Source organism: Centroberyx affinis, unplaced genomic scaffold (genome assembly GCF_046629955.1).
Source record: "Centroberyx affinis isolate AG114_WGS23_722 - 3 ecotype Tasmania unplaced genomic scaffold, CSIRO-AGI_Caff_v1 ptg001271l_1, whole genome shotgun sequence".
NCBI classification, from domain to species: Eukaryota; Metazoa; Chordata; class Actinopteri; order Beryciformes; family Berycidae; genus Centroberyx; species Centroberyx affinis.
In genome coordinates, this window is record NW_027279780.1 from 1 (window position 1) to 71,622 (window position 71,622).

The 71,622-nt window shown below is 42.6% G+C and overlaps 4 protein-coding genes across 4 annotated transcripts; 2 read left to right on the forward strand and 2 right to left on the reverse strand.

Moving 5' to 3' along the window:
• The first annotated feature begins 264 nt into the window (after nt 1-264).
• Nucleotides 265-21,852, forward strand: LOC139648884 (polyamine-modulated factor 1-binding protein 1). Its single transcript, XM_071525121.1, has 19 exons — nt 265-275; nt 1,060-1,114; nt 2,763-2,984; nt 3,175-3,405; nt 3,537-3,771; nt 5,762-5,880; nt 9,111-9,225; nt 9,354-9,511; nt 9,645-9,891; nt 10,925-11,114; nt 11,570-11,702; nt 13,232-13,372; nt 14,793-14,960; nt 16,335-16,488; nt 19,943-20,004; nt 20,149-20,258; nt 20,381-20,455; nt 20,588-20,681; nt 21,655-21,852. The coding sequence occupies exons 1-19, from the start codon at nt 265-267 to the stop codon at nt 21,850-21,852; spliced, it is 2,718 nt and encodes a 905-aa protein (XP_071381222.1).
• An 8,183-nt stretch (nt 21,853-30,035) lies between these two features.
• Nucleotides 30,036-48,052, reverse strand: dhx38 (DEAH (Asp-Glu-Ala-His) box polypeptide 38). Its single transcript, XM_071525120.1, has 27 exons — nt 47,804-48,052; nt 47,214-47,563; nt 45,875-46,089; nt 45,601-45,762; nt 44,924-45,086; nt 44,589-44,707; nt 44,423-44,499; nt 44,163-44,318; nt 43,841-44,002; nt 43,542-43,649; nt 43,018-43,142; nt 42,715-42,852; nt 42,185-42,371; nt 40,983-41,168; nt 40,631-40,771; nt 39,640-39,750; nt 39,042-39,158; nt 38,826-38,933; nt 38,593-38,705; nt 36,045-36,253; nt 35,139-35,293; nt 34,700-34,855; nt 34,189-34,323; nt 33,583-33,708; nt 33,396-33,491; nt 33,129-33,250; nt 30,036-31,559 (listed from the first exon to the last, which is right to left on the reverse strand). The coding sequence occupies exons 2-27, from the start codon at nt 47,558-47,560 to the stop codon at nt 31,478-31,480; spliced, it is 3,816 nt and encodes a 1,271-aa protein (XP_071381221.1). The 5' UTR covers nt 47,561-47,563; nt 47,804-48,052; the 3' UTR covers nt 30,036-31,477.
• Nucleotides 48,053-50,620: 2,568 nt separating this feature from the next.
• cyb5b (cytochrome b5 type B) lies at nt 50,621-57,205 on the forward strand. The gene is made up of 5 exons (XM_071525124.1): nt 50,621-51,049; nt 51,673-51,801; nt 54,940-54,966; nt 55,216-55,247; nt 55,360-57,205. Exons 1-5 carry the CDS (start codon nt 50,849-50,851, stop codon nt 55,448-55,450), a joined length of 480 nt encoding a protein of 159 aa, XP_071381225.1. The 5' UTR covers nt 50,621-50,848; the 3' UTR covers nt 55,451-57,205.
• A 6,223-nt stretch (nt 57,206-63,428) lies between these two features.
• LOC139648882 (adenosine receptor A2b) lies at nt 63,429-67,034 on the reverse strand. Its single transcript, XM_071525119.1, has 2 exons — nt 66,245-67,034; nt 63,429-63,739 (listed from the first exon to the last, which is right to left on the reverse strand). Exons 1-2 carry the CDS (start codon nt 67,032-67,034, stop codon nt 63,429-63,431), a joined length of 1,101 nt encoding a protein of 366 aa, XP_071381220.1.
• Between the last annotated feature and the right edge of the window lie 4,588 nt (nt 67,035-71,622).

The window sequence follows — 71,622 nt, forward strand, 5'->3', positions numbered from 1 at the left end:
ATTTGCGTAATGTGAGGATATCAATTACGTGCATATGCCTCCAATCATTTTACATGCACACCACTTAAAATATGGATGAGTTAGAGACATCTATAGTTGATATAAGCTTATACCAAAGACACAGATATGTCTTCAACATATAAAGAGTTACATTTCAAAATGCACATGTACCTTCTGTTTCATTTTTTCTAACTCAAGTACTTAGTTGACAGAATGAAAACACTTTTGCGGACTGAAGGCCATAGATTTTAAAAATACTCAATGATGGACGTCAGGTAAGGACTATCCAAAATGGATAGATAGCAATTTGGAATAGAACACTTCATATGGTCTGTGCTTTCATTGTGACCAAATTTCAGTTGACCTTGACTAAATGATCAAGGGAACAAACCTTGGAAGACTGGGCCGTCTGGCCAGGCTGAAACTTTGTGCATATCCGAGAAAGAAAGAACTTTTGAAGAGCCAGTCCTCCGCTGGGCCCTGTGTACCCTCAGCCTAATGAATTCTGTTAAAGATGTGGTAGGAGTGGGTCTCATGAGGCTGGTCAGGCGTGTCACGCTCTCTTCTCCATGGTGTCAACAAACAGCGCACAGCCATGGAATGACAATTAGTATCATTTAATTAGCAGCGCGGTGCTCTCGGCACAGTTCATTTATTTTAATCTTGTTTATGCACCTTGATTGTTTCACAATATAGCTTTTTTTAATTAGCTGAGATTGATTAAATTGCATTGATTCTGTATCCTTATTAAAAATGAAACCCCCTCCACTCTCCACTGTTATTTTTCATAATTAATGGTACAGTGTGGTGCTTGGGAGGACGTGTGGGAGGGGGGTGTATTAGTGAAAGCTTTGCACATTTTGTAATCGAAGCAATGTTTCGAATTATTTATTGTGGGGGTAGTAACACATTGACAGGTGTTTTATGAGTCTGTGGAGGTCTAGTGTGGGGTGATGTATTCACATAGGTGACAGTGCTGCTGCTGACTTAAAGTGTCAGAAGATGAGGGAATAAGCTGAGCCCTTCTGTTTCAGCTATACTGATCTTTTGTTTCAGCAGAGTTCAGATCAAGCCCATGGACCTCACCCCACCCATCCACCCAGCACTGACCTTGGTTGGTAGGCCTATTAGATGAGTGCATATATGTGTGTGTGTGTGTGTGTGTGTGTGGGTGCGCGCGCACGTGTTGCATGCTAGTACAGAATCTCATTCCAACCCTAGTGCTCTTTTAATTTTGATTGATGACTCCGTTTTTCTTGGGGATAACAACCCTCTGATGCCCCCCACCACCGCTTCAACAGCATCCCTCTCTCCATTTCTTAGCCGCTGATTCCTCTCCCCAGCACACCCCCAGTATGAAAATGATATTAGAAACAAAATGAGATTTGAAATTTGTGTTTGACAAGCAGCTTGATGAAAGGGTTTCATTGCTGGGCCTGATCTATGGAAATTTTATGCTAATAATACTGCTGGCCAAGCGATCTAGTTGGAAATTAATCAGGGGGCTAGAGCTGTTGGAGAGGGAGAGGGAGAGTGAGGGGAAGGAGGGGAGGGGAGAGGAGAGGAAGAGGGGAGGAAGAGGAGAGGGAGAAAGGTAGGCTGCTCTATAAACACCCGCCTCCCCCCTCCTTCTCCCCCCTGTTCCTCTCTCCAGCTCTGAATCTCATCAGAAATAGCCATGGGGTGTTGTCTGTATGATGGGGTTGGGAGAGAAATAGGGAGTTAGAAAATTACACTGCAGCTTAGCACTGATTGATGCAGTAATGTATGCAGTAATGTATGCAGCCATGCAGTGAGCTGCCGTATTATGGATTAGACCTCTCCCCTCCTCAAGCAGTCCTCCTCTGCATGAAAGAGGACACACGCACACATTTATAAACACACACACGCACCACTCTTTAGCCATGTCTGTCCGCCTGTTATTATTCTATTTATCCTGTTCAGCTGTCTGTGCTGTCTTTGCTGCATGTGCCATTTCTTCCATTTCTGTGTGCGGTAGGCTGTGTATCTGCATGGTGATTGAACAGACAGCCTCAGTGCATTTGTTCTTTCCCTTCACACTCTCTCTATTACTCTCTCTCTGTCTCTCTCTCTCTCTCTCAGACACACACACACACCCACTCTGTCTGTATCTCTTCCTATTTCTCTCTAAACCCTGGGAGTCATCATTACACTGAGTCACTAATGAAGTCATTATCAGATTTCACTTGTTTAAAACAACACAATTAGTGCTGAGGCCTTAATGATGTTTGCAAGTTAAATGCAAACTAATCGCTTTTTTTCCCCATTTCCCTCTCTCTCATTTCCTCTCTCCCCTGGCTTGCTGCTCGGTTGGAATACAGAGAGTAAATGAATCACTCAAGTGTTTCGTGGGTGTGGGTGTGTTTGTGGGCGCACATTTCCCAACCATGTTACAAGTCTGTGTGATTTATTATTTTCACCCCAAGAGACATCTGTTACACCATTCCTTATTTTTGTAATGCATCATCAGCCAGAGGAAAAACAATATTATCCCGTCTGGGATATTGTACTCTGGAGTCTAATAATCTAATGTACAGCAGAGCTGGTGTCATTAAAGTGCCAGTGGAGCTGTAGGGAGATGGTTGGCGCGCATCTGTCTGTCTCGGAACCCCCAGTCAGTGCTCACACTCAATCCCGCCATCCTCCCCAGCGCAGATACGCACACAGCAATGCACCATGACTACACTCACACACACACACAAACTCAGCCGCTCACAGACTCATTCCACTCTGTGTTGCAGCGGTCCAGCCAGCAGGAGGCAGTGAATGCGGCGCATGGAGAGCTGCAGCATTGGCAGGCAGAGGCACGGGCGCAGCAGGAGGCCAGGGAGGAGGAGGTGGCTGGGCTGCAGGCTGAGCTCATGGCGGCCCAGAGCAGGTTGCAGCAGAGCCGGTTCACCATAGGACACCTCCGCTCGGACCTGGAGTACACCCAGAGACAGCACAAACTGGCTGAGGAACAGGTGACATACTGACATCAACCTGTAAACTGTTTCAGTAATGCCATTATTTATTATAAAAATTATAAAAGTTTGCCTCCTGTAGTGTTATACCATTACAGTGCGTCAGCTACGTGAAAATACCATTCTCTCTCTCTCTCTCTCTCTCTCTCTCTCTCTCCCCCTCCCCCCCTCCCTCTCTCTCTCTGTCCAGGCCTGTCAGAGGGAAAGCCATATTTGGGCCCTGGAGGCTGAGCTGAACAGACTGAAGGCTGATCTGCAGGAGGCAGAGAACAGGGCAGGGGACACAGAAACCAGACTGCAGCCTCTTTCCCAGTCCCTGGAGCTCTACAGAACCAAGTACCAGGCTTGCCTCAGCAAGCTGGCCCAGCAGGACAGCACTCTGCAGGCCCTACAAGAAGACGTGAGGGAGGCCAGGGCACAGGTCAGCAGCCCACACCAGCCACGTCTAAAAGTTCTCTGAAAGTGTGTCTATGCTTTTGTGTTGTTTTGTGTTGTGTTTTTTTCTTCTACTTCACAATCTGTCCTCATTTGTTGGTTCGTTGGTGTTTGTAGCTGGTGGAGCGTGAGGAGCAGGTGATGTGTCTGCGTGGCCAGGCGGTGACGCTGCAGGGTGAGCTGAAGGCCCAGGCGGGTCAGCTGGAGCACGGAGAGGAGGCACTGAGCGCCGCTAGCCACCGGCTCTGTGACACTCAGACAGAGCTGGCCAGCAGCCGCAAGCACAGCCAGGAGTGTGAGCTGGTCACTGGCACCCTGCGGGAGACCAATGCCCGTCTCAGGCAGCAGGTCGGTCTGGTTTCTTAGACCCTGGTTGTCCGCTCTCCCTACATAGATAGAACCTGGCATGTCAGTCTACTCACTGCCCCAGCCCTATATGACTAGTTGTTCACCTGTTCCCGAATCAGAGGCCAATCAGGTTACAGTGTTGGTCTTTACCCATAGTTCAACTAGTTGCCCTGCCAGATGACTAAAGCTTATGAGCCTCTTATACAGAGGTGAATCAGAAAGGCAGTGCCTGTCCCCTCAGTGTATAACCCTGGGGGCCGGGGGACCTCACTAAGTGTTTCTACTGATTCCCATTGATCGCAGTCATGGCTGCCATACAGCAGGGAACATACTGAGAAAACACTGACAGTATAAAGAGCAGAGGCAGTAGTGCCTGGCAAGAGAGAGTTCTACAGAGGCAGGAAGACAAAGACGGGAAGGGGAGTTGGTGTTGTCATTGGGCCTTGGATTATGTGGTTCGATCACTGAAGAGGAAGGGTTGATGTTTTGATAAATGGGAAGTTGTATTGATGTGTGTGTGTGTGTGTGCCTGCATGTGCACCGACACAAGTGTGTGAGAGAGACAAAATGAGATGGACTCAACGCGCTGATGGACTAAAGTGGAAAGTCATGCTGAGGGAGCGATGTGTGTGTGTGAAATAATGGGTGTTGTGCCCAGCAGAGCCCAGTGGTGGAGCAGAGGAAGTGGCTGGAGGTCTGATGGGTCTCCATTTGTCACTGACGTGTGGAGGTGCTGCTGCTTACACGTTCTACTATCACACACATCTTCTGCTCCACCATCAGTCCAGGAAACACACACACACCAAATCCCCTGGTCCTCGGCCCTCTCCAGCCCTCTTCTCTCTCCAGCCCTCCAAGACCACACAGCCTGGGCCGCTCTGCTGCAGTGTGGATGCCACCCTTTTATGCCAGACCTCTGTTAACTATACATAGCTTCTTAACATTCATGAGCACATCACACACACACACACACACACACACACACACACACACACACATAATCCTCGGCTGGTTTACACACAACCCAACCAGTTACTCAGTTGTGTCTCTGACCCACAACTTTTGGCCAGTCTGTCTGTTCTAATAGTGTGCGTGCGTGCATGTGTGTGTCAAGAGGTGTTGTCAGACCAATGTTTCTCTACTTGATGTCTAAATGTAGTTCTAGTGTGTGTATTAGTACCTGTGTGTTTGCAGAGACACAGAGAGTGAGTGTGGTTATGTTTAATGAGCCAATAGCTGGGAGTGTGTTGAGAGACATCAATAGGATCTTATTTCTCAGGCTGGCTCACTCCATCTTCTTTCAGTCTGTACCGCTGCCTGGTACAGCTCTCTTTATGAGCGTGGCTAGGATGCACAGTCAAGACATCCAGCAACAACAGATGGTCATTAGAACAGAGTCATATTCAGATAGGTCTATTGCAAATTTACAGCCTTACATTGGTCTTTCCTGTGATAAATCACCAACAGATATTCTGTTTCATTAGAGTAAAGTCAGCCTTTTACTGGTACTGCGGACACCAGACTAATACAGATATAAAGCCTTTCAGGGTCCAAGCCCTGTTAATCAATGTCAGGCTTCAACTGTTTTGCATTCCTGTCATTCTCCACTGTTAACCATAGAATAAAGTAGAAATGACACTAAATAATATATTTTTTATTAAAGTGAGCATGACATTCAACAGTGTTTTTCAAAGTCTAGGTCAAGAGCCAAAGGTGAGTTTCTGCAAAAACTAAAATTCAACCGGAAAAATTGGTATCCAAAGATACTGACTGTAGAGAGGTGCACTGAATAAAGTACCTATGCTAGTAGATTAGAAGCCTCTTCAAAAACAGGATCAAATGTGTTAATTAGACAGAAAAAAAAAATTGTGTACAAGAAGAATATTTTGAAGAACATGGTCTCTGAACAAAACCACTGATTTACAACATACTGTACATGCTCACAATCAGAATCAGTGATTTTAACTGTGCATTTGACTGTTTCTACCAAGTAGAAGAACAGAAGGAGAGTATGGTGAAGATCCAGGCTGATTTCTCAGTGTACAGAGCCTCCCACATCCACTCCAACAGTGACTATGAGTGCCAGCTCTCCAACATCCAGGAATCACAACAGGTACAGTGTAAGGCCTGTTGTCAACTTTACATAACAGTTACAGTTACTATGCTCAACAATACATAGGAATGGAAGAAGCTTGGAAAGAGTTGACTAGCTGCTGAGGCTGAGCAGCGAGGGTTTGCCCTGTAGAAAGTTGCTGTGGATTTGCAACATCTCCTACTAGTTTACTTAGGGAATTAGGGATTTCTGGTCAGAGAGTGTCAGGTCAAAAAGGCAACCAAAGTGGCAGCTGTGAAGTGTAGCCAGCGTCTCTAGCTGAAGAGGAAGACACACACTGAAGGCCCAGGTTCAAGCCCCATGAGAGCACCTGCCCTGCTGAAGTGTCCTTGAGCAAGACACTGAATCCCTACGAGCTCCAGGGCTGCTGCTCAATCTCACAGTTTGTTACTGTAGACAGCTACCAAGATGGGATTGGGTTGTCATGCACCATCCATAACTGTTGTTGATGTAGCTGTTGATGTACAGTGCGAGTATGATGTGCAAGTATTTAGACCCTTTTTAGACCACATTTTGTTGTGCTATTAAGTTATTTAGGATTTAGAATTTATTCAGGATTGTTAGTCTGAATTATACAAAGCACTCTGTCAAAGAGAAAACAAAACGGAAAAATTATGTCAGTGTATAAAATTATAATAACAGAAATCAAGCATAAGTATTCAACCCCTTTGCTTTGTTTGGGCTAAATTGCCACACTAAGAAATTTGCTCAACATTTTTTATCATCTGTTACTCAGATGTCATATTTAGATTGTATTTAGCAGTTCTGAACAATGTTTTCCTTTCAAACTTTATTTTTCTTGCTAACAAAGCTGAGACCCGGTCCCTTCACTAGATCTTAATGGGAGCAGTTCTTGAAGTTTCAGAGAAAATACAATCATCACTGTTTGGGAAAAGTTTGGGAAGACTTTTTCCTGTCCAATTTTTCCAATGACTTCCATATAGTACAAATTGTACTGGAAAAACACACTGAAACTGCACCTTCTGCATTTTCAATTATGGTGGATGGAAAGGAGTGATTTATATTGTCTTTTAAGTCTCAAGAACTGGACTCTGTTGTCATCCATAAATGAACCATATATCCCATACTGTGCTTAAGTATTCTGATGGAGAGTCCAGCCTGTACCCTAAAAGAGTCCCATAAAGATCTAGGTCTGAAGGAACCTGGTTTCAATTTTGGACAAAATACACATTATAGGACAAAATAAAAAAAAAAGTTTGAAAGCAGAACAAACTAAATACAATCTGAATATGACATCTGAGCAACATATGATGAGAAATGTTGAGAAAATATTTGCTAGTGTGGCAGTTTAGCCCAGACAAAGCAAAGGAGTTGAATACTTATGCAAAATAGATTTCTGTTATTTTAATTTTATACTTTGACATAAATTTCTTCAAATGTGTTTTTCTTTGATAGAACACAGTGCTTTGCATAGAACTCAGACTAAAAATCCGGAATAAATGCATTTTGAAATAACTTAATAGCACATCAAAATGTGCAAAAAGTCAAGGGGTCTGAATACTTTTGCAATGCACTGTAGATACCTTTTCCTTTGGCAGGATTGTTTCTTGAAGCCTGTATTACTGGGCCCATCTCATTATTATTCATTTATCTGTTATCGGCTTGGCACTAATGATACTTGTGGTCCACATTACAGGATCCACTTTGTTCACCAATGTTGAGAATGAGGTAGATGTTAGTGATGTTAGATGACAGTGTGCCCAACAAAACATAGAAAAGCTTGTTTATTTGGTTGCTGAGTACTGACATCCAATCGTCTGTATTAGTAATGCAAAAAATCATCATGACGGCCGCAAATCATTGCCTCAGTCATATAATCATGAATGATAGCACTGCTACCACAGTATGTAGCTTCTTGACATCACAAAAGAATCAGGGGTGCACAGGACCTAACGTTCCTCAGCACCCAAGACAGGAAGCGAGTGCCCATCACCAGCAGGCCCTCGGCACCCAAAGTCCATACCCACAGCAGTGACTAATTGTTTGTTATGTCAGCGCTTGTCGTGCCCGTTTGCCTTTAATGGAGTGTAGTGTGGTGATCCATCAGGCTGTCGAGCAAGCCCCATGTCAGTTGAAGTGGCTGTGTGTCAGTGGAGCGACCGTGCCGTGCAGATGTGATTTACTGCCCCGCTCGCTGCAGCGCGCTGCGCCTCGCCTCCTAGCCACGCAACGCAACCCACTCCTCTGCTCTGCTCTTCTCCCCTTTCCTCTCCTCTCAACCCAGATTGATTACCAGCGCAACTGGCTCACGACACCCGCCATCTTCTGGCAACCTTTTAGTGCCGTTTTATAGATGGTTAGCACACCTCATTTGGCTATTTATACATCTGTAAGTGGCCATGAAATATAGATTTGTCTTGACGGGTGTCAACATTGGAGCAGTGGAAGTGGAGCCCAGTGACACCTCGTTATTTTAATGGTGTGAGATGAAGAGGCCGCGTGGCAGGACCTATTTTCCAACATGGCTAAATTATACTATTTTTATTTTCATTTAATGTTTACACTCATATTTTACTCAAAGCAATAAGCCTGTTTTCCTGCAATGTTTGATTGGTGCTGAGAGAGGGAAATGGGGAGAAGGGTGACTGGGGATGGCAGGCACACCCACACACACACACACACGCGCACATATACACATATTCTATACCACATGTTCTATGCGAATGTCTAGTTAGTTCAGAGTGAGAAGAACCCTCAACAGTAACATGATGTGTGACCTGTCATCCATACACACGCACACACATCGCACTCCATTCACAGGCGAGGTCTCATAGGTAATTAGGTGCTGGCACCCACTCAGTGCAGTGTGCTGGTTAATTGAATAGTTAACACATCAGAAGCAGGCCTGTGCAGATTGGAGGTGACACCTGTCAGGAAGCTGTTCTCTCCCGACCCAGGACATTTCCTTCTCTGCCTGATACATATGTCATCTTTGTGGAAATACCAAATTAGGGGCAGGCGGCTGAGTGAGCGTGGTGCAGCAGGTGTGGAGATAGCTCGGGGGCGGAGGAGGGCAGGCGCTCCTCTGCTCTGTCCTTCAAGAGGATCTGTAAAGCTTGGGGCAGCCATCCTTACTTCACCTCGGGCCATTGCCATGGGTATGTGACAGGAAAGTGACAGCTCTGTGTGTTTGCATGCTTTGTGTGTGTGTGTGTGTGTGTGTGTGTGTGTGTGTGTGTGTGTGTGCGCATTTCCAGGCTCTCTCCCAGGCCCGGGAGCAGTGTGCCCAAGGCGTCCAGGAGTTGAGTGTGTATCAGGCGGAGGTCTGTCAGCTGAGAGACGAGGTGTCCAGACTCAACCGGCTCAAAGACAGCTGTCTGGCAGGTAGACTGGAAATGCCAAAAATTACCAGCTTATCAAACAATGCTTTTTATCCCCACCTACCGTGAAACCGTGTGAGGATACTTATGGCTCCATATGTGTCTTGACTGGGTGCTTGCGTTCTCGTGCAGAGGTGTTGCTCCTTCGGGAGGCAGGGGAGCAGCTCCAGGCAGTGGTGCTGTTAGAGGGCCGGTGCAGGCAGCAGGAGGCGGCGGCTCTGGAGCAGAAGGTTGCCAGACTGGAGCAGGACCTGGAGGCTGCCCACAGCCAAACCACCGACAGAGAGCAGGTACTGTCTGGGCCATGATCCCACATTACAGGACATTACAGTTAGATGTCATTCCTACATATGAATTATGCAATTAAGCTCACACACGCACACCATACTATACTCACTATACCCCGCACTCACTTCCTCCAAGGCAGTGCAGAAAAGGGACGGGCTCTTGCGTCAGTCAGAGGCGGACCTGTTGCGGGCCCGGGATGCTGTGCGGCGCGGGGCAGCGGAGGCGGAGCGGCAGGCAGCTGCAGCCCGCAGCCTGGAGGCAGAACTGCAGCGCTGCGGGACGGAAAGCCAGCAGATAGAGGCCCAGTGTGGCCTCCCCCTGGCCCAGCTGCTGCAGCGCACACAGGAGCTCAAGGAGGCCCGGGACTGCTGCAGGGACACCGGTAGGACAGCTTCAGGGAAACTGGGCCAGAGCGTTGTCATGGGGGAATCAGTGGCTCGGCGGACCGGGACATGTGCCATATTTTTGAGACGCCGTGTTTGGGGGGGGTCCAGCTTATCACTTGTGCTACATCATCCTACCCCAAGTCTCTCTCTTTTTTTCTCTCTCTCTCTGTATTTGTCTCTCTCTCTTTCTTTCTTCCATCCTTCCTGTCATTCTTCTCTGTCAGATGGGGTAGAAATGCTCCTGAAATGTCCTGAAATTTTTTAGAGAGAGAGCTGTCATGCATTTGGTTTATTGTTCTTTTTCTGTACTGTCAGCTTCTTGTCAGTCTTTCTCTTTTTTCCTTATGCCTTTTAGGAGAGCCTATTCAAATTATGAAATCAAGACATGAAAAGGACAGAGTGAAACAGAGAGAGTATGATTGAAATGGTAAAAGTTTGGGAGAGAGGGATGAAGGAGGGGAGTGACAGTGACAGGTTTTTAGTGTCAGGTCAGCTAGCCTCCAGTGCCGGCTTTAATACATTGCGTGAGACGGTCACCTGTGTGTGTGATGTCCCAGCTGCCTCAGCCACTCGCCTGCAATGAAACTGCCCATCAATTCACAGCCCCGGGCCTTTTGTCTGATGCGCACACATCCACACACCCTACCCACTCACAGAAACACACTCACAAAACTATGAAAGCATGCACTTATACATATTAACAGATTCTTAACATATGCACCCACATAGAAAAACATACATTAAAAAGCAGATCCAAGTAAACAAAGTGAAGTCTGAGCCAGAATAAGGACAAACAAAACACGGTAGTTTGAATTTATTCAAGTGGTAAGTCTATCCTGGCAGGAGACTACAAAACAGGTGTGTGAATACTTTGTGAATACTTTAAAGCAACCGTTCTTTCACCCCAGCACAATGGATTTACAATAAAGTGTTGCTGCAGGGACAACTGTGTGTACTGTATATGTGTGTATGTATGTGTTTTTTGTACATGTTTCCTTTTATATGTGTCTGTTTACTCCCATATCCCAGCCCAGAAGCTGGCTCGACAGGAGGAAAGGGCTTTGCTGTTACAGGGAGGGCAGCAGCAGGCGCAGGAGCAGCTGGCACAGCGGGTGGCAGAGGTGGTGAAGGCAGAGCAGGCCCAGAGGAAGCTACAGGCAGAGCTGCAAAGGCTGAAGGAGAAGCTACACACAACTGAGCATGAGCTGCAGAGCTACAGGTGCAGTATATACTCTACAGTCATTAGAGCTCAAAGTACTGTAGCAGTACCTTTCTGCCCAAATAAACACACCCAGAAACACCCAGAAAAAAGTCCTATAAACACACTTGTATTCTCATAGAAATGACCTGAAATATTTACAGTTCTATCTGTCAGTACTATTACCCTATGAATGATCATGATTATAATCACCATTTAGTTGCCTTTTAGTTGTCAATATGAGAAGACACTGGGAGATTGAGTGTGAAAGCTTTTAAAATCCTGCTGTACCTCATACACACACTCTCAGTCTAGTAGCTGAGAGAGTGTTTTGGCGCTGTGACTCTTTGTGTGCTGCATCCTCTGCCCCCAACACACCCCCACCCCTTCCATTCCGCGTCATCCGTCTGGGCCGTGTGTGGGCCAGGCGCTCAATAAGCGGATCATTTCGGGTCGGGGCCCTCTTGTGAAATCAGATGTTTAACTGGCCAGGAGAAGAGGGATGGGAGCATCTTAACCAGCACCTTGCCAAAGGTCTTCTGTTCACTCAGCCGCTGGGGCCACTCTGAGCACGCCCGCCACCTGCCAATAGGCATTAGGGAGGATTTAGTAATTAAGTGATAGGCTGAGGACTAAATTGGGTGTTTGTGGGCTGGCGAGCCACCCCAAGGTCCCTACAGCCATGCAGATAGGGGATTCTAATTGCCAGGAATATTGATCAGCCTGGTGAGGGGGGTGCGCAGGGAATTCACTGGCCATCGATTAGCTGTTACTGCGGCCCACTTGTCAATGGAAGAGGGAGGTGAGCATTGGAAAGGCTCGGGGCTTTTCCCACAGTCTCCCTCACCACCACCAGCCGCTGACACACGCATACACACACATTCACACACACAGTCAGTGACACAGCATTTTGGGTTCAAAGCTTTCTCTCACCCTCCTCTATAAACATACAAACATCCTCTCCGGATCTCTCTCATAGACAGTCCAAGGGTGTTGTATCTCAAAGGGGAACAGAAAGGAAGGCTTTGCAAGGGGCTTCTTGGTGGTATGTGTAATGAAGTGACCATCTCTCTCCCTCCCTCCTCCTCCCTCCCTCTCCTTACAACTTGCATCCCTGAGCTTGCAAGGGCTTTGACCCGTGGTTGTGGTCTTAGTTAACGTTGGCAGCAGAGAGGGGACTGAACAGGGCTGCCCTCTTCAATTTAATTAGTTGCTTCACCTGGCGGTAAATAGGCCCTGGTCACCCCTCACACACACACACACACACATACACATACACACACACACACACACACACACACACACACACACACACACACATACACACACACACACACACACACACACACACACACACAGTTCTCTGATTCCAATTCTATCACTTATGCTCCAGTGACACGTCACCATCACGAAACAGCGTGCTGTACCAAGCAATACTGAGCAGGCAGAATTAGTGAACATCCTCTCATTAAATGTTAAAGCTTGCCTGGTCAGATTAAATCCGTCACACATGCACACATTGCCTTCCATTGATTTAGTTCCATGCATGACATACTTACAGCACTTTAATTTCCTATGGCTGGGCTGAATAGTGGAAGCAATCAATTAGGGAAGGAGGGGTAGAAAAGTATAATTTTGTTCAGATTTCAATGTAGACAGTGAGTTTGAAATTACTGTTCAATCTTGGTATGGGCTGGGTTTATTTTTTTTATTTTGATTATTGAAGTCATAAAGATTTTCCATTTAGCCTAGCATATTTTAAGTTTCTTGTATTCCAGAAGAAATTCCTAGGTCATGTAGCTGGTATTTTACTTACTGCCCAGCACAGTCTCAAACCTGAGTATTTTCTAACCTATTAAACACGTCAATATATTGATTGAAACAAATCTATGGTAAACATGTTCCTAAACAAACTCAGGTTTCGCTTAATAAATAACATTGCCATTTTGTCCAGGCTTTACTGATAGTTTGCCTAACAAACAATCCACCTTTTCTGAAATATATCTTTCATAATCATGAGAAATTAGCAAAAAAGAAATGACCAGATATAAGAAAGCTGCCCATTTCTGAGTTTGTCATGTAAACGATGACCATTATGAATGACCATTCATAAACAAATGCCTGATCACTTGTTTCAGGACCCAGATGGAGCATCTGAGGAGAGCAGGCAGGCCCAGCTCGGCTGCCAGCAGGAGGCCCACAGCCACAAACAACAAGTGCTACAGCTGGAGGGAGAACTGAGGCAAAGCAGGGAGACACTAAAGACCAGCCAGCAAAACGTAAGCCCTAATCACACTCTGGTAGCACAGCAAATGAGGATATACCATCCATTTGATTGATTGACTACTGAGGCACCTTCATTTTTTAAAATTTCCATTTCACAATAGACACAACTGCATTATGTTCAGGTAAACAGGATCATCCCCTAAACCATGTTGTAAAGAGCAACTTGCAATCAGTGATTAGGAAAGTGTTGGGTGTCTCGCTCAAGGACACTTTGACAGGACATGTGGCTGTTGTGAGGATCAAATCCCCATGGGATTTGTTAGGGACAGTCTCTCTAACCACCACTCTGCTGCCTCCATGTATGTCATTTAGATTAAAAAACAAGATTTTCTAATTATCCATAGTTAGTTAGCCATTGGACACAGTTTAAGGTTAAGTTTCCTAGGTCATCGTAGCTGGTGTTTTACTTTCCTGGTGGAATGAACTGGAGAATCACTCAGAAGAGGGTGAGAAGGGATGCTGCACAGCACAGTCTCTAACCTGAGTCATTTAGAGCCTATTACAAAACATCAATATATTGATTGAAGTAAGTGTCTCAGTGTACTGCTCTGTAAACACATGGTTGGTTCGGTTGTGCATGTTTTATCTGCTTGAATCTTATCAGGATTGGAATCTTTTCATCCCCAATTTAGTCAATCATGGTGACATTTGGCTTTAGATCCAACAAACACATTTGAATCTGTTTAGAAAATCCCATCTATGCTGACTTTGTTTAATTCTGAATTCGTTTAGAATAGAATATAAAAATAATCTACTTCTGATTTTTATTTGACTTGTATGGATTGAAGGTTTTGCTAGCTGAAGGTTTTGCTTTTATAGCTCAGTGGGTAGAGCGTGGCACTACCACTGCAGAGTTAGGTGTTCGATTTCCACTGGGGCCCACCCATGCTATGAATGTAAGCCAGCGTTCCCACAGGCCTTGAAAATCCTTCAAAGTTTGTGCATTTGAGAAAAATAAAGTAAGGCCTTGAAAGTTTTTGAAAATGAATAGATGGCCCTAAATGTACATTTATTAAAATGTAGCACCCAAATTCATCAATACACCTCAGCTGGCCCTCTCTCTGTCCTGCGATCAACACTTCACATCCTGAGGAAAACCCTGTGGTGGAGATTTGCGTTGATATAGCAGCAATTTTAAAATGAATGATTTCACCATGATTTCTTGACTTGACAAGATCATGAGGAAAATATGAGGCCTGTGTGATGTCTAATTTTGACCAATGTCCTGTCTTACCCCAAAACATGCCAATTAGAGTCCTTGAATTTCACCAATCAAAGCCTTGAAAGTCATTGAAAAGTCCTTGAATTTGACGCCGAAGTGAGTGTGGGAACCCTGGTAAGCGTTCATGGTACTGTAAGGCAGTTTGAGTTAGAGCGTTCACCATACGGTAAAGCCTGTCCTCTGTGTGCTAGTCTCAGGAACAAGCTGAAGCCTGCATCCTGCTGCGGGTGGAGCTGTCCCAGGAGCAGGAAAGGCAGCAGGCGCAGCAGGCCAGGATGACCAGTTCAAGGGAGAGAGAGATAAAACTGGAGGCGGAGAGAGAGCAGCTGCAGACCAGCCTCACCTCAGCTCACAGACAGGTCAGAAGATGTTTGCTTTACTTTACTGTACGTCTATGACAACTTCTGGTCTCTAGCTGCAAATAATCTGTTTTTTTATTGGGATTAGCAATGTTATCAATGTTGTGTTGAGGTGCCCTAATACAGTATTAATAAGAACATCGATGTTGGTGAATTAATCAGAAATTAATCTTAGTAGCTTCCCTAGTTGTTCTGTTTGGATTTGATGTAGTGTACAAGGAGGTGCCTATTGGTCTGCTGCTCAACACTATTTTCTCCACATGTTATATTTAGTTTTGACACAGAGAATATAACAGGTAAACACATATTTCATTTTAATCAATTTTTTCAATTTTTTTATGTAGTATGTAAAATATTGCATAGTATAATTAATAGAAACAGTAATAGATCAATGTTGGAAGGCTTTAAAGCCCCTTCTGTGAAAATAAATGTTGATCAAAAAACAAACAATGGACGTCCCATAACAAAATATTATTTCAAGATATGAAGATTAATTTCAACATTAATTATGGACTAATCAAGTAGACATGTAATACACATCCGCATACACACACAGACAGACAGACACGCACACAAATAAAATGTTTCTTTCACTCAATGAGACGTAATGCGCTCATTGGATTCAGGCCTTTGTGATGAGAAAGCATTCATTCATCACATTAGTGTTTATCTGTTGATATTCATAGCATCCAGCGGCACCAATCTTTAAGGTGAAAGTCATGATTTGAATCCACGTTCCCATCTGACGTCTGAACATTTCCAAGGTCGTTTTGTCATTTCTGAAGTGTGATTGTTCTCCGTTCTTGTCTTCTGATTGAAGCCTGGCTACACCCGTTTATATGCCACTCAGACTCACCCTCCAGCCATGCTCACAAATTGAATTAGTTTCTGTCTGAATTTGTGTTTCAAAACTAGTAATTATTTTTTAACCCCAGAGGAAGCAAAGAGAAATGAGTCAGATCTGCACAAGTCATGAAATTTGACGATATTTGATTTTGCACCAACCAAAGGGACACAAGCCTGAAGCACAGCAATTTACCAAGCATTCATCTGTTAGCAAATTAAATCACACCACATTTGACATCTTTTAGAAAGTTAGATAAATCTGATGAAAAAGTTTCTCTCTCAATTACCATCTGAAATTAATCTCCTTAATCCCAATTTGATCTCTTTCATGCATATAAGGGGGTATCTTTCATCTGCCCACCTATGTGCTTTAAATCTCTGCCACAGAGTTAAGATGGCACGTGATTGTCAAACTTAGTGCTACGTGAAACTCCAACACCCACACAGTGGCATGAGATGGGAGAGCTGATTAGGGGAGATGAGGAGAGAGGAGCGTAACTGACAGCCGCCCATTATCTCTCTCTGTAGCTGAAAGAGCAGGAGAGGACCGCAGGCAGTCTCCAGGAGTGTGTGTCAGAGCTGCAGAGCGCCATCCAGAGGCAGCAGGAGGAACAGATGGTGCAGCTGCGGCAGTGCAAGGCAGAGCTGGGAAACAGAGAGGCACAGAGCCAGAAACACAGCCGTGAGGTCAGAGAGCAACACATCACTTTGACTGACCCAAAGTGTTATGCTGTCATTTGTCAAAATGGCTAGATTATGGGTTTTGTATGTACAATACTATACTACATGTACTAGAGCTGAACAACTAATTGAAAAAAAAACATTGAAAACCTTTCATCATACTCAAACTCAGTAAATTCTGCACACTGACATCTATTTAACAAAATCACTTTTCTTTAAACAGTTTTAAAGTTCTAAAAAAATGTATGACAAGAAAAACTAATTACAATTTGATTTTTTTGTCAATATCTTTCAGCCCTAATGCATACTGTATTTGATGTTGGGTGTGTGTGTTAGGTGGCCTCCAGGTTATGAACGGACTTCTCTGTGCATGTAAACGCAGCCAGGCTCTCTTGTCTGTTTGGGTGTGGGTGTGTGTGTGTGTGCGTTGTACTGTGTATTTGTAAAGGTCCAGTATATTCACACAGAAGCATGCTTTCCATAAATTTGTGTATTACTATCATATTGCCACTTACTGTAATATGGCAACAATCCTGGCGCTCCATCTATCTCCTTAAAGCACTCCCAGCATCCACGCAGCCATGAATGAACGGACCGTGTATGATACTGATCAGACTGATCAGGCCTAGTTACGCACCAGCTCTCCCCTCTTTAAGCAGCACTTTGACCAGCCGGTTGCCCTATGAGCCCCAAGCGCAGCCATGATGTGAGTGCTCGATAACAGGAAGGAAAAAGAGTCTCATCTCCTCTCTCAACAGTGGGTATTAGTTTAAGATCACCAGAGCTGGGAAGGGGCATAATGCTCGCCCCTTCACAGAGCAGTCTGGTCATTAGTGTGGACCACACAGACCCTCTCAAGAAGAGACGTAACCTCCAGGGGTCGCGCTGTTCACTAATTGTACACTACAGGCGAGATCAGGTTCTGTTGTCGAGAAAAGGGGTGAGACTTGTAGCGTTGCCCTTTCTATGTATTCCTAAAGCTGATTAGATAATGAGGTCTCTTTCCCAACTCAAGGCTTGGATGTACAGTAGGCTTTACTGCTGCCTTATATCACCAGCTGGCTAGTGCAATTTTTTTTTATTTTAGCTACTCAGATGTGCTACACAGTTATACTCCGAAATGTCTTCTGCTCAGATAGCCTCTTGTATTAGTGTTTTACTAGTTCCATATATTTGTTTTGGTTTGGAGCTCTTGGTGTACACACTTGCTTACTGTTACTTGCTCTCTGCTCTGCAATGCCATTCCTTTTATTGATGTGTGTGTGCATGAATGCATACATGTGTATTTCTGTGTGTGTATATGTGTGTGTGTGTGTGTGTGTGTGTGTGTGTGTGTGTGTATGTGTGTACTGACTCCTAAACCAAGGGCACATCTCTGGCTCATCTTTAAGGCCTGGCGTCAGCCTCCTTAAGTGCTGTCAATGTCACATGGCAACAGCAGCGCTGCAGCCCTCTTAATTGGTTTAGGAAAAGCATCCTTGTCATTTTGCGGTCAGTAAACTCTGCCAGAGAAAATGAAGTGCAAGCTGCTGCCACCTCCTCAACCCCCACACAGCCAGACTAACAAAAAAATAATGATTATGTGCCGTGTATGTTTGTGCGTAAGCTGTCTGTTTTCACTTTTTGCTTTTAGAAATAATTGCTGTTGGTTGTGTGGCTGCATCAGAGGAAGGGCATTAATGATTCTCACTGTCCGCGAGGAAACACTGCGCTGCAGAGGGCTGGAGGAGAGCAACTCATTTTCTAGACCTAAACATGTGTGAGTGCGTGTGGTGTGCACATCTGTGCCTGACAGTGTTTGTGTTTCGTAATTTATTTTTGGTGGTTGCCTCAGTTTTTTAATTTTTGTGCAGCATATATTGTATGCAGCCTACAGTAATTGCTGCAGCAGTGTGTGTGGAGTTGTACGTGTTTCTATGAGTGAGTGTGCGTGCATGTGCGTGTTCATGTGTGTGTGCATGGCTGTCCTTTTGCACGGATTAGCTGGTGAATGCTGCGAGAGGATGATCAGACTGGGAGCACACCGGGGTTGCTCTGCGATCACACAGGGATTATGGGGGATATGGAGCTGTAGTGCATTCTGGGGCCGCCTCCAGTCAGGCTCATCTCCGCCACGCTCCCCTCACACACACCACTTTAATTGCCTTTGCTTCTTTCATTACTTTTATTGCCTCTCCTCTGCATTGCGTGCTCCCTGGGCTTGTGGAAAGGTCATTGTGATGGTGCTGGTGTGCACACAGTCTCCTGACTAGCAGGATGTGGCTGTGGGGCTGGAGCTGGGGAAGGGAGTGACAGGCAACACAGCTGCTGATATGCTGCACTCTGATTTTCATCAAGAAATCCATAATTTATTATTTCCAACCAAGTTGGTGAAGCAACTACACCACAATTATATTTTTGAATGCCAATAGATGAATGTGTGCAACACACATAAACAAGGGGGGATTTTGAGGTGCCGGTCTCAGTGGTGGAGATATGGAGATGGAGAACCTCATTAATCTCCATGAGATCCAGGCTGACTGGTTGTGCACTAAAACAAGTAAGGCAACTGCATATTCATTCATTCAAACTCCTTCACCAACTAACAAAAGAAGGCAAGCAACTGGGTAAGCAACAAAAAGTGGAGTTTGTAAAATACCATTGGCTTGGATACAGAGGGGACAGCCCTTGGTTGAGGGCAGAGTTTGTGCCTGACATCCCGTCTGCACAGTGCTGAATAGAGTAGAGAGGAGATTTTGGTGGTAAGAAGTGAGTTATACTTTGATTGGAGGTACGATAAATGAGGAAGAATCAGGTTTGTCCTCCCTGGTGAACGGAAGACGAGGTACAGGGCAGAACTGCACACTGGTGCACAAGTGTGTGCTATGATGGAGATGTAGCTGTTCCGTCAATTAAAAGTCACTCTCCTCCCAAAACTTCTCCAAACTTCAAGTCTAGACTATTACTTGTGCACAAATGCTGTTTTTTTTGTTGGAGATCTTTTAACTGCGAATTAGAGACCCTAGTGTATTTTAGTATATATGTGTATAGTATATTTCATTATATTCTGACAATTCAGTCATTACACTGATTGGATTGGCCAGCGTTAATGAGGGGTTCGGATCAGCGAGGTCCTGCAGTAAAATAATTTGGCAACAAATCATCGCGTGTGCCAAGTCATGTGAGTTCAAACAAGTAGGTCTGCAATGGTCTCTTGTTAAGTTTTCGGAGCGGAGCAGAGTGCCCAGCTGGCACAGTCTGAGCACTGGGGCCAAGAGCAGCTGGCATGGCTGGCAGCTGGGGAGGAGGAGGTGCTGCTAATGAAGGTGGGAATGGCATCACTTTAGAGACAGCTACCACACTAAGGTGGGCCAGGTCAGACAAACACAGACACATAGGCCTTGTCAGTCTAACACCGTAGCTGATGATCCAGATGCCTCCTTGATTCTGTCTGTGTGCCTGTCTCTCTCTACAAGTCGAGGCTTTACACTCCGAGCTCGAGTCTGTAGAGCAGAAGTACAACGTAGCAGCTGCTGAGGTATAGACCCAAAAAACTCTAGAAACTGATCAGAGCCTTGAGATATGGAAATTTGTTTTCTCTGACCCTACCTGCCTCTCACTCTGTCTCTCTCTCCTCTTACCTGTCTCTCCATCTGTCTCTCGCTCTCTGTCCCCATCCAAGGTGGAGGTTTTGCGTCAGTCCCTGGGCGGCGCTCGGTCAGACAGCTCTCGTCTCCACAAGGAGAGTGAGCTGGTACTCTCCAGTGTCAACCGGTTGGTCCAGGAACACAAGTAAGGCCTTAATGCACATCACACAACCGCTGATGTCTGTGTGTATTTTGCACTATAATTGTTTTTTATCATAACAGCAGCAGAGCATAATGTTTTGTTATCATATTCTAACTCTGTTGCAGGCAAGCAAACGAAAAACTGGCATTGAAAATTAAAGAGCAAAGCAAGATAATCATCCATCTCACAGCCGAGAAGGAGTAAGTGGGCATAGGGAAGTTGTATTTATGTGCTTTGTTCTCAAATGCGACAGTGTGTGAAATACTGTGCATCGCTGTGTGTGTATGTGTGTGTGTGTGTGTGTGTGTGTGCGCGTGTGTGTGCGTGTGCAGCCACCTGCAGGAGAGTGCGGAGGGTCTGCAAATTGAGGTCAGGAGACTAAAAGCTGAGCTTGACGAGAAGAGGATCGAAGTGGAGAGGTTCCAGGTATACAGTATACCACAAAAATAAACACACTGACCAAAATTCACTAATATTGTGTGCAATGTCAAATTGCCACATGCATTTTCACTTTTCATTCATGTAAATTAGGTCATCGCACATACATACATCGCAACATACCCTCGTGCCTAGATTGAGAAAGTGGCCACACGTTTTGTGATAGGGTATATTCTACCAAAACCCACAAGATTTACACAAGATTCCTTTTGCATGGCCTGCACGCATGCCAGAATCTGGCTGCTCAGTTTTATTTATGCACATATTCATAGGCATCAAAACCCTTAGAGAATTTGAACTGAGCTGCTTCTACTTATATATAATAAGCACACAGTAATGCCACGTGTTCCTTTTGTTAAGCCTCTGAAGCCAGTGTGCATGCCCAATGTAGTGCCCTTTCCAAAGTTCCCATCCACTTGATCAATACAGAGTGAGTATGACTGATAGCTACCATAGACACAGTCCCACCATCCTGATGTACAGCAGTAGTCTGTTCCTACCCTCTGTGTCCTTTGACCAAGTTTACAAGCGAGACATTGCAGACTCTGACCTGAGACAGTCGGTGGATCCGTGGCTTTGGCTCTGATCATTCTCCTCTGCTCTCTGTGAAACTCAGTCCTGGCAACGACCCCAGTTCTTGAAAAGAAAGCCTGCAAATCTATACAGGCCCTGGTGACTGCATGTTCTCTGCTTTTCCTCTGCCTGGCTCCAGAGACAGTGTCAGTGACAAAGCAGTGAGCTTTCAGACAGAGCATGAGTGTTTCTGGAGTGGGTCATCTAAAACATGGGTCAATACAAACACTCACCAGCACATCACAGACAGTATCATTGAAAAGCAAAGCTGCTGCATAACTCCCAGGATTTTATTGGCTGTCATGTTGATTTTTCTTGTTCTGGGATTAGCATAGGCCTCAGTGTGTTTCTGTGGCTAATGGCCTGTGTTTTCCGGCTGTGAGATCAGCAGCCTGAGAGCCCTGAACAGCCTGCACATCGGTGTTTGAAGTCCCCCGCCCCCCTGCGCTGTGCCTCTGGGCCCCGCTGGGCCCTGCTGCTAATGCAGCAGCAGCGCATCTCAGCCACTCACTCCATCTCCCAGACAAGAGACTCTCCTTTACATACAGCCATGTTTACCACTCCTCTCCTTATGCACCCAGTATGACCCCCACTGCAATCTGCTCGACACCGGCCAACTGTCTCATCCACCACCTGCCTGCCCTGGCCTCAGTTGATGGCTATAGCTTGTTAACACTGAAGACACATTTGTGCAGTTAGCCAGGAAATCTTGAGGGTGGCCGAAGGAGCCGTGGATCAAAGGACTTGGCACGGCAAAGGACAAGCTCTAAAAAAAAAACTCTGTTTGGGCCTCTTGGGAAGCCAAACTTCCACCCAATCGACCCAAGGACATTCTCCCCCCGGGCCAGACACTCAGACAGGCAGAAAGACAGACAGGTGTTAGTCATGTCTGTTTACTGAGACCAGATAGGATGCTCTCGGAAGACATGTCACTCAAGCATCACCATGGAAACTGCTATCTTTTTCTAAATCGAATATGAATTTTATGTGTTGCTTGAGAAAAGGTTATTTATTGGTGAATTGGTGTTCCACATCGTTGTTTAACAGTTGAAGCCATCTCATTTTGCCCGGCCAATACCAGCTTGCCTCAAAGTAAGCCAGATTTGTGTTCACTGGCATTTGCCTGTAATACATTCCTATCTGATATCCTCTCAAATTGAAACGAGGGAAATTGGGGCTGATTGAAGGGATAAGTTTTGGCAGTGGAAGGGAAGAGGCAGAGGTAGAGCAAGGGAAAGAGATGTGGACCCAATCAGAGCTGTGTGTTGACTGTACTGATTAGGAGCTTGTGCTAAGAAGAGCCTCTCTATCCCCTCATTCCTTCTGTTTACTTTGAGCCTGAGCAGCCTCCTCCTCCTCCTCTTCCTCAACACAACTGTCACTGCAACCAGAGACCCCCCTTCTTTTCCTCACCCTCCCTCCCTATCTTTTCAACTTAAACTATATCACCTGCATCACAGGAAGCATAAGTGCTGCTTTGTAGGCCAGAACTAGCCTGATTTAAAAAAGCTTAACTAGGGTTAGACAGGGCTTGGCTGAGTTTGTTAATACATTAGAGGAGGTGCAGTAAACCGTGAGCTTGATAGTTTAGAGGAGCACTGTGGCATTGGCTGAATAATTGCTTTGGAGACCATACAGTAGTCTGACAACTCTGCATGTGTGTATATATTTGTGTGTGCTTTGCCCGGCCTGAGACCAGCGGAGGGCAGATGCAAACTCAGCCCATTAGAGCCCACAGGGTGACTGGAGTGAAGTCCAGCTAATGTTTTGGGACGTACAAAAAGCCTGCAGGGAGCTGGGAGAACAGAGGTGGGCTGAAAGCAAGCCAGAGAGCCGGGGAATAACTACAAATAAATAGATAAATAAGTGGATGGCATGAGAGGAGCTGGGGGAACAGCACATTCATTCTCACGCAGCACGTTTGTTTATTTATGGCGTCTGAAGGCCTGTACTGAATGCGGGGTGGGGGGTTGGGGAGTACACGCAAGGCCGGGCTCCCCAGCTTTCATTAAGTGTCATTACCAGTACTTTCAGAAAGCTGGCCAGGCTGAGACCTGACATCCTCTCTACAGATAGGGCATGCATATGGATGGACTTCTGATCCCTCTTATCCACCACTGAGGAGGGGGAATTAGGCCAGCGAGAAGGAGAGCAGGGGGTTTAAGGGGTGCATCCATATCTGACTTTAATGGCAAAGATGGAGCTATTACTTCAATTGAGGGACAGCGCGTTCATGCTTGATTTGCTGTCGTAAATATGTCACGCAGGTTATCAACATTGTGAGTGTTTTCACTCACTTAGATGTTTTTTTTCTCATGATCATAAGGGTCATGTACACCCCTGTACATACGATCAAATGGGTTTTATGCTCTTGTGAAGAATTGTATTTTCATTTTGGCCAATTGTACAATATAGCAACAATGCCATTTCAAGATGTGCATTTCCAGCAGCATGGTGTTCATTAGCAATTTCCTCTTCCAGTTGACTTCCTTCGAGAACGTCCCCTGATTGATCGGGGGCTTGTTCTGTTTATTTGTATATCAGGGAATGAAATATTCATATTGTACGCTTTTCCGAGCAGAAGTTATCTAGATTCAGTGTAAATGGTACTTGGGATTAGATTTTCACAGCAGATTGCTGTTATTAAGGGGAAAAAGCCAACCCCTTTGAGCAGTCATCTTCCTGGGAGGCAATCTATTTCTCTTTCACGCAGCCAGAGTGCTGGACCAGGCTCTTAATGCACTGAAGCAAAAGTGCTTCGGTCCACAACCTTTCACGCCTTCAGCTCTCCTTTATGTGATTGAATAGTTAATAACTATGAGTCGCCTTTGAAAGCCTGTGCCGTTGGTCCTTCTGAAGCACTTCTCTTCTCTTTGTCTGTCTGGCTGCTGTACCTGCCCATTGCTCTGTCTGGCTGCATGTCTACTTGCCCCAGATGCCAAGTCGACTGATAGCCCACCTCTTCTCCAGCAGCCCGTCTTACTTTTATCTTTGTCTCTCGCCTGACTTGCTGCTTGTGTGTCTGGCTGTCTTAGTCTGTTCATCAGAATTTTGAGGGCTAGGGATCAGCTTTTTCATCTCTTACTTCCTCTTTCTCCTTCTCTCTCTATACACATTCGCACAAATAGACACACACAGACACACGCGCGGTCTCACACAGCTCATTAGCGCACCCCACGTTCACAGCTCTGGCAGAATGTGACCCTGCCTAATTGTGTACCATGCTCATTTGTTCTCCCTGCATGATGTGACGATTGCTTATTTATTCTCCTCAGGGCTCCCATCTCACATTAAAATGATTGACTCATTTCATTCACTGCACATTTTCAAGCTTTATTTGATAAGCTCATTTCCCTTGGCATTCAAATCCCTCCTATTCCCATGCTTAAAAGTTATAATGTTACCGAGGCGGATTATTATTCATACTTGGGATTGTTTCTTCAGCTAATTATCTGTGTTAGGAAATAATTTTGCATTTGTGAGTCTGTTTATCCCGGTGGAATTAAGCGGCACAAAAGGGCAGACATTAACGATGCAGTTGGAATAGCTGAGGAGCCAATTGTGTACACAAAGCTGGCAGACGTGGTCAACAAGAAGCTTAAGAGGGATTGGGACATTGCGGAAGCTTGGCCAGAATAAGCAGAGCAAATTTGCATTCTGTTAGAATTTGCATCTTGTTTGAGACCTGTTTACAAAAAAAAAAGCCATCAAACCTTTTTGCCCAATCATGTAATAAGGGGAGGCTGTGTTTTGACGTGGAAAGGAGCATAACAAGGGGTTGTTGATTGGAGATGGGGTGGGGGGGGTGTCTAGCTCTTTGCGATTTTGCCAGCTGACAGTCAGTAACCTTTCCCTCCAGCTACAGTGACCAGACCTCAGTGACAGAGGGCTGTAGAGATATGAGGAGCTCAGACAGAGACCGGCTAGCTGCTGGAGACCTGATCAGTAGTTCGGTTCATACTGAGACATGTGATAGTAACAGGCGAGGGGCAGTAGGGATGGTAAGGTCGGTGATATAATAGATATGAGGCATCAACTAGCTGCTTTTATCACAAAGCCCTGCATGCCGAATAGAGTAAGTGCACTGTAACTGTAACATCCCATGTTTTTCACTGACAGGGTTGGCCTTGTCGTCTTTGAGCCATGTATTGCATGTGTTGTCTGAATGAACTCTCCTGTGCCCTAGATCTGCTCTGATTGGTCAAGGAGCGAGCCCGCGGAGGAGGAGGAGGAAAGCCTCGGTTGCCGACCTCCCCCAGCATATTTAGCCTGCGTGTTCCCAGCGGCCACGTTGGCTGCAGAGAGATGGCCCTTGGCCTTGTGCGAGCACCCAAGCAGACTCAGGCTCCGCTCTCTACGCTGGGAAGGATCGCACCTTCCTAATTTCAGGGAGGGACACTGATCTCCTGATGATAACCAGCCCGTGAGATAACCCGTGAGAGGGGAACCTGCTGAACTTAAACCTCACAAAGTTGTCATGAATTATGGTATCAAATGAATGGTGTTTTGTTATACTTCACTGAAGTAAACAAACAGTTTTGTTATTTTATTTCTGTGGAGCTATGTTGCTGTCTCATTTTTTTCTGTTATAACTGTACCTTCACTGTTACTTCACTGTAATTCTAATCTTTTCATTGAACTATTGAACTATTTCAAAATATTATGTTAGATGGAAGAATCTTGCAATTTTACAGTGCTGTAGGAATAATTTTGGACCCCACCTGTTTGATGTTAGTCACATATACATTGTTTTCCCTTTAAAACTATTGAATCATGTCAGGGTTTTAGCTTCAACCCTTCAACTGGATATTAATCTACTTTTTATGATGATGAATTTGCTATTTATGTTGATTCCTAAAAGAGAAAATACAAAGTGCTTGATATTTTTTTTTTTAAGTTTTAACCGTGATTCACATAACTAGTCCTAGAGCGATAAACCCACCAGTCCATGTAGCCAAAATCTTAATGAATATGGACAGACAGACAAGAAATTGCAGCCAAATAAAAGAATAATAAAGGCATCTAAACCCTAACAAGTCTGCCTTTGTTCTTCCACTCCACCCACCAGAAGTTGGCTGTGTGAAAGCAGGCATTGTTGCAGCTTTGAGGGCAGCTCTGAGAGTTCCATGCCCATCGGCCTTCAATCACATGGGATGTCTGAGTTTGACAGTATAAAGTCTTTCTTCTAGAACAAAATAAGACCCCTAAGCAATAGTGGATGAGCTGTTAGTAAGCATACAGTCCACAGGGAGATAGACCAAGCATGGTAGTACACAGTATACAGAAAGCGTTGGTTAGGGATAAGACAATAGAACAGTGAAAACATTACTGGATGCTGCAATACTCTAAAATTTCTTACATTTGCTAAATAGTATCTGTTATTTTGCGCTGTAAAGTTCCATTTGACTTAATACCAACCAAAATCAAGTTCATGAAAGCATAGTGAATACTGTTCCAACTGGAATACAGTTGAATGAAAACCCCCCGTTGTAATTATTGATTGATACAAAAGACATCCAAAGCATTCCTCCTTCTCATGCTCTCTGTAGTAATTGCAGCTATTGTCTTTCCTCTTCTTGCAACGACCTATAATTCCAGTCATTTGGCTGCGCCCATGCCTTGTTTTGTTTCACTTTTCAGAAGGCATCAGTGAGGAATGGCCGTGCGCTCGCAGAGAAACTGCGAGGTGGCTCTCCAGTCACTTGGATCGAGGGCAAGCTGTTCGCTCACTGGGAGCCTGTAAGGATTAATCCCAGCCTTACAGGAAGAGGACACCATCGGTTTCTGCCTTGGCCAAATCAATAGGCAACATTCTTTCCAGCATAGCAGTCAATACGCAACACTTAAGGTGTCTGAGGAAACTAAAGAACACCAATAATTGTTATTAATGCCTTGGATATCCCTAAGCATTGTATTTACGTGTAATTCCTGTCTTACAGACATTCAGCCATCACATACATATCCCACTAATACCCTCCAGGCTTCAACAAAGTGTGCATGAATACATACTGACAGGAATGTAAACACATGCGTGGGTCTTGAAAAAGTATTTGAGATATCCTGTTTTATTCAGATTGCCTTATGTGTCTCTGGTTTGGATATTCAGGGAATTTTTGAACATTCAGGTATGTGTTTTTAATGACAGGTGCTATTCAGGCCGCATGCTGAGAAGTGGATTGTGTTGATTGTGGAGTGTTATCAACCTTGAAAGTGATTTAAAGAAGTTGCACATTTCCTTGCCTCCTTGACCAATTGGATTTTGCACAGCACAAGAAAGGCATTGAATATTTTTTTTTTTTTACAATTTTCAGTTGCTTTACATTTCTCAGTTGCACAAAGAAGGACTCACCCGCTGTTTCAGGAAACTGAAAGCTAGTGCACAGTCAATGTATGTACAATAATTTATAAATATGAAGAAAAATGTTTTATGTTCTGCTAGTTTTGTTATTTGTTTCAGCTGCCTAACAGTGTTACCATTTCAGTTCACTGTTGATCAAAAGAGAAATTCCTTGAAGCAACAAAGAGCACAACTCCCAAGATTGACTCACCATGAGTATCTACTTCAGTGTGGACCCACACTGACCTGAATGGATTCTTAAATCACATCCCATCATAGTGTTTATTCAATTTAAAAAGCACAAGGTTACAGTTCACTGGTTTTAAGCCTTCTCCCTCCACAAGGCCTAACACAGACTATATGTTGCAAGGACACTCGCTGCCATGCCCAACACACAGGCATTGGATTCTGTGGGGATTCTCAGCCTGCTTTAGTGAACCAACCCAAGCAGCCCATTCCACATTGTATACAAAGCCACTCTATCAGTGGGAAATGAAGGACAGTTAACGGCAAGCATACATTGCCTCCTGTTTCCATCGTAAACAACATGTGGGTTGAGGACCGGTGAAGGTAGGGGACTGAAGGAGGGGGGAGCAGGGGGTAACATTAGAAATTCAATCAAGTGAAGGCCATCCCCAGCAGGGTAGGAGGGAGTGGAGGGGGGAGATGAGGGGAAACTCAACTGAAGTTTCCACTGGGCCTGCTGCGCTCCTAATGCAGCCTTGGATGTAATTGGGTCCCAGAAGGCTGTTCATTATCGGGGGTGAGCGAGGCAACAAAACAGAAAGGGGTGGAAAGAGAAAGAAAATGTCTCATTCTTCGCTCCATGCCTCTGTCCCAGCACTATTATGGGACAGGAGTTAATTAAAAGAGCAGTTGATGCCACTGTTTTTCTCATCAATCTCACTTGTGCTCTTATTAAGTTTGTAATGACAGCAGAGCTTGTCCCTATCTGCCACCAGACACGCACAGCGAGGGGGGAGGAGAGAGAAGAAGGAAAGGGTGGGGCAATTAACGGGAGGGACAGTACATCTCAACAAATCTCACAGCGGTCAACAACTAGCATACACCATAATCCTTCTATCAAATATCAGGGTGAGGATAGATGTGAGAGCTGTACTCTTATAAAAAGACAGCTTGCTTGAATGGGGTGTGGCGGTGGAGGGGCTCATCTGAGAGGCGTGGCTTTGCACCCTAATCCTGTGGCTCCTATCTCCATCGCCTTGGAGGCCATTTTAATTCCCTCCATCATTACAGGGACCTTCCCTGGAAAGCTTTGGTAAAGGTGACTGCTGACACTGTCATTCACAAGGACTATTTCAAAATGTCAGCCCATAGCCGAGATTTGTCTCATTAAAGTTGGTGGAGTCCATTATATCCGTCCCTTCCTCCGCCTGCCATACTCAATCAAGGCGACTTGGCGAATTGAGGGGTTCGAGGGAACACTCATAATCATCCCTATTTGCATAAGGGTTACAGTGAGACAGAGAATAACACTGACCAACAAGAAAGGATTATTGCAGAGGGATTCTGCCGCTGCACAGCTCAGAGAAATAGACAGCAGCCAGTTGTTGCGCACCACTTATGAAGAAATCACAGCCAAGCCAGCTTCTTTTTGTCTTGCCTTCCAAATGGTTGCCAACTAGTAAGAAAGGTTTCAGCTAAAAGACATCAAGAAATGTCAGCGTAAACATGATGAAGACACTGGCGCACCATCCAGGCTTTTGTTCAACACTCTTGTGACCTGGTGATTTACATACAGCTTCAATAAAGCCAGACACAAGATCCACCCACATAGCTTGCCTCTTCATCTAGAGCACATCAACATCTTTACAGCTGAGAGGATCCAAAGCCCTGGGATCACTCATGTAGATCTGTGACGTGTGTGTGTGTGTGTGTGAGTGCCTGAGTAAGGGAGGGATGGACCGAGTCTTTTGTTTGTCTCTGATCAGTTTCACTTGCCTCAGCTCACAACTGTGAAGCTGACAATACAAAAACAACCATCGTCTACATTTCATAATGACCAGCTCAGTTATCTTGCTTAACAAAGCTGCTGCGCCCCGCTTACTGAACATTTCTATTTGAACCTTGTGTAGCCAAAACATTTGAACTTTTACCCACTGGCCAATCACATGAATGGGATGGAAAAACCCAACATAGACCTGTGGGTGCTAGTCGGCTGGGAGGGCTGTTTAAAAAAAAAGAGTGAAGGACCCAACTTTCTTGACTAAATAGGATCAGCCTTCATACTTATGTTTAGAAAGTGTCACTCACCTCTCTACCTGATCAGTGCCTGAGTAAATATTGTCTGGCTGTGGCAAATAATTGAATTGTCTGAGTGTGTGTGTGTGTGTGCGCGTGGGTGCAAAACCAAAGAACTGCAAATAAATTAATTAGCCAGTTAGCACTGTTCTTTATTTTTTCACCTCTTATTGATCTCCCAAATCCAAAGTGTTCATATGCCATACTAACTTAAAAATATGCCTCTAGGTTTCCAAACTATACACATATGGACAATTATATTATGCACTTGCAGTGCACAAAATTCAACACAGTAGTAACTACAGTATCAGATGAGAACACCTTGGATTAAAAAATAGCGACATTTATTTTTCCGTTTAAAAAAGAAGTTGAGAGAAAAAAAAAATTGCAAGCCACTGGCCAATATTCATTCTGTCACATGTGAAAAGCACAAAACAGAACCACTATCACTATTGAAAATATGGCCTTTGCTAAACAGTTTTGTTACAGATAGACCACTTAGAGTTGTATGATATTCTGACCAGTGAAGAGGGCTGAAGAGGGCACACATACAGAAACACACAGCATTTCCCCATGTAAAAGACATTTCTGCAAATGATCATTTATAGGGGAATCTCGAGGGAAACTGGTTGCTATTTTAAAACACAAGGACCATGAAAATGAAACACTGCTTATGAGTTTAATCCTGCATAGTGACGTTCACATGTGTGGAGCAAAGCTGTGGTACATTACATTGTTGGAGCAAGGTTAACGGAAGCTAGGAAAAGGTCAATTGCTTAAGTTTGCATTAGTGTGTGTGCGTGTGTGTGTATGGGTCTTACAATACAACTCTAAGGTCTGAGGACACTCATGCCACAAGCACAGTTTGAATAGTGCTTCAGCTTGTAGAGGAGCACTTCATGATGGCACACACGCTGCTCAACCCGCAACACAACACAGCAGGGAGCGGGGTCAGTCAAATGCAGAATGTGAAATTGATCTCTTGAAGGTGAGATGAGAGCTGCAAAATAGCCACAGAATTCACAAAGATCCAAAAATGACAGAAAAAGCAATCGCAAGGACACAAAGGCAAATAACGCTAAAATTGGATCATTTACTATCAGTTGCCCGCTGATAATTAACTGATGGAGATAGAGTGCAACAGAATATGGAAAATTAAACATTTCCAGCTCAGGCAAAACCATTATATAGTCCTATCCATCTATAAAAATACTTTTCAGTGATGATCACATCCAATGAGTAAACCAGGGAATAAATAGTGAATGTACACAAAACAACATCATTGTTCTTTATTCTTTCATAAAACATCAAAGAAATGAAAGACTGCATTGTATCATGGATACAGCTGTGGGCTGATAACGGTGGAGGGACGCATTTTGATGGAGCTGAAGGAAGGGTTGTCTTGGGAGTCTTAAGCCTTATACAAGTTCTCACTCTAGTGGTCTGTAGATGAACTGCAAATGAGTCTGGCCATGTTGGGAGGGACAAAGCCTGGTCCCAGTGAGAATGTGTTTGCTTGCGCTCGTATGGTTCGGGTCTGGTGTGATACCGAGTCAGGAGGAGTCCAGATGGTCGGCAGGTTTTAAGGGTTTTTTAATGTCCAGGAGGAGTTCTACAGTCCGAAGCGGGCCGGGGTGCGCTTGGGGGTCATGGGGGCCTCTTCTTTTCTTCCTGGAGTGCAGATTTTCACTGCCCTATATTAAGAGAAAAGCCAGAAGTTTAATTTGGTATGCAAATTTGTAATAATAAATACTATTCTTCTGCTTCATCTTTCATTCTATTGCTCTGTAGAGTCAAACGTCACTCCTCATCATCTCTTCCAATAGGCCAGCAGCTGTGGTTTGAAGCTATGGTTGGAAGAGGCTAGTAAGAGAGGCTGGAGGAGGACTGACCAGTGCTGCTAGAAGTGAGCATGAGAGCAGCAGGGATGGGAGCAGAGTGAAAAGGCCGGTCAGTTTCTCTGTGGAGAGTGGTGGTACGCAGAGCCTGACGCCTCTGACAGCACAATCTATCATCTTTAATTACAGCAGCGTGACACCCTGACACTGCCCACTGTTCCCTCATCTCTTTCTCTCTCTCCCTCTCTCTCTCTCTCTCTCACACACACCTGCAGCAATTACAGCCATCAGGCCATAACCCCCCTTTGTCATTGTGTCCCCTTCAGTCCTGTCCCCCCATCCGCTCACCCTCCTCAGGTAAAATTATAGTGGTTCACTATAGACAAGGACACCACTGTCTTGATAACACTGATGCACACAAATGTAGACATATATGTACAAGTACTTGCACGCACACACACACACATATACAGGAGTAAGGATGATGATGAGTGGCTAAGACGGACACACATCTGGCTCTACAGGGTCTTAAGTGCTGCGCCTGAGGGCCACTCTGCTCTCCATACGCAGCTGTAGGCGGCTCTGTACGCGGCTCTCACAGCAAGCCGACTCTCTTACCACTGATGTGGCAACGAAACTCTCGCTCACTCTGTTCTAATGCACAGTAAAATCTCAGAACAATGACCAGGCCTTTTGCTAATTCACACCCCTGATGTGTGCTGGCGAGAAAGGGAGAGAGGTGATAGGCAGCAGGCATATGAAGGTGTGCCGGATGGAGAGTTGCATGCTGGTCAACGAACACACTGTGTGGCCCGCCAGAGGACAAAGGCAGCCAGGAGCCCAGGAGAGCAGACCGCCTTCATTATCGCACATCCAACTTCCTCTGCTTAATCCAATTCTTAATCCTGCACCTCGAGTGTGATTATTTTCAACGGATCTGTCACAGATGTGGTCACACAAACTCAGATAGATAAACCGGACGATTAATTAACAATAAAAGTTTTTTTTTTTAATCTACGTCTTTATAACCTTATTTCTTGAGGATGGGTGTGAAATTAATTTTTTGGTCTAATTTGAAAATGAATGTTCCCTCCTTTCACAGCTCTGCTACGGCACAATTTAAATTGCTGCAGTAATGGGGGTCAGCCAGGAGTCAATATTATTTCTTTTTGTCTCGTCTGGAGGGACCAGAGGTGAGAAAAGCTCATCATGAAGAGTGAGAGAGGTGGAGTAGAGAGAGTGGGAGAGGAGGAGAGAATGAGAGAGGGGGAGGGGGTGAAGATATGGATGGGCAGAAAGCTAGGTAAATTAAACAGTTTCTATCTTGACTGCGTATGGAAAATGAGGGCCACAGGGAACCATTGTTAGATGAGGGCCACGTGCGATGGGTGGAGGCGAAGGGAGGAGAGATGGCCGCTTGCTTACCTAACGCTGCCGGCGTTACTCTTCTTCTCCTGCTCCTCTCGGCGCGCTCGCAGCTGCTCCTCGGCCAGAGACATCTCCTCCTCCATGTTAGTGATCTCCTCCTTGGCCCGGCGACGGTTCTCCTGGAGGAACCACACAAATACACAGATGAGAGGGAGGAATGGGAGGAGTGGTGAATGAAGAGAAAGAATAAAATTTGAACAAAAGCAGGGGAGGAGAGTATGAGATAAAGTGCAATGAGCAGCTACCAGCCTCCTGTTGTCTTACCTGTCTGCTCTTCCCCGCATGTTTGATGCTGTAGAACATGGGCCCAAGTTCTGCCAGCCACTCTCCATCCACCGCAGTCACACACTGCATGTACTCCTACAAGACCAAGCACGGGTTAAACATCAACAACACAGATATCACTAATCTTTCTTTATGCCAGCCATGTGCTGCAGTTTACGGTCTTTACCTTGGTGGTCATGACCAGCTCGTGGTAGGTGATGTAGTCCGGGGTGTAGCCCATACCAAACAGGGAGCTGGTAGGGTGCAGGTGGCACGGCATGCCAGTCCTCACGTTCACATACTCACCGATACCCTGGGAGCAAACACACACACAAATAATAAATTAAATATTCACCACAGATTTTGTCTCAACTAGGTTAGGGAAACAGGACACAACCTAGCTTGCGTGTAGGTCTAAACCTGTGTGTGTCTGTGTGTGTGTGTCTGTGTGTGTGTGTGTGTGTGTGTGTGTGTGTGTGTGTGTGTGTGTGCAAGGTTATCTGGGTTAATTTGTTTCTCCACCTGGCCGAGACAACAGAAAAACAAATAAAAAGTATCTAATATTGCTGCCATGGGCTTGGGTTAGCTGGCTTCTCATAAGTCAAATGGAGAACCGTTGATTAAACAGTCATTTTTTCAATTCCCTTTCAGATTTTAGCACTGTATTAATGTAAGGGCCAGATGGGATATTTCACGACTCTGTAATTACGCTGCTATAAATCTGCCACAACCATGTGTTAGGCCCGGTGCCCTAACACATTAACTGGGGAAAACCCTGGAGGGCGGGCGGTACCTTGAGCTTGGCGGCCTGGTGGAAGTAAGCAGCACAGATGCACTTCCTGATGATGTCCCAGTCGGAACCACAGGAAATCAGGTTCATCCTCTGCTGCACCATGATGTCCTTCAACTGGGAGCGCACCTCACGCACCTGCACAAAAAGAATACGCATAAGACAACAAGCTGCTGAGAGCAAACTAAGGTTGGGCTTCCAAAAATGTATTCACATAGAAAATATATCACCGCTGTCATATGAAAACCTTGTATCTCCCAAAATTTTCAGTAAATAACATATTCTGTTATATTTGCAGATTGACAGCCATAACATTTTGAAATAATACAGCAGGACTATGACTAGATCTCATAGGGCCTGGAACTTCAATCTGCAAACTTCAAAGGAAAAACAAGCATACAACCAAAATTTGAACTGTGAGGTTTCCATGTGACAACGCCGTTATGCTAGAATGTATCTAACGAAAACAGAATCACAAGGAGAGGCAGCAGTGGTCTAGCAGTGGGAGTCGGACCTTGCGCATGGCCTTGGTGTGGATGAAGTGCTCGTTGCACCAGATGCTGGAGTAGTTGTTGTTCTTCCACTGCATGTAGACGTTGAGGTAGGTGAGGTGGTCGCTCTCAGGAACCGAGAACTTCTCCCTCACCTGGTCGCTCTCCTCCTCACGACCCTGGAGGGACAAACACATGTTTCTATATGAGTATAACGGGTTTAGTTCAGCTAAGGGGTTCATTTCCAAGTTTGATTTTTCTTCCACTGTAGCCCACTGTAACATCAGAATTACATTAAACATGTATATACAAAAATACATCAATATAGATGCAAATAAATGGATAAAACTTCACTGCTGCACCATTTCATCCATTTCTCACCTACATTACATATTGTCATGATAATATTGAGCACAGGTACATGCCTCAGTTACATAGGCCTGGCTTATATCAACTATGTACCTTAGGTCTGTAGAAAATGGCAGGCACGGACAGCATGGAGACAATGATCAGGATGTCAGCGCTGCAGCCCATGTCGCAGGACACGATCAGCATCTTGGACAGGGCGGGGTCCAGGGGAAACTCCACCATCAGGCGGCCCGTCGGTGTCAGAGCACCTGAAAAGACGAGGGGGCGAACAATTGCGCGGTTACACACAAAGAATATAAAAGTCTATAAGACATGAAGTATGGGGGGAGGGAGGAGCACAAGACAGGTGCAACTCTTCCTGTCCTTAAAGAGCCTGCTGGCATGAGGGAGAGGGCGACACAATGTGACACTTGTTTGACTAGAGAGAGGAAGATGAACTGCTGACAGCTGAGAATACTTGTAGAGAAAAAAAAAAGACTTCGATCAAAAACTTTGCCAGTTCTGATTTAAATGATTAGATGACAGAGTGTAAGAAGCTTACAAGGAGGAAGAGCAGAGAGGCAGAGCAGCCAGTTTGGGGCAGGTAAGCCTTAATCAGAGATAATCTGCTGTTAACACACCATACAGGGAATCATCAAAAGTCCCCCCTTATCCCCAAATCCTTAAATCCCTAGGAATCTGGCTGAGAGGAGACCGAACCAGTCAAATCAAACACAGGATCAGGTACTAGGCAATTACTCCACTGGCTAAACCTCACAACTTCCTCTTCCAGCCTTGTTTGCGGTGTCTGTATCATCATTGCAACAACCTTTATAGAAGCTAGTCTCCTGCCTGTTTGTGGTGTCAGCATCACTATGGAAGAGGAAAACACGGCACTCAGATACATAACAATATTCTCTGTCACAGCTTCATCTTCGTCTAAAATGGAGGAAGATCTATGTTGATGCCCACATGGCCCAGTACGAGACTGGTCTAGTCCAGGAGAGGCCCACCACCCACCTGTGTTGTCCAGAGCTCCCAAGATCCAGAGCTGGTACATAGAGTTGAGCATGTTGTCCTCGGGTGGCGGGTCCATGAAGTGGAAGAGCAGCAGGTCCTGGACGCCCAGAGACTTGAGCAGCAGGACGACGTTGGCCAGGTTGGTCCTCTGGATCTCTGGTATGGTGGTGGTCAGCATCTCATTCTTAAAGGCGCTCTGAGTGTACAGCCTGAAGGAAGAGGAGAGCACACAGACAGAGAAATAGACAGATACAGTGAGAATATTAAGTAATTGAATTGAATCTAATGAAATAAGAATGATGTTATTCTAAAATGTAATTATTGTAAACTGAACAGCTTATAATAAACCATTATTTATTATAAGCTGAAACACATGGCCATAAGGAATGTGCTCCTCTGGGCCATCTCATTAGGACCAATTCTATGAGACTCCAATGTGAATTATTTTCCTCTCCAATATGCACCTATATGTCACTGCAAGTGTAATTGAGAGGCACAGGTTAGGCGCAACCCTGGTGCAGAGGAAAATTTTACCAAGCTACAATCTATTTGGGTAAAACTTCCAAAGCCTAACTTAAAGTGAACGACCTAACTTAACAACGCCGCTCTCAACCATTAAAGATCTCTGATGTGTGTGCTTATTATTACAGAATGATTAGGATGTGTGTGGTTTGTGTGTGTGTGAGGCTGGAGCTTGCGCGTGAGTGTCTGTGGTCACAGCTAAGAGGGTCTTTGAGTGGGGAATTCTCCACGCAAAGCGGAGCAAGCCAGCGTGACTTACTTTCTTCTCTCTCTACATCAACTGCCACTCAAACACCTTGGCTCTACTCGGTGTAAAGCTCCACTCACAAACTGATTCTTCACAGATTTGTGCGAGCTCCTGTGTATGAGCAGGGGTAGGATTAATCCTGAAATATGTGGGCTTTCATAAGCACCCTAGCTCATTAGCAATGCAAAATGTATGAGTGTGTATGTGTGTGTATGTGTGTGTGTGTGTGTGTGTGTGTGTCACTCTATCTCTGCTTAAGTAAATGTGGTAAAGGAGGGAGAGAGGTCATGTGAAACCTCTGACAGGGTCTTTTGTGGCACATTTTCCCTGCTGTAAACAGAGTTAAACTGCATGAAATCCTCTGGAGATTAGGATTCTGGCCCTCTCTCTTCTCCCTCCTGCCTCTGACTGTCTTGAAAGCGCGGTCATGTCGCACATCAAGAGCCCTGGGCGAACCGTCTGAGGAGGGCGCTGATCTCAATCGGCTGAGGGATGAAAACACACTGACAGCAGCATTACCAGCAGTTATGTTAAAATGTTGCTATATTTTTGGGGGATGCAGAAGGGCTTCAATGGGATAGGAGGCTAAATGAAAAAAAAAATGTTTAATTCAGGTGGTTTATTTCTACATCTAGGCTAAGATAGGCATGAAAGAGGGAAGATAATGTGCATTCAAGGGGTTGTTCCAGCCCTCAGCAGGAGGCTGTAAAAGAGAATGACAAAATGAGAATGTCCTCCCTTTCTTTGAGACTCTTGATGTTGACAGCTACCAGCTAAGAGAATAGCCTTGGACAGTGGGACTTAACACCAAAACCTGAATTTGGCAGACCTGTGAAAAGTTAACGACAGGATGACTGCAACTTGAAATAGACACAGAAACCTGTCTTGCCCTCTACGGTTTATTAGGAGATCACTACCAGAGATCACTGATCAACAAAAAATATCAATGCAGGGCTTAAAGCTACGCTAAGAGATTTTCCAACCACTAGAGGGTGACAGAAACCGCAGCATATTTGTAAACACACACATACAACAAAACTGCTGGGCGACAGAAGCCCTTTAGGACAAACCGTGTATAAAGGGCTAATGGCTAAAATAAACGTACCTATGGAGGAATGTCGCCAGTTAGTGTTACCAGTCTCTCTTTGCCAGATTTTTCTCCCACTGAAGGTTACATGTCCCACAATGACTAGTGAAGAGGTAGGTAGCAAGTTTACTACTTGAAAAAGTTTACTCGCTTGATCGATTCCGCCATTATGAGAATTTTCTTCAGGGATGGGAGGGGAAGAGCGCCACTTTCAAACAGCAAGGGAGGAGACGAGCTAGTTTTAAAAAAACGGAAAAGCTACGAAGTGCATTGGAGAACATGATTTAAAGTGCTGCTCATATGAGACCTCCTTTACATCTAGCAATTGCATGCATCCTGGATGATTGGATTGTATTCAGATAGAGCTTAACCACCAAAAAAGATGCATGGGACATCTGGTCATCCAAACCACCACCTGAGGGGGTCAGAGATGCATTTGGCCACATTAGTGTATAAAAGCAATTGTGTTTCCAATCCATGCTCAAATTAAGTCCCACTGTCTCCTGGGTTTGCATGCTAACGACCGATAAGCACTGAACACCGTTGACAAGTGGTTTGAGAGGGGAACCATACACCAATTCCAGCTTGGGACTCTCTGCGTGTTTCTGTGTGTGTGTGTGTGTGTGTGTGTGTGTGTGTGTGTGTGTGTTTGTGAACGCCTAAATGTCCTGACAAAAGACAGGGGGCATTACCTGTAGCACTGCCCCGGTCCTGTACGTCCCGCTCTGCCAGCACGCTGGTTGGCATTAGCCTGGCTGATGGGATAAACCTGTAGAGCGTCCATTCCAATGCGAGGGTTGAACACCTGGTTACAGACACAAAAGGAAGTGAACAATACAAGGAGAGTGGGTCAGCATGGTTAAATATTGTACGGAAGAAAGGACCTATGATGAAAGTAAAAATTCAGTGAGGGCTGAGAGAGTACCTTTAATTTACAGTATCCTGCGTCCACGACAAACATGATTCCATCCACGGTGAGAGACGTCTCCGCAATGTTGGTAGCAACGATGCACTTCCTCACGCCATCTGGAGCCTAGTAGTGGGCAACACAAAGGCTGTTAGTAAGAGGTTAACTAGAGGCTAAGTAAGATCATTTACAAGTCAAAAAAATAAAATGCAGGGATGTTTTGTGGTTAGAAACCTTCTGGAAGATCTTGGCCTGGAGGTCAGAAGGCAGCTGGGAGTAGATGGGCAGCACAGCCAGAGGTGGAGCGCTCTCCAAGTCCTCCAACCGCTCCACGATCTGATCCGACGTCACCTGGAGGGACAGGGGGACAGAGACATCCCATATTTCCAATGTGACTTGAAGGCAAGATAAGACGAGGGGAATCTTTCGATTGATATTATGCCAATAAAGAGGTTAAAGAGGCTAAAGAATGTAATGCAAGTAACAACCTATCTGTTAGATTAGTAATGTGATTACTGAAATTGGAACAGTAATGCCTTACTTTAGTCCATTAAAAGAAAATGTAAGGTGAAATAATGTTACAGTAACTAATTACTTTGTAACGCATTACCCCCAACACTGCTTATTTTAACACAGTGAAAGCTAACGGTATACACAAGTCATGCTCTAAAACAACAGGATAGTGTGACGCACATGCAGTGTTAAGTGGTTTAGGACGAGATTTAAGACTCCTAATCTACATGTAAACATCTCTATGACGGTGGGGTTTGTGCCTATATACACATGAATATGTTAGAGTGGTGTGAGCAGTATCAATAGACAGGTCTCTCACCTCGATGTCCTCCTGCCCGGGCATAAAGATGAGGATGTCTCCCATCAGCCCACTGAGGTGGATCTGCAGCGCCTGCTTCACTGCTGCCTCCACATAGTCCTCCTGAGGAGTCTGCACAGCACACAACACCCAGATCAGTCCACTAGCTAACCATATGAAAAGATTCAAAACAACACTAAAAGAAAATGGTCTATAACAACAGGAATACACTTAATAGAATTTTTTAATTAATTTAATTTCTAAAACAGAAATTGGTAACCTGGTGCCTGTATAGGCCAAAAAAAACCCTGTTGTAATATAAATTATCCATAAGATGTCACACATCAACTTATACATTGTGTATATGGTGTTTTATAAATAGAACAGCTGTGTGTTGTAGTGAAAATTTTACTAAATTTGATACCAAACTTTGATACCAAACATAATTTTCCGTATTTGTCTGCCATATAGACTGCTCTTAAGGTTAAATATACATTTTAAAGATTAAATACACTTATCATTCCTATAGCAGTTAATATTATTTTGAGAAAATATATTTTACTTTAAAGACTTATGAAGGTGAATGAATGACGTATATAAACAGAATTTATAACTTAAGTCTTTAGAGATCTTCAGCATCGCTTTCAGTACATTAGGTGCGAGCAGTAGTAAATGAATTTGGATTAATAAGAAGCATTGTAGCTGCATACTAAATAATTAGGTAAGAAAAAATGTCATAAATGTCCAAAATCATGTGTTAATTTATGTAACTATCCTGAAGGCATTCAGAACACCTTGTTCAGTAAATCATTACGAGACTACTATTATAATTTGTGTTGGTACTGGGCTCTACTGCTGCATATAGAGGTGACAAATTAATGTAGGGCCATATTTTAGGGATGGCCAGTTAGGTCCACTGCCCATCACTACACTGGTGGTACAAAGAGGCCATGTAGTGCCTTGGCCAAACATGTGAACAGAGAAAGGAAGCACAACAGAAATAGAAAGATACCTTGCTGAACAAGATGTCTACTGGAAATGTTCTTCCTGGAATGTGGAATATGGGTACGTTGCCAAAAAATGCTGCAAATTTGTCTGAGTCCATAGTCGCAGAAGTGACTATGAGCTTCAAGTCAGAGCGTCTAGATACAACCTGGTAGAGAACAGTAGAGACAGGAGAGAGAGGGAGGAATTTAAAAAAGGTTTTATGACAGTAACGTATTTACACCACAGACAGAAAAGGAAACAACAACTTCTTAGAGACAATAATTTATCATTGCAAACATACAGCAGAAATAGCTATGTGTCTGTTTTTGACATAACAAAAAAAAATCCGCAGCGGGTGTTGGATAGTGTGTCCTTACCTCGCGTAGCAGGCCAAACAGCACGTCAGTATTCAGGGAGCGTTCATGAGCCTCGTCCATGATAACAGCACTGTAGTGGTCCAGGTCCGACTCCCTCAGGGACTCTCTCAGCAGGATGCCGTCTGTCATGTACTTAATCACCGTTTTCTCTGATGTGCAGTCCTCAAAACGGATTGCATAGCCCACCTGCAGGAAAAATTGTCAAAACAATCAACTAAAAACAATCTGTATGGCTGCAAATTTAAAGAACCTCATTATAGTGTGACAAGCATAGGTATCAGAAAGAAAGGCAAACAAATTACACCTAATTAAAATCAAATGTACCAGTTAACTCCAGTCATCCTACCAACATTGTACTTTCTGACAAGTTTAAGTTTAACCTTCTCCAGTCTGACCCCTTATTGTTGCTCCCCAATGTTCCTCATTTCATGTCTCTGCCCCACTCCAGGCCACACACAAGACGCCAAGTTAAAATGGGAGGCTTTATATCTGTTTTCACTTTGGCCACTAGATGGCAGCGTTACACAGCGTATGACTTGTTATTCTGTTCCTGAGGGAGAAATCTGAAGCTGGACCCTAGATCAGTGACAGTTAGACAGTAACCACTGTAAAAGCCTGTGCGTGTGTGTGTGTGTGTGTATTCAGACTGATGATCATTAACTCAAAGTGGGTTTAATAGTACTTATGAGTATCTAACTAATTGCAAACCTTTCATAATCTCTACAGAGCTATGGCTCTGAGCTATGGCAATCACTACACTAGGCTGTCAAAATCAGCGATCAAATCCTATATTTCAGACATTTCCATAAAGTTATTGATCCCCTATAGCCTGAAATCGTATACTATGCCATTTGGGCATCAATCTTGGATTCACTGCTTCTTTTTTATGTGATATTCCTCACAGTCATAGCAAACACATAAAGAGCACGTGGTTTAGATGAGAATATGCCAGAATAGGTGAGAATAGGTAAAAACAGACAAAACAGACAAATGAGCGAGAGCGTGGGGGGGTCATTTAAAATAGCTCCAGTGAACTCTTGTAATCATAACAATTCAAATAAACAATTCAAAAGTAGAAATTCTTTCTACCAATTCATTCATATTGAATTGGTACCATATGTTCATAAGGGTCCCACAGTCAGAGCTTCTAAGTATTCCCAAATGAAGTAACCGCTTGCTCCAGCAGCAGCCAACTGTCTCACCTCCTCTCCCAGGTTGCTGCCCATCTCCTCGCTGACTCTCTTGGCCACGCTCATGGCTGCCACCCTGCGGGGCTGAGTGCAGCCCACCATGCCATAGCTGGTGTAGCCATCCTCATGAAGGTACTGGGTCAGCTGGGTGGTCTTCCCACTGCCCGTCTCCCCCACAACGATCACTATGCTGTTGTCCCTGCAGAGAGATACAGGCAAACATGGAAATTATAGTCAAACGTTTAGAAATCAAACCTCAGGGGAAGTTGATGAAATTAGTGTAAGACTAATCTCAGAAAGGCAAAATGCAATCACTTTTTTACAGAGACTGTCAAGAAAAATTTGTGAACGTGAAATTATTAATGCATTTCTATCATCTGTGACCTGTCAGGGAGGTCCTTCTCTGGGCGGTAAGGTAAAGGTAAATACTCAAGGGATACATCCAGGTATCATAGACCTGGTATCATGTAAAACGCTTATTAAGTGACGAGGAGGGATGAAAATGGGTATGAGACCAATGAACACAGTACCAGTATCAGTACCTTATGATGTTAAGAAGCTGCTGTCTGACGGCAAAGATGGGCAGGTACTGCCTCTGCTCCAGGATGCTCTTCTTCTTGGCAAACTCACTGCTGGCCTCACTCTTATCTTTCATGTGGTCTGCAAATTTCTGCTCTGCTCTGTAAGGCAGACAGAGAAAAATCAGTGAGAATTGATACAGGCAGGCAGGTTACCAAACAGCTCGACTAATAAACACCAACCAATAAAGTTTAATCTAAATAACATTTAGCTAAAACTGTTGTGTGATTTAGCAGGTGAGGCGAACATCATCAGAATTTGGTTACCTGTAGTCTACTTTGCCATCCTCGCCTACCGGCTTGCCCTCTTTGCCATCTGCCTCCTCCGTCTTTTTGATACCCATGATGTCCCCCAACTTTGTACCTGCCAATTCCCAGTGTTTGTGCTGTGCCTGAAAACATAACAGTTCACATGGTGTGCAGTCAACTGTACTGTGAAAGGAGTATTACAGTAACCATAACAGTAACGTATTACATATTGAGGCAATCAGTCACTAAATATAGGCCAAAAGACTTACTAAGTAAGTAAACAAGGACTGAATTTCTGTGAATGAGTCCTACCAAAATGACTTTATCCTGCAAATATTGAAGCAGTATCAACATGTTATTTTATCAGGTTTGATGCTTGTAAATGTACATGAGCAGGCGAAAATTTAAGACTGTATGTATGGGAAACACTGCAGTATCCCCTCTTATACTGGTGTACATCCATCAATATTTTTATCAATGTTAATTCTGTTATTTTTATTAATAGCACAGTTAGGCCATTGACTGTCACACAGCAAGCCTACCTTCTTGCGTTCTTTCTGCTCGCGATGTTTACGGACAAGCTGGCTGCCCTTACGAGAGATGATGGCCATGTCAGAAGTCGCATCTTTCACGGGGATGATAGGCTCTGGCTGCAGTAGACAGATAAACACACACACACACACACACACACACCAACATGTCACAAAAACAAACTCCACTGGTATAGTTTTGACATAAATGTGACATTTAACCCACTTATTCCACAGAATTATTGAAGTAACTTGAACGTCTACCTCAATGATATAAACCTTTCAACATGAACTGTTCTGGTCTTGTTTACCTGCTTAGTGAAGACTATTCTTCCGTCCAGGAAGGGAGGGACCAGGTTATGAACCAGAAGGTGAACCTTTGCAGCATTATCCTCCTCAAAGTCCTCGTCCACCTCCAACCTCTGCACCACCCCGCTGGTCAGCATACGGTTAGTCTCCCACCGCTCGTTATCCTGCCAGAAGAAACACAGACTGTTAATACACAAATACAGATAGATGCACTAACAAGACAAATACATGAGTAAGCACACAACCATAGCACACAACACACACACACACACACACACACACAAGGAGTTCTGATGAGGCTGACATATAGCGCTGTTGCTGTACCTCGTTGATCTGTCGTTTCTGGGCAGATATCCGTTTCTGTGTCTGCTTCTGGAGGATCTGCTCTCTCTTCTTCACATATTCATCAGAGGTGGCAGTCAAAGGGTTGTGGAACTCGTCGTAGCCTTCATCCATCATGTACCAATCTCTGTCAGCTTGCTGCAAAAACAGTCGGACAGTTAAAAAGACTTGGAAAAACACAAAAAAAAACTCGTAGTCAAATATAAAATACATCTGTTAACTGCCTTGGCTGGGCCACTCACCTTCTGATCCTCTTCCCACTGTTCCTTCTCATCCTCATTATCAAACATAATGCCCTCCTCGCCATCTCCCTTCTTACCTGAAGCACAGAGACAGAACAAGAAATGTTATCGGACACATTCAAAACTTTCGTGTCAGTACAGAATGGCTTGTTTTTGCGAATAATACCTTTTCCTTGTGACAAACGAGGCGTAGAACCTAAATGCTTCCTGTCATTGGCCCACTCGTTATACTTGTAGGAGGGGGTGGGCAGGGGCGTGTCGTCAGGGTAACGGCCTCTCACTGACCTGAGAGCAGAGCAGAGAAACATTCATCATGTAAGCCAAGAGTAACACTGATTAAGCTATGGGAAGAATAAGATTAATAATCAGGACTTCTAAAAGCCTCTGAAATGTCTCACAAGTAACATTATATAACCGCTGTAGATCTTCAAATAGAACTAAAGCTTTGAGGCCAGGGAGATAAAAATGCAACATAAAAATGACTGAATGACAGCTGCCTACCTGTCCCTCCTCTCACTGTCACGGACAGAGCGGTGGCTGCGCTCCGAGCGGTCCGACTCTCTGTTTGAAGGGGCCGGGGACGGAGACTCCCACTGGGAGTGCCGTGAGCTGGCATAGCCGCTGTCGTCCTCATCCCAGTTGGAGCGGGACGGCGTGAAGGAATCTGTATAAAAATAAAGTAGATTAGAGGGAGATGATCTTTTGATTCAGTGTCCTCAGTAAGTTAGACCTTACATAAGTAGGGCTGAAACTAATGATTACTTTCATTATCGATTATTTTTTTGATTAATCGATTAATCATTTTGTCTGTAAAATTGCAAAAGTAATAACAAATACCCATCACAAGTTACCAGAGCCCAAAGTGATGTCTTAAAATTGCTTTATAATGATATAAAACTGAGAAAAGCAAGCAAATCTTGTACCTGTAACATTGAAGCTGTAACAAACAAATGTTTGGCATTTTTACTTGATAAATTCATAGTCAAAGTTATAATATATATATCTAAGCAAAATTATAATTGACTAATTGACCACTTGTTTCAGCACTATACATAAATTCTGATTACATGGATTTGATTTGAATCTTTATTACTCTGTGGATGGAACCTTTCCTATACCACATTATTTCACTGTCTACTGTCCAATTAAACGTCTGAAAACTGAAAAAAAAAGCCAACCTCTGGGGCGCTGCTGTGGCGTAGGGGGCTCGTCTCTCTTACTCCCCCGGCTGATGCGATCAGACCAGCCGTCTCTCTGTGAGCGCTCACTCCTGTCACTGCGCTCCCCACGCTCCGACCGGCTGCTGCTGCTGCCGCGGCTGTGGCTGCGCTCTCGCTCATCTGACAGAATAAAAACCAGGACAGTTACTCTCAACAATCCGATTGCTGCTCTATGAGGTGAAACGGCAACGCTACTATGCAACCAAGTCATCCAAAACATCTTTTCAATCACCTCTTTCGCTCCGTCGGTCTCTGCCCTTATCCCTGCTCCTCTCTCTCTCTCTGTCTCTCTCTCTGTCCTTTTCCTTGTTCCTGTCCTCTTTGGAGGAGGCGTAGACTCCATGCTCACGCCTGTCCTTCTCCCTCTGCTGGTGTTTGCGACGAAACTCTTCGCTGACCCCTCCAGGGTTGGAGGGCGTCTCGGAGCCAGTCACACGATACTTCCTGCTGTCAAGAGGAAATAAAATATTGTACATTAGACATTGCACAGTAGGACCTGAGCGTGACGCACAATAAATAAATAGTATTTTAATGCAGCCGCCTCTCTCTGTCTGTAGTCACCACTCTGTAGTCTCGCTCGATGTCCTGCCCACAGCACTATCTGATTGGTTACACGTCACGAGTAATAGCCTATCAACACTGAAGGCTCTGCCACAGACAGGCAAAGAGCTTTTCCGAGTGGAGCTGTGTGTCGAAGGGAAGGCAGCATATTGCCGAAGTTGAAATAAACATCACAATCTTGTGATCTATTTCAATGATGGCAAGCATGCCCAGTTTCCCAGTTACACCACTGAAAATGCCCGAAGTCATAGCCTATGGGATTTCACTCAATGGAGGCGAAAGCGACGGCTTTTAAATCAGTCGCTCTTCCTTTTTTTTTCTCCCCTAACGCAATCATTGCGCTTCAGAGTAAAACACAGCACACATCTGTCTTGTCTGTATCTTTTCACTGCAACTCTGCATCGAGATTTAGGGAATTATTACTTTAAAAAGTAACAGTGGCAGTAAAACTGTATTTCACACTATGATGGTTAAACTTTGCAATTAATCCGCGGTTCACATGCGTGCCGAACCGTGGGGGGGGGGATCCAGACGGATCACGGATCAACTACGGTCCGTTACACCACTAATTTTAAGTATATCTGTGTTGATTCATTTCAGTCATCCAGGTAGTGAGAAGTTAAGAAAATAAAAACAAAAATCCACTGGACTTAAAATTTAAGAGTTAACGATGTTTCGCCACTCATCCAAGAGGCTTCATTAGAACAAAGCCATGGTTGAGTGGCAAAACGTCTTCAACAATTCAACTTTATGTCCAGTGGATTTTGTTTTTATTTTCTGGACAGTAGTTTCAGTAATAATTTGTACATCACCACAGGCAGCCCAACAATAAATCAGAGCAAAGGGAAACAAGAAAATACCACGAACACTATAACAATAAAGATAAGGGTTGTTTGTAAAACTCCATTATGTTGACAAATACTCTGCAAATGTTAAAATGCTCAAGTTCTGCTTATGAGGGTCGCAATCAAGTTTCTTGTAACAAGCTCTGTGAGAACACCCAGTCTTACCTCTCCTTTTTCGCACCCTTTTCCTCCTCCTCATCATCATCATCATCATCATCATCATCATCGTCAGACCCAGAATCACTTCTACCTTCTTCCCAGTCCTTGTAGGAAGAAACCTTTGATTTCTTTCTCGCCGTGTCATCTCCACCGGCATCTGCCTGCTCCTTGCTCTCACGCTCCTTCCTCTTCTGGGCTGCCAGCAGGTCCAGGCCCAGTAACGAGGTGCGCGGAGTGGGCGCCCTGAAAACATGGGGCTCCGCTGCAGCACTCTTCTTCTTCACTATCAGCCCACCGACCTGAGCGGTTGGATCGCTTCCTTCCAGTCTGTGCATGGACACGTCATCATCCATTATCTGTGGGGAAATAACAACATGTGTAGGCAGTGAAATCATTTAATGTTAGTAAATATGAACTTATTACGGAACTATTTGGATCAGCTAATATAACGTGAAACTACTTCCCGGTACACGATAGCATTTAGCCTACATTAGCCATGTTGCACACGGCAACGACAGTAAAACCTAACGATAACTACCCAGTTGTTTCTAAATAATGTATTTAGCTTTTAGTAATTTAATATAAATGGCACGTACCTCAGTTGGAGCAGCTAACTTAACGTTAGCTAGCCAGCAAGCTACCAGGCGCTATCCTGACAGGGCCGAGCGGCAGTCTCTGTTTGCCGCGTGTGTTTTTGGCTCCCAAATCTAGAAATTGTTACATTAAGTTAATAATTTGAGATCAGCTACGTTCCGTTAAGTAATTCAGGAAATACTGAATTGTGGTTGTCACTCGAAATGATTTAAATTAGCCAACACTGTGGCTATCGTACACAACGCGTATTTGTTTACAGACCAGGGGGCTGCCATTGCAATCCCACAATTCCACGGGATTACGGCAAAGAATCTAAAAAAAAAAAGGGGAAAAAAAGAAAGAAACTTTATTTAAAATTGTAATAAAAATACACACAGAGAGAATTACACACGCATATTTATGTGTGGGTGTGTAAAGCAATATCACTAACCAGAGCAGGCATTTCTACATCGGATTCTAAAATAAAAATGTGAACAAAATAGGAGAAAAAAGAATGGTATACAAAAGGGCAACTGCACAGAAAAATTAAAACAAGAATAAAAGCAGAATCAAATCAAGCCCAAACTGTGTTTTAAAAGTTTATTATAGACTGGGCGGGGGGATCTTACATAAAACACATGCTATATCACTAAAACTTTATATAGACAACAGAAATCAACTCAATGGTATAGCCCAAGAGAGATTGATTGAGGAAACCAGAGGAAACCATTACAGCCTCAGAAAACTGAATTATATAGCCTACTGTATATCAGGTGCAGTTCTTCCGATAACCTCTGCCAAGAACTGTAAATTGATTTACAAAAATCCATGAAAAACATGGGAGTGGTGGCACACCAAATACATTTAAAATAAAATAAATTAAAAAAAAAAAGACATGAATTTAACTGAGTTGTACCAGATCTTTATTGATGGTCACATCAGGCTAATGTAGCATAATTTTTTTAATACCTCTGGATTATTACAGATTGCCCACACAGTGCTGTGAAATTAAAAGCAATTAGCCTACATTATGACCAGTACAATTCACATATTGCAGCAGCAACATCAGTGGAAAGCATATACATTGATCAAAGTTAGGTAAACATGACATTGGGAACCTTGAGGAATAAATAAATAAATAACATGTAGATTGCAAACACGCAGACAGCACCATGTTCAACACAAGCGAAATTAACATTAACACCGCCAGCAGCAACATTTTGAGTGATGGTGTGTGTGAACCCTCACTGCCCCCGAATGTTGCATTGAATTATTAATTTATCTTTGTGACAGTAGTTTAGGTAGATTGCCATCTAGTGGGGTTACAGTGAGGTGAATTAAATCCAGACTCAGGTCAGATGTATTCAGAATCAGACCCATCTCTGAATAGACAGCAGAGAGGCTGTGATCTGGCACTTTGCAGGGCCGGGGGTGGGGGTTGAACTTCAAACCTTATACAGCCAAAGTTTTTGTGCTCCCATTCCACGAATAGAAATAATTTAATGAGGTGGCTGAACCAAGCATTGTTTCTATCTCCAGGAGGTGGTAGATATCAGACATTTATGTGTTTTTGGCAAGGGGCAGAGCGTGAAACACAGATTTTATATATGCAAAGAAACTTGCTGTAGAATTATATAGCTTGTTGGGGCGTTTATCATACATGTCTTACACTATCATCTTGTTATTGAAACCCTGACTTATCAGTAGTGTACATATGCTTCACGGGCCCCTATCAGTGCAGATCACATCAAACATGTTTGGGTGGCACAGCAGCAAAATACACCACCAAAGTTATCTCCATGTGTTAAAATGTAAAATCACTGAAGTATAGCCTACAGTATATGTATAGTACATCCCTAAACATTTATAGCAATGTGCAGCCCCACTATGACTAAAAATAAGGAAAAGGTGTCTGGGTCTGCAGTCAGTGAGATTTTATGGTTTTATAGGCTACAGAGCTGTAAGAAGCCTGTTAGTCAAAGCTCCCTGGGTGGTATGTACCGGACAAACATTTTAGGCATCACAACACATTCAACATCAGTGGAGCAGCTCCAGTAGGTATGCACATATATAGGCTAATTGATGACAGCAAAGATAAGCTTTTGTTCTCTGTTTTCTAGCTCTTAGAGGTGTGCATGGTCACAAATGGTTTCATTGCCCCAGTTCATACAAATATACACAGGTCTACAACATAATGGAAACTCTTAAATTACGTAGTATTCCCCTTCAACAGTTAAGCCAACTATGTCTACTTTTGCCAGTCCCTTTGCAATAGAAACAATGATTTGTTCATTTGATCTTCAAAAATATCTCCACATACTCTTGCTTCTTGTTTACTAGAGGCTTTTGGCTTTGGAGGCTCAGATGATGAAAAGAGCTGGCATTCGCCTGTCCACTACAGAAGACACCAAATAAAGGGGTCAGTCGATATGAAAAATTATAGCACTGCTTTGAAAACTCACCAAAACAGTATGGACTTTTATTTATTTCTTTTTTCACAAACTCACACATACATAAAAGGCATGTTACATCACTGAAAAGCTCAGGAAATAATTCAGTGGCATGTATAGCTAGCCAGCATTTTCCATGGAATTAGGCTATTATATTATTATTGTCCTTTTCCAATTAAAAAATATGTATATAAAAATGATAAATGCGCAATGAAAGCGCAAAGTTGACAGCCTTTGCATGCTACACGAAGTCTCGTGATCATCAAGTGGTCGATTTTTATTGGTTACCACTCTGAATCGTACTGTTTCATTGGTCATTTGGAAAAGTCGGCGTGTTTTCATTGGATGGCAAAATAAAGCTACTGTCATTGGCCCGTTTCACATGTCTGCTGATGTGCCGGTTAGGGTGGCTTTCGTAACCCAACATTGTTTAGCATTTGTGCTAACATTGGTGTTTATGTTAAGTCGTTCCTACGGTGTAATTACGAACATTACCAGGTAGCATTTGAAACTGGGTAAACACTGATCTAACGATAGACGTTGGGAGCATATTGATATCTGGCTAACACAAGCTACCGCTAGCTAGCTTCTCAAACGAGAGACTTGCAGGCTGTCAGGATGGGTGAAGAAATCAACGACAACCTTATGAACACAGAGGATGTATCTGCCAGTAACGCCAATGTTGAAGAAAACGGTGAAACAATAGAAAGTGGAGTAAAATATTACACTCTCGAAGAAATAAGAGCACATAATGTGAGCAAGGACACATGGCTTATCATCCACGATAAAGTATATGACATCACAGGTTTCCTTGAAGAGGTAAGAGACCATTTATGCTAGGTGGTAACAGCAAGTTTAGCTTGCTTTGAGGTTAACGTTACCTGAAATAACCTTTGATGTTACCTGTAGTAACCTCAATGCGGCTGGGACTATTCCCTGAAATTAGAAATCGATCTACAGCACGTAGGGTGACGTGTAACGTTTGCGTACCCTGACAGTCTGTTTCCACTCTAGCTAACGTTAGCTGTTTACATTTTGTCACAACAACACTGTGTTAACATAGACCCAGGCAGTCTTACGTTAATATCTCGACCTCGGGGTTACACAAGGTTACGACACGTGTTACACTACTTCATATTGGTAATTAGCATAGCTTGCTAATTAGAGAAACTATACACTGCTAGCAACAGAATTTATTGAACGTTAACCATACTGTGTGGGTTCCCACTCTTGAGGTACTGTTAGCTAAAATTAGCTAGAACAATGGCACATTGTTGTTGCTGAGAATATTTCAGAGATACTAAATGTAACGTTAAACATGCTTGAATTTAAAGTCAACTTAACCAAGCAGTGAGATCTGTATTGATATACATGATGAGGAAGAGTTGAGTCAGGTCATTAACCAGCTAACTATCCTACATTGTCCCGTTCTGTGATTTCAGCATCCAGGAGGTGAGGAGGTTTTGCTGGAGCAGGCAGGTGCAGATGCCACAGAGAGCTTTGAGGATGTGGGCCATTCCACAGATGCCAGAGAGATGCTCGAGCAGTACTTCGTTGGCGAGCTTCATATGGTAATGTCAGGCCTCTTTTAGCCCTGAAAGACCCTACAGCCAAGGTATAGGCTCTTCTGAATGGCTTTGTCGTCTGTAGCGTCTTGACATGATGTCCGTTTCTCTATCAAAAACAGCAGTTACATTCTTAACACCTGGTAGGGCATACTCAAAGGCAATTCAGTGCTTCAAACTAGCAATAAAGTCGCCACGTTGGTGTGACAATGGTCATAACAGATGGTGCTAATTCAGGTCACATGATCACACTGATCACCTGAGGAACTATAAGCTAAAAGGGGCATATAACCAGTCAGAAGGGCATTTATACCGCAGTATTTCCACTATATGTAGGCTATTCAACTCTGCGGCAAACTTGCAGCAGTATTTCAGACATACCATCAATAGTCCCCAGTCAAAGCATTGTAATCAACCTAATCAAATTCATATGATCTTTTTTTTTTAGCATGTATGGGGTACTAGCCGCAACTTTGTAGAATAATGGCTGATAATGCCCATGTGTAAGAGCGGCACACACAGCAAACTTATTCACACTTTCTGGAATATGTACATGTGCAAAGTGACGTTGGCATAGACTAATGGTAATGCATGCCTTACCTTTCTTCTAAAGCTTACACAGGTCAGCAATGAGCATTTAAGAGCACAAGGTTGTTTTCACCCTCTTGATAAGCCTCCTTAGTCTCCTTGTCTTATCCAGTGTTTGCAGAAAAATATCTAACTCCTTCAAGTGAAAAAAAAACCCCAGTCAAAATTGTGAGAGATGCCATACTGCATTGAAAAATAGCTATTAGAGCTGGCATGTAAACATAATTTTACACCTAGGCCTTTTCACACTATTAACTCTCTATTAACTAACTTTTGGCCTGAATATAGGCCATATTTTTAAAATAGCGTGCCACACTTTCATTAAAGTGATCCTCAAAACTTCTTCCAGGGGTGCATGCCCAGGAAGAAGTTCATTTTGAAAAATAAAATGCTGACTGGAAGTTGATTTGGCATTATTCCTGGCTTGACAAGTTTAGAAATAGTCATTCTTACAATTGTTGTTTGGAGTTGTTTATTTGAAGACTTAAAGACGGACACATCAAAGGTAAATAAATACATGTGCTCAGCTGTAGAACTGTATTAGAACCATGTTGTGATGTGAGGTGTAGTTGGAATTTCTGATACAGAGAAATCTTCATCCTGTCGAGGCCCGTGGGTAAACAGAACCGTACAGAAGAGCCTGTGCTTAGGGTCTTTCGGCACCAGGCTACCAGTGAGGCACAGTCTCACACCTCAGCCTTGATTACATGAAATTGCTTCTGCTCAGCATAGGAAACAACACAGTGGCTGGTAAGTGCCAAAACTGATCAGACGCTTTCACAATTCTACCAGCCAACAACATTTTTAGAATAGAGACGGACCTCCAACTGATGGTTAGTTACTTGCCAGAGTGTCTGATAGTGGAGACAAACTAAACATCTACAGCCAAAATTTCCCAGCATTTGGTGGGCGGCTGTTGGTAATTTCCCACTTGCTTATGCTGTGTTGTACCTTAAAATGTTAGCTTAAATGATTTGGCTCGGTGAAAGGCTTATTGTTTTCTTGCATAACTGCAGAAAAAATATAGCTGAGGCATGATTCAGCGCTCTTGATTTTGTTATATCCTTCCCTCCTCACATTCAGTCCCTGAGAGAGGGACTGAATGGTAGATGCAAGGATTTGGAAAGTCAAGACAGGAATTCACTAATAAGTCAACATGTGAAATAAAACATAGCATAGTTTGATGAATCAAGTGTTTAATCATTAACATCTTGTTACGTAATGAAGCTAACTGCACAACATTGATGAATACATTTTCTAGCTAAACTTGTTCACCAGTCACTATAGTTTTTGTTTTTGTGTCACAGATATCTAACATTAGCTCTGTTGTAAATGTGTGTGGTTTGTGGGCGTATGAGAATGATAGGCTGGACCCCCAAACTAATGCACAGCAAGGCTAATATATTCCTGTGGCCAACCAGCCATAGTCAGAGTAGAAATGGGAGTAGCTGATCATATCAGCCTCAGATCGAATAACACAGTCAGAGGTAACCACTCCTGCAGAAAAAAGAATAGAAAGTTGCAACAGCACCTTGCTTTGAAGAGGCCAAGCTCCATTAAAGCAGATGGACTGCGAAACGGTTTAAAGTCCAAAAGGTCTATCAGAATGTTATTATCTGTTAAAGAGACCTATGTGCCACAGATTGTGCAGCTGTTAGTTTGCCTGTTTAATTATTCATTTTATTTGTTACAATTTTACTGTCAGTTTATGTTGTCCTACTGTAAATTGTTCAATATTTATTTCAGGTACATGCACACAGTCAGAATTTTGGTGTCAGTGATAAATATAGGTCTTTTATCCAAAATATATTGTATGCTTTAGGTATTTTAGCAGCACACATAACATGAGCTGAAACAAAACAAGGTGCACCTGCACACTCCAGGTGGTACTCCCTGGTAGTCCTTCCCATGGGTGGCAGGTCCTACAGACTTCCTTAGCTGCACTGGGAGATCTTGCCAGAAGGACAACAGGCAGTGCAGCACTTTACAAGTCTAGGCAGAGTGGCCAGAATGAAACCATTCCTGGAAAAAAAATGCACATGACGACACGTCTAGAGTTGCAAAATGGCATGTGGAAGATGGAGAGCATGAGGCAAAAGATTCTGTGGCCTGATAAAACTAATGTCCCAAGCTGACACAGACATATCCAAGAAGAATGTAGCTTTGTATCGACTCAAGGCGTTTATTACTTTATTTAAATGAGATTTCTGTATTTCATTTCCAATCAATTTTCAAAAATATCTAAAAACATGTTTACACTTTGTCACTGAGGAGTATTTTGTGTAGATTGTTGATAAAACAATCTGTTCTTTCCAAAACAATTCAATCCGGCCCATTTTGAATTCAGGCACCACAAAATGTGGAAAAGGTCAAAGGGGTTGAATATTTTTAGAAGGCAGTGTAGAGTCTGAGTGATGGCATATTGCTGGCCTGTTGCATTACTCAGCAGTAGGTCAGCAATTTTGATCATATCACATCAAAATTCTGTCTAACATTAAAGATAGTGTGAAGATAGTAATGCTAATCGGCTAATAATTCATTTGATTTTCTTCTTAGGATGACAGAAAAAAGGAGAATTCAAAGGTAAGCTCCATTTTATGTTAATGATTTATTCAGTTTATGTACCTCACCTCGTCTTTACTGCAGTAGAAAGTGCTTCAGAATAACATAAAGCACTAATATTATAATATTTGTGTCTGCTATGTAAGTGAATTTCATTTTTTGGCTAACTCATGGTTGTAGCTGATTGTTTTTCATCAAGTGTCCAACTCAAAATCTAAATATACTCTATCTCTTTTTAAATCTGTGTTCCTTTTTAATTTTCTCCTATAGGACGTATGTAATTCGTCGTCAGGAGAGTCCAGGTCAGTCATGATGATGAAGCCCATACCAAATTCATATCTTAGTTATCATTGTTGCTGTGTCTTTTTGTTTCAATTATCCTGGCCCAAAAAGTACTTTCTGTTTTTTCCATAGCTCTTGGACCATGTGGTTGTTGCCTGCTATTGTTGCAGTTGCTGTGGGAATCATATATCGCTACTATATGCTAGAGCACAAGTCCTCTTGAGTACTGGCTTTGTCTTCTCATCTCATTCTTTTCATCTGGAGGCCTTGAAATGTTTGACCAAAACCTCCTCACACTGAACGCACACAATTAAGGAGTGTCTGCATCCTTTTGCAACGAGGAAGGGAAGGGAGCAGATGATGTACTTTTATCCTTCTCCGTCTACGTAGACCTCATCAAATCAGCAGTTGGGCAGAGACGTTTCATAAAATTGTCTGCCTTCAATTTCTTTGTATTTTTCTCTCACTATGCCTGTTGTCACAATTGTTAAAGTGGCGTCTTTAACTTGCCCATTCATATGCATTTGACAAAATTTGGTCTCTCTATGTTCATTTCCCATTTCCCCACCTCAAAGGAAGTTAATGTTTTTGTTAACAGCGTGGTATATCATAAACCAATTCTACACAGTTAGACAAAATGGAAACATTAAAGGAGACGTTAGTATTGAGAAAGGTAATAGAATCAGGGGTAATATGTAAAAGGAGCCATTCTACCTTAACAAGCTACTGAATTATAACTTTAAATGCATTTCTTAAGTTTTAGTTGTGTGTGAGAAATGTCTTATTTAGTCCCGACTCCCAAAATACTACTAACTGTTCGTTTAATGGGAACTATCAGTTTATTCCATTCACTCATTACAGCACAGTTCTGGTGTTATGCAATGGTTGGTTCATGTATCACTTGGTTGTAAATTCAGTATCTTTCCAACATATATATATAAAGGCAGTGTCAAATCTTTCTATGTCTTTTTTTTTTTTTTATGTCTTTTTGAAATTAGTGATGAATTATATTGTGTCAGTGATTATTTAAGGTAAAGCGTGCTCTAACTGGTTTCTTTTTTCTACAGTTACCTTATCAGGAATCAAATGCTTATTTGTGCATGTGTTAAATACCAGATCATGAGATCAATATAAATGTATGTAATATTTAATTAAACAATCACATATTTTACTTTCTGAATTGTTAACAGAACATCTGTTTCATACTATGCACACATTGATTTAATTGGTATTCCATGTACTATTTGAGAGTGAATGGTTTCTGAATGCATACCCTCGAAGGAAGAGAAGCATTTGTTTGATTATTCTGGTTGTAAGTTGTATTGCTGCTCCCTATGCCATTCATTACAGCTTATTTAATTATTTTTTTCACAACTTTGTTTCATTGTTATGCAGTCAGCTTAATTGTATGTTTAGGATGAATGGTACTGACAACACTGTCGCTGGAGGGGTTTGAATTGTATTGCATCAAGTCTGATGTGTGTTTCTTGTTTCACTGTTGGTAAACTGCGGTGCTTGCAAAGATAGGTATCTGTCTGTCTACACTTTGTCACCATATGTGGTTATTTCAGTTGCTCAACCACTTGAATTTTTTCAACCACATTGTTTAGAGCTAATGATATAGCAGCACCATTGAACGTTTTGCATAGCACTAACAAAATTGCTCTAAACTACTGAATTTACCATTATCTTATTCCATTCACGATCAGAAAAAAAAACATTCTTCCAACTACAAAGACCAAAACAATTTGAAACCCATTTTCCCCTTGTATCCACCTACATATTGAGCCTGAAGTTTTACAGCCAGTCAGGCTCAAGATTTGATAATTATGTCATGCTGCTATTTTTACATGCTTCGAGAACATTATTACTTACTGATTGACATCAGAATTTGGTAGGTTGACCTTTTAGGATACATAATTGTCATCTTAATACATTTCAACTGCCATTTCCTGTCAAAATTCCTTTCAATAAAATGAACCTTTTAAAAACAGTGTTGGTAGTCTGACTTGTTAATTCCTGTTGAAATCAGAAATCGCTGTTGAGTCTTCTGGAGGAGTTGTGGGTCTAATTCAATGAAACATCTATGATGGGAAGAGCCCACTTGATAAACCCAGTGACACTCACACACCCAACCCAAACATGATGTCCTCTATGGTCTCCATTGGTGGGTTAGTCCGTCATTCTCTTAACATCTTAATTGGGCTCCTGTATGAATGCTCACCTTGGATTGGAAGGGACTGTTACTGGTCATATCCTGGGTATTGGTAAATGTCTCACCTTTATGCAACTTTGGAGGTTTCTACTTTTCCTTTAAATATTTATGAACTCGATAATGGATAGTATCCCATGACGCTATTATGCTAATTTGAAAAAGATACCCGTATGAAAAATTGAACAGCTGGGTTGAATTCCACACTTAACACCTCTTCTGACACTTGGGTCAGTCTTGGCTAAAGTAGCTGAGATATGTGTGTATGGATATTTTGGCGACCAATTGCTTTCAGCTCCCTTGAGATATAAGATAAGATGGTGTGACATTTTTGAATAATGATTGTCTGAGATCATAAGAGAGTGTAAAAACAATGGTAGGCAACAAATGATTAAGGGTGAGAAGAAAAACAGTCTGCTGTTTTACTTTGTAGGGAGGCGAGTGGCTTACAGCAAAATGAAGGAATTAATTTTTATGATTAGGTTTAATTTTGTTCAGTGTTTTCATCATCGTGTCATTGTGATTTGACGTTAAAATGGCAGAGTTAATGAAGTGCTTACCCACTTGTATTCTGATTTGTTTTTCTTAGGTAACCATTTCATGGTGCGATACGAGTACAGAGTGAGTGATACTTGAGGCCTGCATTTGCTTGCTCCTTTCAGGCACTTTGCTGCGGAGAGGAGCAGGTAGCAGTGATTGAAATTAAAGCCTTTCCATCCACATCCTCCACAAGAGCCCTCACAGGGGAGAGTGCCTCTGCCCGGCAAACCACTGAAAGCACAAATCAACACCTATTGGTTTATCCTCTTTAATGAGGTGTGACATATTTAGAATATGATGCCCACTCAATAATATGTGAGTTATATAATCGTTGCAAAATTACATTACTTAAAAAGAAAACACATTTCAGTTGATTAGGCAAGACTCTTATTCACCAGTTGTATTGGATATCCCATATGTACATTAACATCTTAACATTTTCAGGGAGAAGCAGTCCAGCTTCAGTCCAAATTCTACCTGTGCAATAGCTTTATTACCGTGCAGTTCCAAAACAAGCAATACAATTACAAATATAGAATCTCTAAACCATGTCATATGCACCTTCAAGTTGCATCATGACACCAGTTTGTTCTACTCAGCACCGCAATTGCCCATAAATGCTTAAGAATTGTTTGAAATTGTTCAAAAGGTCTCCTCTCCTCTTGCCATCCTTACAATATGAACACAAGATGGCACTACAGCCTCAAGCAGATCTTATGATGCCAGTTGTTTAATTTAGCCATTAAACAGAAACACTGAAAAAAATATATATATATATTCACATGGCTAATCTGATTTATGCACCCACTCTAATAAATTCATCACGGAATTTAGCAGTGTGTATCTCCAGGGTTTCATGGGCATGGCACATCAGTGAACACAAACACAATGCTGTCACACGTGGTGGGAAAGACATTATGCAATGATCAAAAACAGCAACCTGTAACAGTGTTTGTGTGATACTGATAAAGAAAATGTGAGTGTGTGTCACTGAGATGGTGTACTATAAAACCCAGAGACAATGTTCTGGCAAAACTGATATGAGGCTGCTTCTCACAAACACCTGGAAACTGTTTTGCCACCTGTGCTCAGTAATTCACTGGAAGAGTACCTACATTAGAAATGCCTGAGCAAAACTGGTTTGCACTGCTTTCATTTTAGTAATTTGACAACAGATGTACACTATTTTATATGGGAAATTTGACAGCGTTTGAATTCCATTGTATCTGAATAACATTTTGCATGAACTCCAAGAGAGTTGCCGATATTAGCTAATTTTATGACCCAAACCACATTGAACTACTGGCCAATTTTACGTCAATGTCAGCTAGGATGTGGCAACAATTATGACCAGACAGACTGCTGAGTTTTTCTGAGAGCGAGATCAGGCCTCTGTACTGTGTCTGTGGGAGTGTATGAAGCCATCAGATAGACATCATTCCCCATGACTGAATCGCCTGTCAGTTCTATCGGCGGCCATCCTCAAGGAGAGCTCAGGCTGCTAATGCACAACACTCCAGTGTCCTGGGAGACTGGCTCAGTGAAAACCTCAACCGCCTGGAAAAACACTTATGGATGCTCCAGGATAAACACGATCTCTGAAAGTGGTTTGAGTTAGTTGAAAAGGTCACATATTCATAGAAGACTACATATTCACAAAATAAGTTTGGTTTTGTCCGAGAGAAAGTTAACATCAATTTCCATATCTATCCACAGGCACAATGACACATGTAGAGCAGTAACCACTAAAAGGATATATTAAGAGAGATGTATCAATATATGGTTAGAGAACCAATGTCAAAATTGCTGTTCATAGTCAGTATCTTCAGAAGCTCTAGCAGCTCCAACAACTAAGGTTCACTAAAACACTCAGACTCACACTGAGAACACTTCAAACCTTTTTAAATTATTTTCTGAAGGATTGTATCCATAAAAGAATTAAATGTATTCACTGAACAATCAAAGTCAAGTCATTACAAGTCAAAGTCAAGTCTCAAGCAAAATACAAGTGATTTTCCTCTCTGCAAAGGCAAGTGTCTTGACTTCGGTCCCCACATCACATCACATCACATCACATCAATATGTATTAATGAAGTATCCTAAATATATTGGCTTTGGTACAAAGAATTTCAGATGGAAAAGCTACTCTAAGTTGCTGTCAAATCCATTTCTACTCAAGCAATTAAGGATTGTTGAATCCATAGCCTGGGTGAACGCTCAATTCTAATCAAATCTGCCTCATATCAACATTGCATCACTGATTGTCACACGTTCTAGTTATAGCTTTACATATATTAAACAGGTGTTGGCAAGCTTAACGTTCAAGTTTGTTAGTGTTGCTTTCATTCTGACTGCACTTGTGAAACTACTCATATATGGTCAGTTCACAAACATAATTTTTTGTAAATAGTAAATAGACCGAACTGATTTTGTAGGGAACATTAGGCACGCAATGAAACTCATTATCACCCATCCACGATGCACAGGCTGGAGCATTATGCTCTCATCTTCTCTCATTATTTTCAAGAATCTACTTTAACTCTATACCCATGGTACAACCTGTTATCCAACATTACATTGGTAGTATAGCAATTAGCATAATCAAATTCAAATTATTCATTATAACACCCTTTATCAGATGCAAATTTGTATAAACTGAACATTGAGAGTAAACATTACCAAAATTCAATGACATGTCAAATGTTTGCCCATAGACTAACCTAATTGTAATCCCAGAGGTCAATTGCTTAATCATATATAATTGCTGATGGTGATATTTTTCAGTTTTAATAGTCACATTTCATATCCAACACTTCAGACTCAATGGCAAATATTCTTTCTGCTCCTACAACACTCTTAATACAACACTTTCCTCATGTCAGAATAGTCTTGTGGAATTATGAACTCCTTTGCTAGCTGTCCAACCCTGCAGAGAGATAAAGTACTGTACTTCCAATCTAGGATTGTTGGCCCTGATTTGTAAGTTATTTGGTGAATACTATGATATCAACACTGTAGCTTCTATTCTTTTGTCATTTTTTTACTACTTTCAATAATATAATGCCTACAGTATATTACAATAGAATGACATGAAGTCATTTTAAATCTCTTTCTACCCCACCACACAAACACACACATACGTATATACAGTATATATATCTACAAATTCATATATGTATATATATATACATATAGACATAGTAACAGACCCTCCTAAAAAAAACATTTGTTAGTAGGAATTACACACAATTCTGAATGAAGTTACATTTCTCCACATTAGGTGTTGAGGAAATATATTAGAATGGATTAAATGCTGGAAATATGGTTTTGATTTTTCTCTTTCATTGTTAACAATGCAATCAGAAGAATCTATCAAAAAGAAAAATCTATCAACTGCAGGTAAGAGAATAAATGACCAATGGTGTTGCAGAAGTTTCTGCAGAATACATTTAGCCGCAGGTTTTGAAGGTAAACCCACAGCATACGAGAGCAGCTGTGATCCATAAAATAACCATGAGCCAACCACACTGTATTCTGTCTGACAAGGAAGCAGCTCATGCAGTAACAAACTGTCAGAGAACTGAACATCTTTATGAGACCCGGGTCCTACCAGTAAGTTAAATTGCTCCCTACCACTCCTTTGACAGGCAAGAGCTACAGCAAAGCCTGTCTAGAGGTTCATCAGAGAGGCAATTAAATTTGGTTCCTTAGTAATACTGTGTGAAGAAGAACATGTGCAAACAGCAGACAAATGTGATACAGGTAGAGGACTAATCAGAATGTACCAATTCAAATTCTTCCATACTGAACACTAGGCCTATCCAAACTTTTTTTGTGCACAATATGCAAACAATACATTTAAAGTGTTGTTATGTTTCCCTTGAATAAATAAAAGGAGAGAACTGTTTTCAGTTCTCATACACTGTAATGCAATGAAGCCCTTTTCTATTAAACATAACATTTAACAAACAATTTTGTAAATATCTAACTCTGAGAATAAATGAAGATGCAGATTCAAAGGCATAATACTTTATTTCATGGATCATTCATAATCTAACACACTATCAAAAGCAATCACTTAGTTCTTTGTAATATTAGGATTTTATAAACAAAATAATATTCATGTATTTACAAAAGTCACTCATTTTCTCACATTATTTAGTAAAATGGCATATTTCCATATGCTCAACACATTTTTATAATTGCTATAATTTCATGTAGAGGGCCGGTATTTACCAGTGACCAAACTTTAATGATGGTGCAACCAAACAGCATCCTGTGGGCTAAAATAAGTTGAATAAAACTCTTGGTCAATCATGAATTTCAATTTTATGTTCAATATTTTTCTGGAAAATGAAAAATTGTTCAGTGTTACAGAAAATTCCTGGTTATCAACTTCAGATCTAAATCAACCTTCACCATGACAGCAAAGTCTAGCTAGTCAATGACGACATGAACATTGCCAAATTGATGCCCCACTATAGCAGAACATACAGAGAGGTAGATTATAAGCTTAATATCTCAAAATAAACAACCTCAGCCTCAGAAGTTACCCGAACATAGATGAGTTATCTCTCTCAGCCACAAATGGAGTGACCTTTCTACACTGTAGCTGCTTAATTACTTTTCTCCTCGCATACACTGAAATGCTATGACTTAAAGGTTAACTTGACCCAGCTGTTATATGCCAAGGTCTTTGAATTGCAGTTTAAATTGAAGAAGGGGTAGATGGCCTCAGTCTTTCAAAGTGCTTGTAACATCGGCTAGTGACGTTAGTTCAAAAAATGTCTCATGAATAGAAGTCTAAATATCAATTTCTTATGATGAGTTCATTGACTAATGTAAAATGTTTGAAGTGAAATATGTTGACCTAAGCAACAAATGTAAATATGAAACACCTGACATGATATAAAATATTGATTAGCTAGCTATTTTCAAAGTAATGGAAGGCAGTATAGGGCATAGGCTATGCTGATATAGATGGATGGTTAACTATAAAATTAACTAAAATGTAGTTTAAGAGGCTTTCTTTAACAGTGCACGGAATCCTGAAAACACTGTGTGCATGAGTAAAACTAAAAAAACAAAACAAAAACAAACTATAAATTATACATGCATTCTACTCAATAGAACACTATTGCTGAGATTGAAATTTGTTAAAAATAAATCGATAAAGAAAAATATACAATAATCCAAATTAATCAAATTGTGATGATGGAGAATGAACAGTTATTTCAAAGACTTGCCATCATAGCCTGACAGCACTGTGATTTCTCAGTATCAACCCATCTCCATGTGCAACTCAGCGACCCGTTCATCTATTTGATACTCTCGATGCCTTATGCATGGTTATGCCAATGACTTGGCCTCAGTTGACCAGTCCAGACAGAAGTTTGGAAGACAATACAAAAGCCCTTGACCTTGTCCTTTACCGTGCCAGCGGTGCTGCTCAGATGCGATAGTCCTCAGCCAGGGTCAGCAGAGTGCAGGTGGAGGATACACTGGAGGAGCGCTCATGGACACTGTTGTTATTATCCAAGATTCCTGACAAAAACTGTGTCTGTGGATTGGTGCAGCACCCGAGGGTGTTGGCCAGCCCAGGGCAGAGGGACAGAGACAGCCTCTGGAAGACGAGGCGGAATTTCCTGCGGAAGCTGCGGTTGATCCAGAAGTAGAAGATGCAGTTGAGGAAACCATTGGAGGTCGGCAGCCACACCGCCGCAAACTCCATCCACTCCGGTACGCTGCTACCTGAGATTGCTGAGGGACAGACAACATGGGGATATAACTAGGGCAAGTGTCCCAGTAATAAAAAAGTGACAACATAGTTAACACATAACACAAGCTTCCCACTTCCTAGGAATGAGGAATAGGGTTTTTGCCTTCTAACAAAATGGGTTACAAGTGAAACTAAAAAGCAGTCCACCTATGGCTGGTCTATAATTATATGAACCCACTGACTTTATAATCAAAAATAAAAATTACAAATTGATAGATAAGGCACACTCCACTTCAAGTATTTGGACAGCAGCACAATTTATGAGGTCAAAGTGAAGATTGTCAGCTTTATTTTGAGGGGATTTGCATGCATATCAGATGGCTCCACTTTCATTCTTCATTACTCTGAGATAGTATGCAGCACATGGCTGGGATGAATGAGAACAAGTAAAAGTCTGAGTTATAAAACTAACCTTGAATCAATAAGTTCCTGCTACAGAGCTTAAAGAATGACATAAATAACTCTGACGGCCATTTCTCTCATCTAATTTCCTCATTGAAATCTGTAGACGGAAAACATCCATCAAACTTATTGCTATTCATGGCATTCTTTAAAAGGCATAGGAGTCGTAGATGTGCAATTACTTTTGTGTTCTCTTCTTACCTTTGCGGGCATAAGAAACTTCCACTTAAGTATAAAAAATGGGTACTGCAATATTAACAAAGCCCTTGTTGAAGTTTGACTTACGTTTTCCTTTACTCTCATGTATAGGTTTTCACCAGGCACAGTTGAAAACAAGACAGGCTTAAAAAGGCTTAAAAACATGTCAGTAATGAAACTGCCTTGCTTTGTAAATTATTACAATCTAGACATATCTCTTGACACATTCATTGTGTTGTCCCATGTTGCAATGCTGCCTATGCTCCCCAAAAGCATATGCTCCAAAGTAGCTTAAACCTACAACTTCTTCTGGAGCTGCTGGTCAGCTGGAAACTCACATCAATGCTCTCCAGCAATCTGTCTTCATGTTTGTCCATAACATTTGCAATTGTACTGTGCTACAGGCCCCTCAATCTGATTTTAACTCAATCTGATCAGGTTAGGACCGAAGTTTCTGGGAGTGCTGACAGACGCAGGAAGTTGCTGGCGTCTAGTGTGGCTCTGCAGACAGAGTGCACATCACTGAGAGACAGGTGCCAAGTACATTTTGACAGCTGAATGCAACAAAGTCCACTGGCTCTGACAATTATGGCCCTTTCATTTTGAAAACATAGAGCAGTAAGGTAGCTCCTGCCTGGCAACCCATATTCCAGCAGTCAATTGATAAACTATCCCAGCAGTATGGAAAATATTACACATTATCCAACTTCTGAAAATAACAAGTCATTTCTTATATGCTTATGTGGCCATAGAAAGAGTGATTTTGCATAAAGTTTCTCAGTCTTTGCAGGATAACTTGGACCCCAAGCAATTTGTGTACAGAGAGCATGGAGGATGCTATTGCAGCCCTAATCTAATGTCTTAATGTCTTAAAGCACCTGGCTACACCGAAAACTTGTGCTAGCGTGGTTTTCATAGACTTCTCAGCATTTAATACTATCCATCTGGATATACTGAGCAACAGAATGCCAAAATTAAGCCATATCTTATTCACTGGTATTGCTCATCAATAGCCAACACATGTTCCATCATGGCCAAGACCAGATGTGCCACCATCTGCAGGGATGTGCAAGCTCCCTTTTATTACTAACACTTTACACCAATGACTGTGTCACCAATGTGACCAATTGATATATTTTCAAATTCTCATATGATTCTGTACTGGTTGCATTGATGGAGGAGGAGCAGAACCCAAACATCTACCTGAGCACTGGTTCAGTTTGGTTACCTGGATGCCCTCAACTTCAACACAATCACAAAAGTGGACACACAACTCATTAAGATTATTATATTAAAGTCATTAAGGTTACAATTATTATTCACAGAAAATCCATAAAACAGACATCCACTTCCAAACATTGGGGATTACATGTTGACATGACAGATGTGATTAAACCAGGATTTAATTTTGTTGCTGTAGGGTTGGATCATTCCAGTCACTGCAAACTGAATTGCTGTGTCTTGATTTTTTATTACATACTAAGTTTGCCCTGGCTTAAGGTCAGCTCTTTCAAATTCACAATTATTTGCATATTCATGAGTACAACGACGACCCCAACTGCAACCTACAAAGCATACAGCCAAAATCATATTAACTCGGCCCACATGACCTCCAGCCCACTGCGACCTTTTACCAACCTTTTGTTGGGGAGTTGGAAGGGGTTTGTAATAAGGCTTTAGTCATATTCAATCAATGTCCACAGTAAAAAAAAAAAAAAAATCTTTAGAATACATTTCAAAATGGTTGTGCTCCCAACTAAAAAAAAAACAAACTATTTAGGCCACCAATAGATGGGGGATACAGTAGCCTATATGCATATATTTTAGATTTCCCCATATACTGTAAAGGTTTATGGGTGATATTTTCACTGAATCCCTCTGCTTACCATTGTAGATCATAGCTGCCATGCAGGGTGTCCAGCAGGTATAGTAGGCTGTCATCACAGGTACCAGCACTCTGGATGCTATGTCACGCCTGCTGCGACGGCCGCGGTCATATTTGCGCAATTTCAGCCTCTGTCTCTTGGCAGCGCACCACAGGCTCAAATTTGCGCATGTCATGATGATGGAGCAGGGCAAGAATATTAGAAACATCAAAGTTAGAGAGTATCCAACGTTTGTATAGTAGGACGGATTGCAGACCAGCGATGCTGTAGAAAAATGAACCTCGATAATGCCACCTGGGAATGAAATTGGCAGTAGTAAAATCGAAGGAAAGCACCAAGCGAATGCAATCAAGACTAGTGTCCTTTTTCTTGGCATCAGAGACGAGTATTTCAGCGGGTAAAACACCGCAATATACCTCTCAAGGCTGATTGTAGCCAGTGTGTACATGCAGGTCGAGTAGACCGTGGCATTGCAAAAGGCCACAACGTGACAAAGCGCATCTGGACCTTCGCTGTAGTCCTTCACCAGACTCACCCACAGATTCAAGGGCATGACCAGCAGTCCAAAGGCCGAGTCAGCAGCAGTGAGAGAAAGGAGAAAGTATCGGGAGTTTCTTGACCAGCCAGCCACGGAGGAAGCGATGACCATGAGAACTGCAATGTTTCCCAGAGTAATCATCACGCCCAGAACGGTTATTATGCTTACTTTCACGGGCCGGTGAGTAAATTGGATGTCCGTACTTGACAGGTTTGAGTCCTCATCAGTTGAGAAATTGAGCGTCGCGTACATTTTCCTTCACAGTGGCATTAGTTTGGTTCAATTAGACGTGAGTCAAAAATAATGAAAAGGCAACCAAAGTAAACAATACGCAAATATGTGGATTTACATTACAAAGCAGCCCTACAGCCACCCAATTGGGCTAGCCTACTATTGCCTCAACAATCAGCCGCACACCTGTGCCATTGTGGCAATCAGTGCTGGGTGGTAACGCCTTACAGTTTGAACACTTTTCCCAGTAGGCTAACTAGGGGGTCTAATTTCAGTTTCAATTTCATACCTAAATACCTCATACCTGATTACGGTTACAAATAATAAAGAAATAGGCCTAAATCGATTTAGGCTATCATAATTTGTCGTCATCCACTCAGCTGACTAAACTAATTCAGATGAGAAAAGGCAGAAACGTTTTGCCTATTTTCTCTGGGTAGAATTCTCTCTACATTACTTTTGTCTAGTGGAAGGATGACAAGAACATTAGTCATTAAGCCCTGATCATTCACACTGGAGAGTTATCCCGATTTTTTTTTTTTTTAAATAAGAGAAAAGAGAATGATCATGATTTCAGGAGGTCAGTCTGCACAGACTACTACCTGTTTCTAGTCTCCTTCACGTAATCCGTTTGTGGTGGGAAATCGTATTTCTCTCACTTTTCGCGGACGGAGCACATATTTGGATTTTAACACAGTGATTTCGATCAGGCTGGAGAGAGTGCAATTGCCAGTTTTGGAGGTGTACAGGCAATGTAATGCAACGAGAAGTGTATCTAATTAGGCTTACTGTCCCTGAGTAATAAGTGATGTAATACATTATTTTTTGAGTAAAGAGCCCAACACTGGTGCCGATGTAGTTAATGAGTGAAATGAGCAGCATGGGAAGTGATTTGTAGTTGGCCTGCATGAAAACTGTATCATTTCTACCTTCCTTTGTGTCTATTTACTACTATACACTGTGGTGTTTTACTATAGGGATTCCTGTGGTAGTCATTGTGTTCCTGTGATAATCTGTGGTATTCTTGTGGTACGATTTACCATAGGATATTCATTGAAGGGCAGTCCATTCATCTTTAGTGCTTTATTATTTACTTAGACAGTATAGGCAAGTAGTAGGGGTGACAGATTATAGAAGATACAGGAGTTTTGGGTACACTTGTGGCACTTGAAATGGTGTTCTTATGGTGGGCTAGTTGATTTAGGTATCACAAGAAAACCAAATTCTGTGGTAATGACAAGGCCTTTGGTACATTACCACAACACTGGCATATGGCAATGTCTCCAGTGAATTGCCATACATTGCCATAGGACTTAAAGTACATTCCCACAGAATTTTACTGTCCTGTGATACTCAAATGAAGTACCACAGGACATTTTTGTAAGGGTAGAAAACAAACTTTTAGTTTTGGTTTGTTGTCATCCATGTTCTATGCTGCTTTATTCAACAAGCTACAGACTATTGAATCATGTCATTTCACCTTATTTTATTTACCCACACAACTTGCTCACTAAATCAAACTATGTCCATTTGAGACGTAAAATAACTAGAGGCAAATGGTTTATTCAAGGTTTGGCTTTATTATCATTACATAATATTTGTTCCATCTGGCTTCATCTGAGCTCCAGTCTTTGAGACTTGAGGTGTTATGTGACTGTCTGTTTCCACATCCTATTAAAATGAGACAGAATCAGGTGAGAAGCATGCAAGCGGCTGTGGAATGAACTGAGCATGGAGGAGTGCGCTGGGGGGGGAGAGGGAGAATATTAGCCCAAGAGGATGAGCGATAAGTCCATCCCCTCCTCCAGGCTCTGTGTTGGACATCGCCAAAAGGAATCCGCTCATTAGGACAGTGACAAGCACATATATCAAAGGCAGATCGCTGTCAGTTCTTCTCTGGGGGATCCGGCTGTGTTATAGCTGAGCAGTGTCTCAGGGCCATATACTGTATATATTTGTGCACCCTGTGTGTACCATATATGAAACTCACTATAGCAGCCTCTGGGCCGCTGTTAAAATATTACTCTTAAATTATTAGTGCTGGATTCTTAGGAGAGACAGTGAAAGAGATGGATGGCTTCTCTGGGGCCGCTGTAGGAATCTCCAGGGAAAGTTCAACATGCAGCTCAAGTATTATATTGTTATCTGAACTCCACATTACCACAATTAAATTTTTTTGTTTAATGTTTCACATCACTGATTTAAATATTTTGCATTCATCATATATTTTTACTGTCGTAAATTGTGGTGCTGACAGTGCTTTCTTCACTAATTTCTTTACGAGTAGCTATGGCAAAAAAACATATTAGTATATTCTTCCTCTTCTTCTTATTATCATTATTACTGGCAGGCACAGGCACTGTAAGTAGTGCAAGATTGTGTGATTGTCTGCTAAGGATATAATAAATCACTTGGTGATAATAGTGTACAATGGGGCACAGGGAAGCAGGGGTGGCAGTGCTTGGGAAGAATCTCTATGTGTGGTCTTGGCTTAATGGACTGGCACTGTCTCACAGAAGAATATTTCTGAAACAGATGGTTACCTGGGTGGGAAGGGTTGGTGGCACTTTCCTGCCCTTTTCTTCGCCCTGGTGTCATGCAGTTCTTTGATGGAGGGCAACACTCAGCAGTGCGGACAACACACTTAAGTTTTCCCCTGGAACAGGAGATGGAGCAAAACCTGACTGTGATGGAGTGTGTTGGGTTGCTTTTGAATACTGATCTGTACAATTGGACCATGATGGGTTGTGAGATGTTGTGATGTTGATGTAGAGCTCATCTTCTATTGGATCTTTTTGTTGATGGTGAGTTGTTGATGGACTCATCATTGTTGATGATGTTTACCAGGGTGGTGTGATCTGCAAACCAAAGCAGCTTGATGGAGTGGATGGGTGTAGATACTGTCAAGAGTGACATTTCTATTTACTCACACCTAATAATAACTTGCAACAAGCAGAACTACCAAATCTTTTCTAAATTTGTGAATATTTGCTACAAAAATATTTGCAAGATCTCTGTGCTTTACAAGACCTTCTGTATTACAGTGTGTCTGTCACATCGACTGTTCAAGATAGATATCAGTGGATACATTTAGCCCTTAATGATATGTAGAACCTGCACTCTGTGTTCACATGGTACCTCTTATTAATTCCAATTAGCAAGACAACGTTTCAACCCCACTGGGCCTTCGTCAGGGCGACGTCTCAACCCTACTAGACCTGACGAAAGCCCAGTAGAGTTGAAACGTTGTCTTGCTAATTGGAATTAATAAAGGTACCAAGTGAGCATAGAGTGTGGGTTCTGCATGTCACTATTAGATTTTGCCTCTGCAGCACCTACAGATGACGTGCGTATGACTAAAACTTCAATGTACCTTTAGCCCTTGCCTTTTATTTAATTGCATTTTAGAAGATGGACTATTCGTGGAACTTATAATTTAGTCAGTAAACCTATTCCCAAGCTTTTAAGGAAATGATCAGAAAGCCACCATTTGTGAGAACTATCTGTGCCAACTTTTGTAATATAAGATAACATGGCATTTGGGGGATGCTTATCCAGAGCCCCTTAAGGTGCATACATATACATAAAGTACATACATACAGAGTATTGCATTAATGCTGCCATGTCAGGGAGTCAGACAGTGCCGCCGTCTTCAAGTCCAGACTCAGAACTCACTTATTTAGCATTGACAAGCTGCTTTAACTAACCTAACAAACCACCATCGCACTCATTCCCTAATCCTTCCCTTCCTCCCTGCTCGAAGGCCCCTATGCTCCCATTATGTTTGCCTCTTCTTCATCTATTTCCTGTTGTTTTGCTGTGGAGTCAGTGCCCCAGAGTTCTCTCATATCCATACTCACTATGCGTGCACACACACACACACACACACACACACACTTACATACACAAACACACACCCGTAATCAAACATACACAAGATCTGTCCAACTCAGCGCTGTGTTGTTTGTCTTCTCTTGTTTTAATTGTATTTGTGTTCTTTGTTGCTGTAAAGCACTTTGTAACAAACCTGTTTTGTTAAAAGTAGTGCATAACTAACTAAGCAGTCAGAGCCATGCTTTAACCATTTTGGACTGATAAAATTATTAAATAAATAGATATTATTAAATACTAGATAAATTACCTAAATAGTGCATGTTTGATATGAGTGGATGACAGTTTAAATTGCTCAGACTAAAACTATTGTCTAGGCAATTTATGTAACTTTGTAAACACTATATATGCATAGTGCACAATTGGGTACAGTCTGTCCTATCCTATTCATGTTTTGGCTTACTTCTGTGACATAAATATTTTTTTTCTAGTCTACACGTTTAATGAAATTAAATACAATTTCACTCCAGTACCTAAAATTAATTTAACTGCAATTTTAGGACTCTTATTGACAGCATCATGCATATGTATCTTTTGGAAGATACAATTCTTAGTTTTTATTTGAAGTTATAGTCTGTCAGCTAAAGTATTAAAGTCTCCTCAGAGAAGTGTGCAGACCTTATGGCATATTTTTTAGTATAAAGAGTGACAATATCAGATCCTTCCATTTCTTCCAGTACATGTTCCCATTTGGCTTCATTATCTGGAAAATATTCGC

Bases quoted from the DNA above. Each gene is read 5' to 3' on its own strand.
- LOC139648884 (XM_071525121.1), top strand. The intron at 2,985-3,174 runs GTGACATACTGA...CTCTCTGTCCAG, and splicing joins ACAAACTGGCTGAGGAACAG to GCCTGTCAGAGGGAAAGCCA. The intron at 9,892-10,924 runs GTAGGACAGCTT...CCCATATCCCAG, and splicing joins GGACTGCTGCAGGGACACCG to CCCAGAAGCTGGCTCGACAG.
- dhx38 (XM_071525120.1), bottom strand. From the start codon at position 47,560: ATGGATGATGACGTGTCCATGCACAGACTGGAAGGAAGCGATCCAACC. The intron at 45,087-45,600 runs GTTGGCTTTTTT...ATTTTTATACAG, and splicing joins GCCACAGCAGCGCCCCAGAG to ATTCCTTCACGCCGTCCCGC. The intron at 44,003-44,162 runs GTACAGCAACAG...TTCTTCTGGCAG, and splicing joins AGAAACGACAGATCAACGAG to GATAACGAGCGGTGGGAGAC.
- cyb5b (XM_071525124.1), top strand. From the start codon at position 50,849: ATGGGTGAAGAAATCAACGACAACCTTATGAACACAGAGGATGTATCT. The intron at 51,050-51,672 runs GTAAGAGACCAT...CTGTGATTTCAG, and splicing joins TCACAGGTTTCCTTGAAGAG to CATCCAGGAGGTGAGGAGGT. The intron at 55,248-55,359 runs GTCAGTCATGAT...TTTTTTCCATAG, and splicing joins TCGTCGTCAGGAGAGTCCAG to CTCTTGGACCATGTGGTTGT.
- LOC139648882 (XM_071525119.1), bottom strand. From the start codon at position 67,034: ATGTACGCGACGCTCAATTTCTCAACTGATGAGGACTCAAACCTGTCA. The intron at 63,740-66,244 runs GTAAGCAGAGGG...TCTGTCCCTCAG, and splicing joins GGCAGCTATGATCTACAATG to CAATCTCAGGTAGCAGCGTA.